Source organism: Adiantum capillus-veneris, chromosome 19, assembly GCF_014529385.1.
Source record: "Adiantum capillus-veneris isolate H3 chromosome 19, ASM1452938v2, whole genome shotgun sequence".
NCBI lineage: Eukaryota > Viridiplantae > Streptophyta > Polypodiopsida > Polypodiales > Pteridaceae > Adiantum > Adiantum capillus-veneris.
This window is the reverse complement of record NC_140949.1, coordinates 35,177,300-35,249,388: the sequence shown is the minus strand read 5'-3', so window position 1 is coordinate 35,249,388 and position 72,089 is coordinate 35,177,300. Positions and strand designations below refer to the sequence as shown.

Below are 72,089 nucleotides of genomic sequence, written 5' to 3'. Positions count from 1 at the left end.
TGATCGTATCCCTCGAATCTAAAGTTGGTGGTCCTTCTTTTGCTGCCATATCTGGAATTATGGTATTTACTTCTAATTCCCATTTGTCTATCACGTTAGGCTTTTATTGTAAATACTGAGTTCCGTTTCTATCCATGTACATTTTTCCTTGTTTGTTTGCCCTGATCTTTTCTTCAAACTCAATACCATGGTCATCGATGCGAATAGCATACTCTTCATTAGGATCCACATAAACCTGAGCTCCATGGCAATTAGTCTTATAAAAAGAGAGTATATGCTTATAACGCACTGTCGTTCCAGTTTCTAAGTGAGTCGAATAGGAAGACGTTTCAGATGTTGAATCTGAAAAAGTGTCCTAGACTTCTTTAAGGATAGTGTGCAAGGGATTGCCTTGATTCACACTTTCTTCGGTGGATACTCTACTAGTGGTCTCTCCAAATATACCTTGGTTTCCTAGTATACGACCAGATCTAAGGTGTATATAGACTTGTGAAGCCCTGGATAGAGTACTTACCGTCAAATCGACTTGTTGTCAATTTCTTCCACTTGACTTGATTGCAACTTCCGTCAAGCTGTCAATTCCTTGTCTTCAACCTGATTCCTGTATCAATTTTAATCAAGTTAGCTATTCTCTCACAAAGACTGTACAATTCTTGCTAACTATTGTGACTCGTCTACGTGTATCACTCCAAATCAAGCTAAGTGAGTCAGCTATTGAGACTTTCAGATTCCACTTTTGCAAAATACCAAAGGACTAATCTGCAACCTAAAAACTGAGTGAACATGTACCACTTTGAATCTGATTGAACCCAAAATTTCCCGGTGGCCTTATATTATGTTGGTCTAACACTGTACAAGTTTAAAAGTCAAAAATGGTGTCTCTGTGTAGCAATAGTAAATAATCGTAATTATTTACTTTTCTCAATTTTTTGCACTTTTTGGCTTGATTTGCCATGTATACAACCTATTAAGGTCTTTGGACAAGTTTCACTAAGTTTGAACAAAATTTGTTCAAGTTATCAATTGTGTCCGCAGACTCGGTTTTCAAGATTTTGGCTTAGGTCTCACTTTTGTGATCCAAATTTCACCAAAATTAATTTGTGTGGTCTACTTGATATGCTTGACCTTGTGGTATATTCAAACGTGCAAGATTATCAATTTTTGTAGCATATGTAAATAATCGTGATTATTTACTCCAGCTAGTGTTTTTCAAGTTTTTATCCCAATCTTGACACAGATATGTTAAGTATCTCAACTTAAGCTCAGTTTCATCAAGTTTGGACAGTTTTTGTTCAAATGGTCATCAGTTTTGTATCTGCAGATTGACTTTGCAAATTTGGCCACAATTTTCAATCCAATGATCCAAATCTTACCAAATTTGGTTTGTGAGCTTAATATAACATGGTTAAGCTAGTGGTATGCTGACTTGGTCAGTAAAGTTAAAAAATAGGACAGATGTTAATAATCACGATTATTTACTTTTGGTAAATTTTTACATCTTTTTGGTCAAGTGAGCATGTACACATATCTATCACATCAATATAAGCCTATGAATTAAGTTTTATTGAGTTTGAACAAAAAAATTCCCAATTTACACTCAAGGAATTCAATACAGACTTTAGTTTTTACCCAGTTTTTTGTCAATTTGGTGATCCAAATTCTATGGTCCTTTACAAAAGTTGTTTGTACACATGCATAGAGTCTCTGGTAACAACCTTGGTCAGTTTGGAGCTGAAAGTAAATAATCGTGATTATTTACTTTAAGCTTAAAATGAACACTTTTTTGAACTTTTTCCTTGGACAGTCTTTTCATGAGCTATTTTAAGCCTCTAAGTCAAGTCAAAACTTAATTTGGCCTAAAATGTCAAGAAAAAGTAAATAATCTGAGTTTTTGCAAACTCTTGAAACTTTTATCTCAATGTGTCCTTGAGCTTACCCACTGGTTCATACAACTTTTAAAGCATACTCTCCAGTCGGATTGAGTGGTTGACAGTCTTTTGGTGCTATTTTTAGCCGTAGGCCTGAAATTTTGCAACTTCACATAACAACTCACAATTGATTCTTCCGGAGAGAGCAATGTTCTAAAACCCACCTCGGATTCTACTTACCCTATCCCTAGGTTCTACTGCAATGGGGTTGTGGAAAGTATCCACAAACACTCGTTTTCTTGTTTTTTATGGTTTTCTGAGCCTTGATCTTAAGACTTCTCTCATCCATCAATCATTCTCAAAATCCTAATCCAATTCTATAATCCTACAATCCTAAAGGCACTCAGCAAGTACGATTACTTCCAAGCTACCTCTACACAGCAAAAGACGACAATCTTAAGCTATGCGGTTTTAAAAAGAAAGTTTTTACTCTAGGAGATCCTAGAGAAAGTTAAAGGATAACTTCACAAGACGCTCGTGTTTTTTCCTAGTTTAGGTCTCTTCGATCCCTAGCAGTGGCGCCAAATGTGGGACTGGTGTCTAGTCTCACTCATATCTTACTCATAGTGAGAACCACGAATATAATTGTCAATCCACGGGACAAAGCTGACTCGACCAGTGTATAGAGGCTACAAGAGGTTGTCAATCTCTTGGAAAACAACAAACAACTCGCATCTAACTCAAGCTACACTCAAATGAATGAAATCACCAAAAGCTAATCGCTCATTGGTAAACAAATTACATCCGTTACAGCATCAAATCACATCCACACGTCACAAAACTTCTAGGACATGTTTATAAGACCTAAGCACACATGGTTATGGTCTCAAATCTCACTTTAGGTCAAGTGCAAAAATCGCAATTATTAACAGTAGTGAGTTTTTGACCCAAAATGCATATAAATGCTTAGCAATGATGCCCCAATATCCCGCCTATACTTAGTTCTTGATTTTAAAGCTTAAATTCCTACTTATGATGAAATTAGTCTGCGGGTCGGTGATACCAAAAGCTACGAAATACCATGAAATGCTTACGTCAATGCGTAGAGCTCTTACCTGCGATTGCAACGCAACAGACTGCACTGCAATGTGACAACTGAGAAGGGAGTAGGAAGCATGAGAAGGAGAGAAGTGAGTGTCAATAGCTCACGCTGTGTTTTCTATTATCGAAAACTTACTGATAACTTACAAAAATTGGCTTTTATACCTTAGCCAAGGTTTTTGGTGGTCAAAACTAATAATCTCGGAGCTCTAACTAAAGACAGGTTGATACAATCTGGGAGCTTGTAGCCCCGGCTCATCAATTACAAAGTTTATCCGGAAAATAGGAATTACAATGTTCCCAATTCATCAAAATAATAAATGTTTTTGCAATGAGAGCTCCGGAAAATGGTATCCGAGTTAGCTTGCGGCTAACGGGTACTCACATGCTGCCATCAAGGATTACTTAATGAGTTCTTGATTTTTGTTCGCTCTTGTGGTGTTAGGATTATTTGAAGATTAAGAATAAGGAGAATCGCATCAAGGTATACTAACTTAATAAATGAATACTTCAAAACCATGAAAGAGATTTAAATTTAATACACAACAAATTTAGCCATAAATGTGTTTTCAAAGAGCCAAATTAAACTTCATATGTAAGAAAATCACCAGTAAGCGTAAGAATTGGAGTCTTAATTACCATACAACAATCATAAACAAGAGTTTTTCTATGACGCACCACTTGCAAGTGGCATTCCTCTTCTAAAAGGAGTGGATACCTTGGGGATACCTCCTCATTAAAGGTTTCTCGTTACTTTAGAAGTGTGCAATATATGCATGTAGCAATCGAAGTTTGAAAAATCTAAGAGTGCTAACTCTTAGTTTGAGAGTGAGCCGAGAATCCATCACTTCTATTATTGCCTCTTTCACTTGAGTGATCGCAAACTTTGATGGGATAAAGCCATATGGATCCTCATATTGAGAGGATTTGGTCCTAAACTTTTTATCTTGCCTATGATTATTTATGGTTGACCCCCAACAAACATGCATGTCAAGTGAGGCTAGGGCTGATGTTTCTTTTCTGTAGCTATCATGAGATTTTATGAGTATATGGGAGAGTGGTGGTGCTTGAAGGTTGGTGAGTAAAGGCTTTAGCATCATTTACCCACATTAAAATATTCACTAACTCACATGTTGTTTATAGGCATGCTACACTTTGAGTCTAGTGCCTTTTTGGCCCACATTGAGAATAAAAATAAGAAATTTCTAGCTTCTCCGATCCTTTTTAGGGACACTCGCCTATAGCTCCCAGATTCTCTCCGGGTTCAAATTTTGATAAGTATATTGAGCATCCATGCAAGAAGGGCATTGAATATTATTGAGAATGGTGCAAGAGATATGGGCAGTTGTATTATCTTCTCAATTACACTTCAAGCCAACCATAAGTCAACCTATTAGAATTGAAAAAAGTCTTTTGAGCCTTGGGTAGCCAACCCATTGTTGTTTAACAAGAAGTAATTTAAAAACATAGCTGCAGCTTTTTGTCTCCCATATTTCTTACATTAAGACTTATAAAGTCCAGTTACTTGCAATTCATGCTTTGTGCTATACAGGCTTGCATGTAGTTTCTTGTTCAACAATTCTCACAATCAGGGTGAAACAATCTCTTCTCTTCATGAAACTTTTACTATGGAATCTTGCTACATATTCTTATTTGGCTTGCACAATCTCTCACCATATCCCCTTGCTCTTGTTGATGACTATAGATCTATGCTATCATGTTGTCTTTTATTCTAGTTTCAATGAATAACGCTACAAATCTCTTGACTAGAGTCTAAAGGTCTTGAATACTCCCAAATCCCGAAGTTTGGAACCAAGTTAAGGCCTTACCCTCCAGTGAGCTTTTGAATTCAAAGAGACTCAATGTACTATTAAGATGGTTTTGTCTCCCTTTGGAGTGTAGAGCATCATCGAGTCCACTAATTTATGACATATTGAATAAATCTTATCACTTCAAAGAGAAAAATATCATCACCTTATAGCTACGTCTTCCCAATGGATGCCAACTTTCTGTCACACAAAACCATTGGCAAGCACATGTTTTAGAGGAGCCCTTTGGCCTCTTGCCCTTTTTCCATCACCTTTCTTCTTTCAGGCTGCAACTTGACTTTGAGAGAGAGCAAACCATCACATCCTTTGAGTAGGACCCTTGCATGAAGTTCAACGGAAAGTTTGACCCTTGAATAGAAAACTCTTTGCAGGCATGTCATATTTTGTTAGGCGAGCAATATGCATAATTGACCACATAGAGCTATGAGGAAAACAACCTCATGGTGATCTTCAAGAGCTTTTATGACTTCATGCATTTGTGTAGCATACTCATCATGCAGCATGTGAGTTGCACTCAAAATCAATTACATACAGTGACATGAGGCTATGAAAGAAGAAACAAGAGATATAATACCTGATATATAGCCATAGAGCGTGCATCCATGTAACATCCATGAGAGTCTAGACTTGCCAAAAACTTGAAAAATTGGTACGAAAAAACATCACCAATTACACCTAAAGCATGATATTGGTTGCAATATAAAGTGATGTCACTTGCATTGGTTGCATTTAGGCAAGAGGATGAAACGTGATCCTTGTTGAGAAGGCCAATCTACAACATTAGGAGAATTTTGGGGTCTCAAAAGGGCCCTCTAAGGAAATCAATGTCATCATTTCCCCTTGAAATTGTTAGTCCTATAAATTTTCAACAAGCAGCTTCCAAACTTTACGAAGGCTAGATATTTCAATTCTACTCTTCAAGATCTATCCACAAGTGATATATGGGTTGACAGGGTTTGAAGTGGGAGGTGGGTGATACATGGAAGGTTTAACAACTAAGATCACTAGTGGCACAACTCCTTGTGGTACATAGGACAAAAGGTGTTTTTTTTGTTAAAAAAACCAAGGCAACTAATCTTTGTTTCAATTGCCTACCTCCCTTTGATCTCCCACCTTCCCCTTGGATAGACTAGCACCACTAGGCTACTATCATCACCTTTTATGAGAGGTTGAGCCTTGTCACTATTGATAGGTGTTGCTTCCTTCCTCTCTAATGAAATATTGTGCTCCTTCCAAGTGATTAGTGGTTGCTTCAAGCTACCTTCAACCCCTCCTTTGTTGGATACACCTTCTCTAATATAGAGGGGATGGGGTGGGGCTCAATCCTTTGCTCTCCCCCGTTCTTAGGTGTTACTTTAGGTGAGAGAGAGGTGAAGGCTTGCTCAATAGTAACCACCACAAGTACATATATATTCTCATTTTGTTTTAATTATATGTTAGTTTGAAAAGTTCTTCCAAATGCATGTTTATTTGATAAGTCTTTCATGCAATATGCACATAACAAATCTACGATGCATCATAGATTTGTTTGGGGGAAGCCTTATATATTTTTTGCCTTATCATAGATTTGTTTGGGGGAAGGTTGTGATGGTTTTCCTAAATGAGTAGGGAACCTAGGTGTATTTAGGGTGAATTTGGGGTTTGGCAACTCCTAGTAGAGCCTGTAAGGCCTGTTAGAGAGGGAATTGGGAGTCCTTTGAGGATTGAAATCCCAGGTTCTTTCCCTATGTCCATGATGATCTCCTCAGGCCTGCTTGGCACCTCTTTCATCATCGTTATGCCTACCATGTCGCATTGTTATCTCTCTAATAACCTCAAACACAATAATATTCTTGGTAATGGGTGGCAATTGTTGAAAGAGATAGAAGTATTTATTTACTCCTTCTACAATGTCCTTATATGAAAGAACATGTGATGGATTAAGGTGATAACTTCAACCGTAGCGGAATTATATTGATTAGAGAGAGAGTATTTCATTAACAAGATTCCTTATGAGAAAGAGAGAGTGATTGGTTGGATTCTACAATAAGAAACAGCATAACTAGATAGCTTGGCATGAACAATAACTTGAAAGAGAGAGGAATTAAGACTGACAACATTTGAGGACCGGGTTTACTTGGAGCTGCCCCCCCCCCTCCAAAAGTACTTTGTATTATAGCTTCTCCCATTGAGAGAGACTTGTTTACCATACAATATTTTATGCTCTTCAAAGCCTGTTTGATGCCATGAAGATGGAAAGCTTCATGCACCAACAATTACATTTGGTCTGGCCTCAATCCCAAGACCTCAAACACCTACAAAGGTGGAGAGAGCTAGCGGGGAGTGAGGATGGAGAAGAAGAAAAAGAAGTGTTCTTACTAGAAAGAAGTATTCTTCTCACATTAGTTCACTCATAGAGCATAGCATAGCTTAGTAATGGAGATGGAGGAGAAGATTAGCATGCTTGGATCTTGGCACTTGCTTGGAGCTTGGAGCTTGCTTGGATTTGCATTCCATAGCCAAGCGATGTTGGTGTAGGCTTCTCCACTTATCCCACACATGAGAAGGAGACTTTCACCTCGTGAGTGTGCTTGTGTGTGGTGCAAGAGTGAGTGTTCTCATTGATATTCCCAAAAATACACTAGGCTGAAGGCTATTGGTCCATGTCAGGGGCTAACCAATGAATGGATTTCTTCATATCAAGCAGGAGGGTTAGTCTTGTGACAAGTGTCCTTTGTTCCGGGAACTCTTTGAAAAGAGAGCTTAATTATTTGATTGAATGAAGCTAAATTCTTATTGGCTCTCAAGGTAGGCTATCTAATGAGATTTAAGCTAGCTCATGGGAGGCTCAATTCTCATTGACTCCCCTAGGAGGCTATCCAATGGGATCAAGGCTAGCTCATGTGGGGCTCAATTCTAATCGTTTGGTTCTCTTTGTGGGCTATCCAATGAGACATATCTAGGAGCCTGACATGTGTCCTTTATGCCTTATATGAAAGAGGTGGCTTCTCGCGCGTGCGTGTGTGTGTGTGTGTGTGTGTGTGTGTGTGTGTGTGTGTGTGTGTGTGTGTGTGTGTGTGTGTGTGTGTGTGTGTGTGTGTGTGTGTGTGTGTGTGTGTGTGTGTGTGTGTGTTGTTGTTGTTGTTGTTGTTGTTGTTGCTGTTGCTGTTGTTTTAAATACATATATACGCAAACGAACACAAGTGTTCATGGACAACCAGATCCTAGACAAGTATAAGGGTTATTCACAAAAATTTATTTGCATGTTTGAAAATAAATTCTGTACATGGTATCAATAACCGAGAATACATCATAGGAAATTACAATCCCAAAGAATGGTAATAGAGCTGCTCCCCATTCGAACGAGCATCATTTCAAAACATAAAGAATAGCCTGTTTTACTCAAAGAAGGTAGCCCTCACCTGCATCCATAGTAAACAAGAAAACGCTCAGTTAGCAATTGTTTACCGTATACAGGTGAAGCATGGGCATCCCAGTTGTTATCCATCTCACAATGATAAAACAAACAATCCTTAAGTGTATTTTTTTCTTTTTTTCTTTTTTCTTTTTTTTTAAAAAAAATTGATTCTATATTTCTGCTTTTTCTTCAAAGCACACTTTCAAAAACCTTTTGTTTAGTTTTTATATGGATCCAAAGGTACCACATAGATAATTATGGAGTAAAATACTCATTTTTTGAGGTGATAGAAGAGAGGTATTATTTTATAAATACAAGTTTAGTATTTTGATCTTTCATTTATACTCCCTTAAGGCTTTGTTAATTTGAAAACCCAATATCAATCACTATGGTTATAATCCGCCCAAGTAGACGATCTAGATATCATATCAAATAAGCAACCAAATCCCAGAATCATCAAACCTTGAAGTAATATACAGTTTTCGGATCATCATCCCTTTGTTTTGTTCAAAAAAAGTGCCCCTAATCATGAAGTAAAGCCTTATTTTACAGTTTTTTTTAACATTTATGAACCAAGTTACGTGGTCGGAGATATCATATTGCAAACTATCAATGAATATCCCGATCCTAGGTCTTTTTTGGTTTAAAGAGACATATAGCACCTATCCATGAAATTAATACCCCCCCTTTTTTTAGTTAAATACATGGTGAGAAACCCACCAGTAGATATCATGGAAATAGAACCATATAATACAAGCCTGATTCTCACTCCAAAAAAAACCACTTCATGAATTCTAGTAGACAAAATATGTACAGCTAGCATACATGCTACGCCATTTAGATAAGTGTTTACTGTAGATTTTCAGAAGCCAAAAAGAACACGGCACATTATGATTTGAAGTGGAGATACTTCCTTTACCCAGGAATTTCAACAGGCATTGAAGAATCATAATACGGTGTGTTTTTCGGAACCACATCACCAAGGTTTGTTGCCAAAACCAGAAAGTACGCCCATAATTATGAGAATCGAGGTAGTTTTTTTTACAGTTTTTACCTGTCACAAACCATTCATATGCCAGGAGTTATACCATTTGTACACATATGTACCACAGGGCACCATATGTAGAATTTATTTAGCAGCCAGTTAGACCTGAACGACCAGTATGGAAAGATCTTTCCCGCCCAGAACAACCCATAGTATCAAAAACAAATACATAATATCAAAGGATACCAACTATTTAGTTTACCAATCAAACTAAACATAGTCATAGAAATATGACCAGAGGTAGAGATACCATTCTACCACTAGTCAACCAGTCTCGCAGCCATATACGACCAGCACTAGAGATATACTCTCTATATCAGATTTACATCATGCCAAAAAGTACTACATTAGTATCCGGATCATTATTCCCCAGGCCTGTACTCAAACCAGACACCCAGCCATGCAAATGAAACACAGAATCTTTTTACATTTTATTATACTCACGAACCAGTAACAAGCCGTGGGATATTCCCCCTACAGTCACAAATTACCATAGGGTACCATTTTTTACCAACTATTTCTCATAGTTTTTGTTGGTTAGCAACCAAATTATAAAGAGATCAAATCCGCATCAGAACAGAACCTGTCACATGTCAGGGGATATTCCCACTACAAAAAAGTATCACACGGTACCATATTTAACTATCATGTCACTCAGTTTTTCATGTTTTAGCAACAAAATAGATATGAAGAGATTCATTCCACGTCAGAACAAAACGTAGTACCAAAGAAAATATATACTTTCATCGTATACAGATATTTAACTATTCGACCTGTGAACTCGGAGCAGTAGGCAGAACAGCCCCCACGACGATTTCCTTCCCATTCGTCATGACAGTAGAAGACCATTTCAACAGAGTGCAGAACCCTCCTCACCACTCAATGTAAAAAAGTTTTTACAAATTCCATTACCTCATACAGTAACAATATGCCAAGTGAGTAATACTACTCACAGGTTTATATAGGCTCGGTGTCCTCCCTGCGCGTATTGTTATGATTAGATTCGTCCAGAACAAAGATCCCCCAGGATATGCAAACCGTCACACCATTGAGAGAGGATGATATATGTGCATACCACCCAGCCAAAGTAGATGAATGCGCCCAATCGCCGCCAAGGTCTGGTGTGTAGAGCCAGGCAGCCGTGTAAGGAAAGGTTTGTCAGAAACAGGTGTTGTGAAGGCAAATGATAACACCTACCACCAGTTAGATCGAAACTTGCATGAGGAAGTAATAGTCCTATTTCAACTTAAGAAGGATACATTATGCCAGGCACTCAATTCCACGGGTCAGTGGTTCCGAGAGGTAGACAAGGGGTGCTATAGCCAGGCAGGCAAACATATTGTAAAGGCAGTAATAGGTATTAAGAGCCGATTAGTCAATTCCAACCCCAGGCTATTAAGGAGTAATGTACTCTTTTCTAGGTACCCTTTATATATAGGCAAAAAACTTCCATATCGCCCATGTTTTAGGTGTTTTTTCTAGGTTGAAAAAAAGTTTTAAAGTATTTTTACAATTTGTACAAAGCTCAGCCTGGAGTGGTATTAGTACATCCGTACAAGATGAAGGGGGTTTTTTTTATATGCTAGATTATACTATTTCATAAGCAACTATATGCATGGTATTCAGAGAACTAAAACCATTATTCCTTATAATTATCATGGAAAGGTCCTATTCTCCATATACCAAATGTTTGGTGTTTAGACCTGAGTTGGATCATAGCCACAGTACCATCCCTTTTAGTATAAGAGTAAGGAAGCCTTGGAGTGGCAATAGTATACGAAGTTTAGTGTGTGTTATACACTAATCCCTTATGGCTTTTAACACCGATCTGATATTAGCTATTGTAGTCCAACACCTGCAGCAGACTCCTGAGTTAGTTCGTAGATCATTTGTCAAAAAATATGTCAGCCTTCTCTTTCCAAACCAGGGGACAACTGTAGCCCAAACACAGTGGTGGACATATCAAGATAAACTCACCAGAGTAACATTATGGGGTCGAGATCATTTCAAGAAGAACATTAGTCTGGCAATGTAAAAGAGGCCATGGGTTTAGGTCCGAAGTACTATTACGTTAAGCAGTCTATGAAGCGCGGGTTCTTAGAGCGATTATTCCTACTGGCACAATTTATTCCTCATCACAAGCTCTTCCTAAGTCCTCATTTTGGTCCCTACTTACGAGGATACTTTGATTATTCTCCCCGAACCAGAGGTTTAAGCAGCATTAGCTAATCGTATCCTGCCCCATACAGAACGACCACCCATATGTTTCTATTGCGATAGTTGTTTGTGTGATCATGTAATGGACGGCTTAACCGTAATGTAAGAGGAACCAAGGCGGTTTTATCTGCTCTTATTTATGATAGACCCTCTTTTTTTTGTAAGCAATACTTTTGAACAAGTGTGTGTGTGTGTGTGTGTGTGTGTGTGTGTGTGTGTGTGTGTGTGTGTGTGTGTGTGTGTGTGTGACATAACGATCAACAAGTATAGGCCGTACCTGAGTAAGATAGGTCAGCTTAATACCAAACCCTAGAGGCACCACATCAGAGAAATATAACCACAGTAGTTGTCCCCAAAAAACACTACCAGGCCGCTTGACTTAAGCCCCAAGGTAAGCCAGTACCTACCATAAAATAGGGTCATCTACCAATTTGGAAGAGAAACCATCAGTCACAAGGTAATCATTAACCTAAGGGTCAGAAGAAGTAGCCAACCATTCCCATAACAATCATACATCGACTTAGTATAGTCAAGAGCATGCATGAGTTCTATATTGCTATATTGTTATACCAGTACTGGTGTATTGGTATTGCTATACTGCAATAAAGAAATTTGTATAGTGGTATACTGGTACTGGTCTTAGATTTGCAGTGCTAGTACTGGTATTGGTAGTACTGGTATTGGTAGTACTGGCATTGGTAGTACTGGTATACTAATACTAATACACCAAAGAATTCTTTCAAATTACAAAGGACACTAGAAACTATGTCAATAAAAGGGTTGTATAATTCCCATTCATAGTATAGAACAATCTTTATACACAAGTATTAATATCAAGAGCATGAAGATATAAAAGTTCGCCATCTTCAAGTCAAGGAACATTGAAAACCTTAGTTGAGAAGGTAACCATCACCTAAGGGTCAGAATAAGTAGCCAACTATTCCCATAATAGACATACATAGAATTAGTACAGTTAAGAACATGCATGAGTTCTACTACCATATCAAAGGTGGATCACAACACAACCAAGCAGCTCGGACAGTAGTCCATATTGGAGACAAAGTCACCTAAAAGCTTAATGAAGCTTACCCTAAGGCCATTTCAAGCTTCATTGGGTTCACATTGCTCTTTTGTAGACTATCTCTCCTCTTGGTCCCTTATTGAGATAAGCCTAGCAGCACATATTGATATTCTAACTCTAGTTCTCATTCTCCTCCCATTTTAAATGGCCAGTTTAAGATGAGAAAATTGTTTGAGAAAGTTAGATATTAAATTTTATGACATTACGTCTCCCTTGCCTTAAGTTGGATTCCTTGCATCCATCTAGCATCTTCAAAAGGATAACTTTTGAATTTAATAAGATGCCGTTGGATAATCTTACCATCTCGCAAGACCTTGTCTTCATGTTGTAGGATAGATTCAAGTTGGAGTACCTCTTCTTGACCTTCATATTCTAGAGGATCTTCAATGATGACTTCTTGAGGTGGCTCTACTTTGTAAGGCATAATTAAGCTCGCATCGAAGGAATTGTGTATGAGCCAATGATTGGGCAACTTCAATTGATAAGCCATCTCATTGATTGGCTAAAGAATTTGAAAGGGACCATAGTATCTTTTTGCTAGTTTAGTATAATAATTTTGGCGTCCCGTAGGATTCTTGCCCGAGGTATGCCTTAGACGAGCTTCAGGAAACATTAGCAAGACCCAATCATCTTGCTTGAAGGTTAAGGCTCTCCTGTGCTTATTAGCAACAGCCTTTTGCTTTTGCTGAGAGATAAATATAGCTTCTTTAATCTTTTGAAAATATTCTTCTAAGTCTTGGCTATATTCATCATCAATCAACGAAGATCTTCCTATGTACTTTGAGTAGCAAGGGGCTTTTGATCTTCCCTCTATGACCTCAAATGGTGCTTTTCTTGTAAAGTATGTATAGTGTTGTTGTACACATACTCTACAAGAAGTAGATACTTATTCCATTGAGAAGGTTGATCTACTTCTGTAACATAGGCTATTTGCAGGTCAAGGATTGAGGAGTTATCTATTTTACTTTGGCCATCCGTTTGTGGGTGATAGGCTGAAGATAAATTTAATCTAGTACCTAGGTTTTCAAAAGAGACCCTTCTAGGATCTCTATCTGACACAATGTATGCAGGCAAGCCATGGTACTTGAAAATTTGAGCTATGAAGAGGGTTGTCATTTGATGTGCCTTAATAGTCTTTTGACAGGTATGAAATGAGCTTGTTTGTTGAACTTGTCAAATATAGTCCATATTCCCATACTCCCATGGATAGACTTGGGCAATTCAAAGATAAAATCCATGGATATGCTCTCCCATGGTGAATCAGGGATTGGCAATGGCTAGAGTAACCCAAGTTGCATCCCTCGATCAAATTTTACTTTTGGCATATCACGCACTTAGAAACATAGTCTTGTACATTGTTTACTTTCATGGTAGGCCAATAGGATTATGTTTCTACTCCTCGTATATTAGATTGAATCCCTCTATGCCCCACATAATTGGGAATATAAGATTTATATATTACTTTCTCACGGAGTGAGTGAGTAACATATAGCCTATTTCCATAGAGAAGATAACCATCTTGCAAGGTAAACGGTTCTTCTTTCTTCCCTAATGCAAGGGCATAAATTATATCTTTAAAATCTAGATCAGTAGCATACTCATCTATCATAGAAAATAGATTATTGTGAGTTGCTATTGTCACATCATTTACCATTGGCGGTCGCAAAAGTGCATCGGCCACTTGGTTGTGCTTGACTGCACTATGAGCAATATGAAAATTGAATTGCGAAAGAAAATTTGCCCACCTCATTTGTTTGTCAGAAACCTTGGTTTTAGTCATGAATTATTTGAGGCTTTGATGATCCGTACGTAGAATAAATGGAGTCTCTAGGAGATAATGCTTCCATGTTTCTAAAGCATGTAGGACAACTAATAGCTCTTTTTTCATAAATGCCCAATGTTCACTCGTTGGAATTCAATCTCCTACTCTCATATGCTATGGAGTTCCCTTCTTGAAGAAAAAATTCTCCAAGCCAATTACCACATGCATCGCATTGGATCTCAACGGGCTTGGTGAGATCTGGTAAAATAATCACGGGTTGAGAGATAAGCTTTTGTTTGAGCGTCTCAAAATCTTCTTGCTCCTTTCCAGTCCATGCATACTTAACGCTCTTTTTGGTTAGATCATGTAATGGACCGGCCATTGATGAGAATTTTTCTATAAAGCTCCTATAGTATGCACACATACCAATATATCTTTGTAACTCATGTAAATTCCTTGGTGTAGGCCATTCTTTAATTACTTCCAACTTTGTGGGATCCATACAGATACCAAATTTGAGATAATATGACCTAAGTATTGAATTTCTTGCAAGAAAAATTCAATTTTCTTTTGATTAATAAAAAGCTTATTATCTCTCAAAGTTTGGAAAATTACATGGAGGTGTTTCTTGTGCTCCTCAAAAGATTCGGAGTAGATGACTATATCGTCAAAGAATACTTCAATGAAGTTGCGATATGGTCGAAAGATTTTCTCCATCATGTGATTGAAGTGGCTAGAGCATTTGTCAAGCCAAAAGGCATGACAAGATATTCATAAAGACCAAATGTAGTACAAAAAATGATCTTTAAAATATCTTCATTGACTATCCTTATTTGATGATAGCCACTTTAAGGTCAATCCTATTGAAGTCGGTAGACCCTTGCAACTTATCAAATAGATCTTCCACCCGAGGCACGAGAAAACTATTTTTAATTGTGATTCTATTCAATCCTCTATAGTCAATGCACATACGATAAGTGCCATCTTTCTTTTGCACTAATAGAATTGGTGAGCAAAATGGGGATGAACTAGGCCTTACCCTCCCTTTTTCTACCAATCTGCTCACTTGCCTTATAATCCCCTCTTGTTGAGCTTGAGAGACTCTATAAGGAGACTTATTGGAAGGTGAACTTCCTAGTACTAGCTCTATGGCATGGTCATCATCCCCTCGTTTTGGAGATAACTCTCTAGGGATGTAATCAATGAAAACATATTGAAATTGGTTTATGAAACTAGATAACTCTAATTTGTTGTAATGATAGTTGATAATCATCTATTTATTGTAGTTGACATGTGAAAAAGAGTTAGCAGCTATGGATTATGCAAAAGGATATCTCAATTCATGTATATTTGATTATTCAATTGATCCTTAGGGCTTTGGCCATTTATGACCGGCCAGCCAGTTTGTACCCACTTTGACCATTCAAGGAATCTATAAAGTAAATACTATGTGGATGATGACATGCATAAGCACTATTTTTTAGTTTCATTAAAAAAATTTGTTTTACTATATGCTAATTTTGACACAGATTTCTAATCACTATTTTTGACAAGTATGGTTTGCAGATTCTTAGATTTGCAACTAAGGAAATCCGCTTTTCAACGGAGAGGTATGTAATAGTAATTGATAATCATCTATTTACTACAGCTGACAGGTGGAAAAAGAGTTAGCAGCTAATGGATTATGCAAAAGGATATTACAATTTATATATATTTGATCAAGTGCTGCTTAAGAGCTTCGGCCACTTATGACCGGCCGGCCAGTTTCTACTCACTTTGACCATTCAAGAAATCTATAAAGTAAATACGTGCAATAGGGAAATGGTCACTCTTGCATGGGGGGAGTTTGCACGCAGTGTCCATCTTATTCTTCTCTCCTGTCCTCTCTTCTCTCTCGTCGTGCCGACATAGCACTCCGCTCTAGGAGGTGCACCTACACATGCTCTCTCACTCTATTTTGCTCTTTGTCTCTCTTTGTTCGTGTTGAGCTGGATTATGGATTTGTGCGAGTCGTCAGGTATGCATATTTGTTCGTTTCATGGCTTGAAGTATATTGTTTTTGGTATTTTGCAAGGACACTCCGCATTTGTTTGTAGCATTTGTCTTTATTTCCATCATTGTTATTTAGTAAAACAGTAGTGTCATTCATAGATTGTCTAACAAAAAATCATGTACGCAGTGATGGCCGAAAATGACATGCCATATGGGGTGGCCTCTACACCACACATAGCCTGAACATCCCCAAGCATCATCTCTAGGTAGGAGTGATCCTATGGGTAGGAAGGGGCACCACCTAGAATAAATGGGCTAGGACGCAAACGTACATGACCTAGTGTAGCAAATGTGAAAGGCTCTCTAGGTAGTCAACACGAAATGGTAGTGTAACAATCGTTCACATGTAGAGGAATGCCTCATCACAAGTCATTAGTATGTGCATGAGAGAGATATGTGAAAAGCTCGGAACAGGGCACACTGACTGGCGGAAGAGATTGCACATGATGGAGCACCAGTAGGGTGATATACAAGAGACGAAACATCCCGTAACCATGGGAATTTAGAATAGAGGATGGACCCCAAAGATCAAGACAAAATTAAACCCCTTTTATTGGTGATGAAGATACTTACAAGTGGTGATCTTGACGACTACAAACCTGGCTCTTGGCATTTGGGATGCAACATGAGATACGAGCGCCATATGGTGCACAGCGAGGTTGGAGTTAGCGGGAGGGTTAGTTGAGGGAGGACAGCAAAACGATGCAGCCACCGACGACCTCAATCACCAACATTGAGAGCAGGCCAAGGTGGTGTGGCATTGATACCTTCAATCCAAGCGTGCTCGTGTTGCTTGGTGGGAGAGTAGCGACTACTTCACGTGCATAGAGTGATCGTGGTTTGGTGAATCATGGGGAGAATGGTGATGTTGCCAGTGCTAAGTACCCAAAGCTTGCAATCAAACATGATGCCATTAGCTCTCAAGCATGGGTGCATTACGTGCTTAGTGGTGCTTAGAATGTAGAGTGCATGGAGCTACTATGCCCCTCCTTCCCTTGAGTGTTCTCTCTTGGGTGTCTCCTCTCCCCTGTGTATGTGTGTATTTGTGCTAAGTGGAGGCCTCTTTATATAGGCTTGAGAGGTGGTCCTTACCCACTGGTCATTGCAAATATCCTTTGGTCACTGTAGAAGGCCTAGATGCCTCTCTAGTAAGAGAAATAGAGAGAGAGAGAAGGTAGAGATAGAGAGAGAAAGAGTGGGGTTGGGGGAGAGTTTTTTTACAATCCACTAGCCATGGCTAGGTTATTAGGGAAGACAGGGGTTTTAGGGTATTTACACGGGTTTTGTCGATGGTTCGGGTGGTCGGTGTGAGGTTTTAGTGCTGCTGGAGTCGGTTTATGTCGTGAGAAGCCGAGATGTTTGAGTTACCCCCTTTCGGTGCTGGCCGGGGCATGCCTTCAGCGCCCTTTCTTGTTTCGGTGTTGGCGACGCGAGATTTGGGTCGTCCTCCTTTTTGTTGATGCCGTCGTTGCTGCTGAATCCACCGTTTTCTTGTATTTTTTTTATGTGTGGTGCGTTCGTATATGCGTGTGTGTGTGTGTGTATGTATGTATGTGTGTGCATGAGCATGTGTATGTATATATGTGTAATCGTGTGTGTGTGTGTATGTATATGTGTGTGCGCATGTGTGCGTGGGAACGGGGGGTGTATGTATATAACATATATAAATATATGTATATTTTTGTTAATTTTTTATGAATTGCTGCAACGTAGAGGCGGGGGGGGGGGAGAGATGGGGTGAGAGAGAGAGGGTGTGGAGAGAGAGGGGGGGATGAGAGGATAGGGGGGTGGTGTGTGTGGTTGTGTTGCGCCCGCGAGGTGCTGGGTCCGGGGGTGCGAGCGAAGGGAAGCGCAGGCGGGGCTCGACAGTGGCCGCAAACGAAGGGGGGGGGGGGGGGGGGGGGAGAGATTAGTCAACAAAGGGCTTAGCATAGAGAGAGAGAGAGAGAGAGTCTAGCGGCGGTTCCCACCAAGGGAAAAAGGTGAGAGAGGGAGTGTGAGGTTGTGAGAGAGGGTGAGAGGGGATAGGGAATACGGTGAGTGGTGGAGAAGGGAATTGAGAAAGAGAGAGAGAGAGAGAGAGAGAGAGAGAGAGAGAGAGAGAGAGAGAGAGAGAGAGAGAGAGAGAGAGAGAGAGAGAGAGAGAGATTCCTTCCATGGTCTACGGGGCCGTTCTCCACACACACACACACACACACACACACACACACACACACACACACAGAGCTAGAGCTAGGTGAAGATAGGGGGGGGTGGTGCTAGACTGGTGGTCCGCCAGGGTTGGGGTGTGGACGAGCAAAGAGAGAGAGAGAGAGAGAGAGAGAGAGAGAGAGAGAGAGAGAGAGAGAGAATAATGGAAGAGAGAGAGAGAGGGGATATTACAAAACTGGCGGCCCGCTAGGGGTGTAAAACAAGAGGGAGAGAGAGAGAGGGTGGGGTGAGGTGAAACCGAGGGCGGCCTGCCAGGCTGGGGTATGGACGAGCCCGGGCATTGCCGAGTCTTTTGACGGTGTTGCCAAAGCCCCGACAGAGGAAAAATATATTTTTTTTTCTTTTTTTTCTTGTTTTCTAAAAATCGGCTATCAGCAGAAAACTGAACTTTTCATTGACTTGTCAAAAGCTTGTGTACGTACAAGGGGTATGGTGTTACCTTTCTCACTTGCATCTTTATACATATCTCTCTCTATACTTAAAGTAGATTTTTTCTCTCAGGAAACTTCATAGAGGCAGCCATGCGATTAAACCTTATGGCCCCTAGAATTACATCATCATGTTTGAGAGGAGAGATAAAGAAATTTTCTTTGTCCACATAACTTTGGACATGGAGTCTCAATTTCCCAATCAAATAGGTGACGGAGGCTTCTTGTCCCTTGAAAGCCCCATCTACCTGCATAGTATCTCCCGTCTCATAAGCTTGTATCCCCAACTTGGTGGCTAGCTCAATTGATATGAAATTATGAGTTGAACCAAGATCAAAGAGGATAAAAGCATCAAGTTCTCTCACCTTGCCCCATGCATAGGCAAGTGGTGACCCTTTGCAATGAAAATTCTCTTTTGGAGCTTCAATCATAGAGGTTCTAGGTGGTTCATTGCGTACATTTCTTTGTGGACAAGACCGATAGCCATGTCTTTGCTCCCCACACTTAAAACATTTGTTATCCTTACGATAATGCTCTAGCTCTTTGGGTGAGAGTTTGTTTTTACCTTTGTAAACACCTTTGTCCTTTGCTTTGTTGTTGTTGTTTTTGTTAGGATTTCCTTTGGAAGAATTTTGTGTAGCATTATTCTTCCCCTTGGGCTCATTTTTGTCCTTGGGCTTAAAGTTCTTCTTAGCCCCTTGTTGAAAATTAATTCTTGAAGCAACCATGGTGTGGTGAATGACGACCAAGATGGTTTTGGGCCTTTGAGAATTGACATATTCATTCATGTCTTCGGGTAGCCCGGCACAAAACTATTGCTTTTGCTCTCCAAAGCCTATCTTTTTGTAGATAGTAGCTTTTAGATGTAGGTCTCAAAACTTGTCTACATACTTGTGGATAGACTCATATGGAGACATCTTCAAGATGCACCATTAAGTGAGAACTTTATCTTCGGCATCGCTTGAAAGAAAATGCTTCATAATGGAAGCCCGTAAGGCTTTCCGTGAATTGTTGTATGAAGACTAAGACTTTGTCGGTGGTGTCGAAGGCACCGTCGTTGGTAAGGATAGTGATGTTCTTTCTTCCCTCTTTGAACTTCTTGAGCTTGTTGGACCTTCTCCATGCGGCACAGGATTTCCGATGTCCTCTCCTCTTAGGCTCCTTGGAGGAGTAGCCGCTACTTTCATTGGGAGAGGAGGGTGATGAAGATGGAGAAGAGGGTAACCTCTTTCTCTCCTTTTTCTTCTTGGAAGTTCTTTCTTCTCTCTTGGAATCAAGATAGGAAGAGTTATGCGGCAATCTTTTCCTCTTTGGAGGAGCCTTTGTTACCGCCGTCTTCTTGGAGCCACGTCTTTAATAGAAGTGTTTGGAGACTCACTTCTATTTCTCTCCATTGGTGGAGGCTCTTCACTTGGAGCATGACATCTCCTTTTTGGAGGAGATGCATCAACAATTTGATGTTGGAGCTCTTCAAGCGGATTGTTCTCATCACCCATAGAGAGTCCTCTTTTGGAGATCTCACCTAGAGTCTTCCTATGAGCTCTCTCTTCTTGGGCAATTAGAAGAATGCCATGTGTGTGAAGTTGTTGTTGAACTTCTCCTTGAAGAGAAGGATTGTCCATGGCTTGTTGAAGCCTGGAGACAAGATAATTCACAAACCAATGGCCATCATTAGTAGCACCATCATGTGCAAAATCAAATAAGTCCTACTCTGTTCATTATTTTCAGCCATGCTAAGCAAAATTATGTGTGTTTTTATGGGGATGCGAATGGAGGGAGCTTTTTCCATTTTTTTTAAATCAACTGAGCAATTAAAAAAAAAGCTCGCTTTGCTCCAAAATCAATTTTTGGAGCGAGTTTTTTTTCTTAATCTCTCTCTCTCTCTCTCTCTCTCTCTCTCTCTCTCTCTCTCTCTCTCTCTCTCGGGAAAAGGTTCGCTTTATCTTGAGAATTTACTTGTGTGAGAAGAAACAAAATCCTTCTTAGATTTTACACAGCATCGTCATAAATTACAAATTTACATATATATTACCATTTTTGTTTATCTCAGCTTTCATGCATTTCACGAGAACAACTATGTTTTCTTGAGTCCATATTCACGGTCTCCATGACAAATCACTCCGCTTCCCTCTCATCCTTGGTATCATAAGAAGCCACCATGTCCATAAAGACCATGTATAAAAGCTAATGATAAGAGTCCTCTTCATCCACTCCAGGCAGTGGAGAACATGCATCGGTGCATCAAATGCCCACACAAGGCGTCGAGCATTTTACCCATTCCATGCATAAGGCGCTTTATCAACTACAAGGTGTCTCTTCAAATTTCCTTAGCAACTCGTATTTTCTCATCAATATAAATTGATTCAAACCACCCCTAGACAGAAGGTGGAACTAGAATTCTCCACCCAGATCCTCGAAGTGCAGCAACAATAAAGCAAAACTTCACACGCTATGAATTGACCACCTCAATTGTTATGATATTATTGAGATTTTTCCCTTCAACATCAATCACCTCAAGCATATCCCTGGCTTGAGTACCAAAGAGGTGGATCCACAGCATCTGCTAGGTAGCTAAGACGGATTTGTGGGAGGTGGTTGTCATGTCAATGCCAAGAGAGGAAAGGGAGTCGATGACACGGATAAGTTGAGCATAGTTGTTGGAGTCTTTCTGCGTTGTGAGACCACATTTCTGGTTGGAGATGAGGAGCAAGAGATCGTCTCAGGCAAGCGCGGCCTCATATGATGATGATGATGAGGTTGAGGATAACACGCAAGTGCTGGCAAGGATTGGCTTCACTTCACTACTCACAATTTCATAAATCTAATATCTAACCAACCCAAATGATTTCTCATATTAAACTGATCATTTAATGTGGGACAATAAATGGGAACAAGGGTTAGAATATAGACATGTGCTTACGGATCTATCTCAACACGGGGCCAATGGTAAAGGGGTCCAAATGAGAAATGGTATGTCAAAGAGCAAGGCTAGCTAATGGAGCTTAAATGACCTTAGGGTTAGCTTCATTAAAGACCTCCAATGGTTAGTGTTAAAAGTCCTTTGACCTTAGGCAAGCTAGGGCTGAGCTTGAGGTGGGAACCCGACCTAAGCTTGAGGTGCTTGTCATGCTTGATGGCTAAGGTGCTTGAAGTGCTTGTCGTGCTTGATGACTAAGGTGCTTGTCATGCTTGATGACTAAGGTGCTTGAGGTTCTTGTCATGCTTGATGAGGAAGGTGCTTGAGAAGCTTCCCATGCATGGGGGGTAAGGTGCTTGAGTCAAAAAGAGACCCTACAAAGGAGGGGGAAAGCCCCAAAGTTAGGGGAATCTTTGACTTACACTCCCACTCACCCAAAGGGCACCCCCTTTCTCAAGGGGCACATGTCAGACTCTCCCTATGCTTAGACACATGGTGTGCTTGAATCCTATTGGCTAGGCTAAAGAGGGGTCCAATGAGCTTCTAGTTCAATTCAACAAACATCTAGATATTTTCAAGCTCTCTCTCTCTCTAAGGGGTAAGGAGGACACTTGTCCAAAGACTACCCATGTACTTGAAATGAATGGTGCATATGATTGGCTAGGGAGAGAGGTGTCCAATGAGCTTGAGGCATGAGCAAAAGGGAGGGCTCGTCCAAAGCAAGCAAGGGGTATGCTTGGGGGGGTATACACCTCTCACACACTCATTTGTTTGGGGGATTCTCACTTGGTGAAAGTAGAGGAACTCCACCTCCTTCTCCAAGCTTGTTGAGAAGTTGAGTGCCTACACCAACATTCTTGGCTATGGAATGCAAATCCAACCAAGAGCTGTGCTTCAATGCCTTAAGCTTGCCATCTTCTCCACCTTCATTACTATGCTATTATGTATGCTAGCAAGAATAGTGATGATAAGTGAGGAACTATTTCTTTCTCCTATAAAATGTTTCTTCTTCCTCTTCCCTACCCTCATTCCCCGCTAGCTCTCTCCACCTTCGAAGGTGTTTGAGGCCTTGGGACTGAGGCTTGGGATAGTTAATGCTTTCTACAAAGTTTATGTTATGCTCGTGATGCATGAAGCTTTCCATATTTATTTCATCACCTAGGTCACAAGGAACACAAAGAATGTATTGTACCAAGTCTCTCTTGATGGGTGAAACTATTATACAAATGCCTATTGGAGGGGGGACCGGCTCCGCATGAATCCGGTCCTCAATTGTTGTCATGTTCTCTAAAATCTCTCTCTTGCAAAAGTATTGTTCATGCCAAATTAACTAAGTACCATGTTTATGTTGCTACCATCGATTAAGTTCACCTGCTATGCTCACAAAGTAATCTCACAAAAGTGCTTTATCTAATTTCCTACTTCCGCTACTCTCAAAGTTCATAGACCATTCCATTACACGCAACCTCCATTTTCAACGTTAATCTCTTTCTCTCTCTTCCCATTAACATTGAAAATGGAGCACTTGCACATGAGAGAGAGAGAGAGAGGCGATGGAGATCGAGCTCTTGGGGCTCGACATCATGGGCCTGGTGATGGACCGCAACCTGCTCAAGCACGGCTTCAGATTGGTGGTCCGTAATAGGATTCTTTCCAAGGCGAGCCCCTCTTCTCAGTTCTTATTTTGATTTATGGAAAATGCAATCTAATCACTTCCTTAAGCTCATCTCATGTGAGGACCCATTTTGTTGCTGCATTTGTACTTTTTTCTAGATTCTTTTCATCAGTTTTTCATGCTCTCCAACTCTAGAAGTAGAAGAGAGATTTGATGTGCACGCAATGGGCCACTAAGATGATGATTACTCTCGGCAACTTCAAATTTTGTATTGGGGGAACCTAGCTATTGCAAACTTCACCTTTAATGCAAAATAGCTGACCAGTGAATGTGCTGACAATGTCATTTTTTTTCTTGTATATCAATGGCACAAAATAGTGGGAAGACTATGTGGGGGTTCTACTTATGCCCAAGTGCTATTCTTTTAACTTGTGCAGTGTGATGAACTTATTAAATAAGGTGCTACACTTGCAAATATCCCAATGGATGTTGTGAACAGGCGCAAGATTACAATTTCCATGCTGGCCGATCCAATGGTTTCCCTTTCTATGAGATGTTTTTTGTGTCGCAAGAATCTATGCAACAGAAGCATCACCTTAGTGACTTAACACCATTCATGTTTTCAAATTTCTAGTTAGTTTTTGACAAGGATGGGGTCTTGGAGTCGATTGGGCTAGACAAATCTAGATATGTGTGTGTGTGTGTGTGTGTGTGTGTGTGTGTGTGTGTGTGTGTGTGTGTGTGTGTGTGTGTGTGTGTGTGTGTGTGTGAACTTAAAACCCCATCACTTAGAATCATATACTTAGAGACTTAAATACTCTTTGAAAAAACATTTTATGTAAAGAACAAAACAAAGAATAATTTCTTGATATAAAATTCATTACAAAATTCTCTGCTACATGACAATGTAGGAGCTTAAGCCGAAACTCCTATCAAATGAGAGCAGGGATCTTTACCTACCAACCAACCACAAGTACAATTTTAGGTGACAGGTATCCAAGCAATCCCCATTTCTTGTTATTGTTGTCACATCCCATACCCCAACCATACTCCTAAGTATAGACAATGTTTATTTTAGCCGACCTATGTAAATATGGTCTATTACGGTCTTTAAACATTTTTTTGGGTTTACATGGTTGGGAGGTATGTTCTCTAATTGCTATTGGTTTGGTTTTCTTTGGCCTATTGTGTGCTACCATGAGCTTGTCCCGAATTTGTTGTCGCTTAAAAGTGTCCTGAGTGATGCACATCCTAGCCGTTTGCCTGTAACCCTACTTATCAGCAAATATTTATACACATGTGGTTAATATCTTTGTTTCGTAAACCTAGTTGTTGCTTCATTTATTGATTCATCTATTTGAATCCCTCTATAATATGGTATATAAATCCATCTTTCTAATTTGTAAAAATTTCTGCAGCATCTTGTTTGTAATATCAATCTTTTTTCAAAAGAATCGAAAGTAAACAATGATTTTTACCTCATAGGAGGTTGTCATAACTCATGTATGTATAATCTATATTCATGCTTGCTCTCAACTATAATATGGTGTTTTTTCTCAAAAGACAAGTCGTAATGTAATTGCTTTGTTTAAAGTACATAAAAGACCATAAGTGAAAGTAGAACTCTATGTATTGTATTACCTGGTTATTGTTGGCCATCGTCATCCGTGTTACTCTTCTTGTTCGTGTTTATTAGTCCAAGGTTCTGCAATCTTGTCACTGCTACGCCCTTCAATTGAGATTTCTTATGTTAAGTAGTAGAAACTGATTATCCCTATATATTATCTCCATGTTTCACTTTTAATGTCACACCATGCGTATCTACTGATGTATGTGTACATGTGATTAAATAAATCTGTGTGCAGTTTTTATATACATGCTTGTGTGTGTATTTATGTGTGTGTAGTGAAAAAAAACCTGTGGGTTTTATAGCTATTCCCTTCTTATGCATGTAACTTTTCATGTATTTCCAAAAATGTGTCTAAAAAAGTTTTTTCTTGTGCGTCTCTAGCTACATGTGTGATATGTTAGAGACCTCAATCATTTCATGTGTATACAGTTTGAAAAGATTGTTGTGCTTGTACCAAGTTATATAAAAAACCATATTTAACTGTGTACGGGAAAAAAACACGGTTTACCTTGCCGTTCGATGTGTTTGGAAGACTTTGTGTTGTCGTTAGCTACCAAGATTGGTGTATGTAGCCGTTACTGTTCGTGGTGATGAGAGGGAGGGATTGTGTATCATGCCATGAGCTTTTCCGTTGCCATGGCTTGTGCAATATGCCAATGAGCTTCTTTGAATACGGATAATTAGGTGTGTGTGTGTGTGTGTGTGTGTGTGTGTATGTGCTTGTGAATAAGGGGTTGCAGCATATGCGTGCAAAGAGCCTTGCATTTGTTTTTCTTGCCCACAAGCGAGGATACGCCAGCAACTGTTATGCGCTATTACTTATGCACTACAGATATGCGCTATGGCTTGCATATGATAAGCCTGCTCTCAGAAAGTATATGTACTACAGAGTTGGGGTTAAGCATGCTCTCTTAGTTAACACTTCGAATATTTTATAAGTCTTCTGAATACGGTGCCTTAACTGGCCATGTGCACCTACTTCCCTCAATGCAAGTGTAGCCACTCACCGGCTTGCTAAAAATAACATCTTAGCCAGTTAGGGTACTCCCATTACATTAAATCCAAGTCAAATAAAACAATATCTTTGATACAAGGATTTTGCTTTATTCAAAAAAATACATTGTTTTCATGTCCCCCATCCATTATTTTACAAAGAAAAAAGCCATATGGCTTTTTTTTTAAAAAAAACTTGATGAACAATTTGGAATCCTCTTCCGCCTCCAACCCTTGCTTTGTCATTCGTCTGCCAAGGCAGTAATTGCATGTTGTCACATTAACAGATTAGTAACCTGTCTTCAAACCATGTCCAGCTTTATTTGTTATTTGTATATGTTACTGATACTCTATATTTTAGGTGTGCGTGTGTGTGTGTGATTGGCAAGGAGTGATATAAGTATACCAAATTATGTTTGTGTGCGTGTGTGTGTGTGTGTGAGAGAGAGAATATGGGTATATCTGACTGTCAATATATTGTGTGTGTGTGTGTGTGGCCCTCCCCCATCCTTGAGAAAAGGTACACTTGGTGGAGGATAGGCCACCAAGTGGACCTATCCTCTACCAATTCTATGTTTTAAGGTATTAATGGTAAATCTAATGCTAGGGAATATATTGTTTCAATGAAGTTGGTAACAATCTTCTCTTTTTTGAAACCATTTTCTACAAACATACCAATAAGTTTATTTAAGTCTGTTACCGCATATGATTCTTGGGATCCATTGTATAAAATGGGGAGAACTTGTGATATGCATACATTATATGCCATCCTTTTTGGTGTGTTACTAGCTACTTGAATAAATGAGACATTAGGACACGGTAATTTGTACTTTTTCCATGCGGTGTATGTAACATATTCCCCTTCTATGGGTTCACATAACTGGATATATGTATTTAAATATGTGGCTTGGTTTCCTGTATGTGTGGCTTTGATCCCAATAATGTCTAATGGGTAGATTGTAAAGGGGTCCTCATGGGACAAAGGTTTTTATGATCCAGGCATTGCACCACAAAGGGATTATTAGCAAATAACAAATATTCCATATATCTCCATGAATATAAGAAGGATTTCAACATATCATACCTTGTAAGACGAGATAACTTTTTTATGTACTCAATTTCATACCATGCCAAATATAAATTACATCATAATGGAGAGCAGTTATATCCCATTAGTATACCTTTTTTTTGTGGGTAATTATGTTTGCCTAATTTTGTAAAGCAATTATCAAGGACAAATTCATTAATAGTATGTAGGTATTCAAATGCCCAGATCACTTCACTCTTCTTTTTTGTAAGTACAATCTGCTTACGGTGTTTCTTAAAGCCAAGATACTTCAAAGTTTTTATGAGTTTAATATTAGAGTCAAGTAATTCAAGTAATCCATGCATGCCTTTATGAGGGATAGCTTCATAACATGATGTTACATCAAATGAATGAATGTTTGTGATATGTTTTGGTAAATTAATCAAAAAATCATATTGATTATTGATCATCCAATATCCATTGGTTTGTGTCCCGGAGATTGTGTGTAGCTTTGTACGTATTATTTCAGTGTACTCCATAAATCCTTGGATTAATCCTTTGAGTAATTTAGTGATTATAGTTGTAGCTGAAGTAAATACACAATTATGTGCATTAGTGATCCATCTACATTCCATTTTATGCATTTTCAAATTTCTCATAAGGTAAGGGAGTGAGTACTCCAATGTTTCTAACCCAATTTCTTGGGTGTAAGATACTACGGCTTGACAATTTTCTTCCTCATATGAGGAGAGAAGACAAAATTTAGGGGTTTCTAATCTTTTTTTGCTGCTAATTGAATGAGTTTTTTACATATGAATACAGGAGTTTGTGCATATTTATCTAGTCCACAAATAAATAAATATTGTAGAATGTATTGAATTTCATCCATTAAGTCTGTGATTTTGTACCATGGAGTTTGGTTTTGCCTATGATAAGAAATTTTTTGGGAAAATGACTCATTAACTAAACTATGGATATAATTATAATATGCTTTACTATCTTCACATCCCAAGAGGGGACATAAAGACTTCCATACTTTGCCAAGTTCTCTTATAATTGAATTAGGGTTTACAGGTACTAATGGAGTGTGGTTTAATCCTTTCCTAATAAATTCTTGGAAATTTTTATATCTAGCTATGTTAGGGTTTGTGGTAATTACATGCTTTCCAAAAGGTTCAAATTCCACTAGAAATTTAGCAAATCGTTTATGAGTTAAGCATCCACATGGTTGTGTTTCATAAAACTCTTTGGCAAATACCGAAGTTGGTTTGTAAAGTTTATGGTTCAGGTTATTGGTATATTTCCAACCAAAACAAATCCTCATCCTAGATAAATCTTTATTGATGTGAAAATCATTTATCATTGTTTGAAAAAAAACTTAGGGTTGATAAAATCCATATATTTATTACAAAACAAAATATGAATAAATCTCCCATGCGTCTTAATATTGTGCTCAAGATGTAGCAAACCATTATTTCTTGTAGTAAGTGAGCATACCTGGTCTTCAATATTTGAGTATTCAAGTGTCTTGGGAGTGTCTCCGTAATCCTCGGATCTTCTAAATTGTCTTGGTTTCTTACTTGTTGATTCCATGCTGCTTGGTGTGTGTGTGATCTTCTTTAATTGCTCATTGCCTTTGGGAGGTTTGAGTAATGTTTCAATTGTGTTGAATACTAGTGTGTTGTATAGCTTTTAAAGAAGTGGAGTCCTGTTGTGTATAGGACTAGTCCTTTAGCTGCTTCTAGCAAGTGCTCATGAAACTGATAATAAATTATCACAGCATGTCTTAATTCTGTTGGAAATGAGGCTACCCAAGCTATAAAGGCGTACACTTGTGTTGGTCCTGATGAAAATTGAAAGAACCTTCGTAAATTCTGGAATGTGCACCACAAAAATTGGTCAATCCAAATGATAGAAGAGGACCAATTGGAATTTGCATCCACCCTTTTGCATTGGCACTTGAGGAAAGGTCTATAAGAATTCCAACAGTTTCTCAAAAACCGTTTTTGATCCTTTGCTATGTCCATAAGAGAAAGTCCCTTGGCACGAGCAATGATTGAGGAGGTTGGACATTTTTTGCTATCCACATCGGATAATTTGACCTGCTTAAGCTTGAAGAGAACATCTTGTGATAAAAGATGTTTGGAATGTAAAGCAAGGGTTTTACATTGCTCCACAATGTCCGTAGGTATTGCTACAGAGCAATCCTAGAGAGGAAAATGTGAAAGGTGCTCGATGGTTCAAGATTTCATAATCTCAGAGCTTGTGTTCAAGTCGAATAACATCCAACTCACTCGCTTGGGTGGTAGTAATGGGATTAATTCTGAAAAGAGCTTAGAAACTGCTCTCTCTGGGGATAAATTGTTTGCATCCGCTAAAAAGTTGAGCACTTCCTTCTCTTCTTCTTCAAGAAGGTCTAGGTCCAAAAGAGGATTGATGACCTTTTTTGAGTGCTTAATTTCTATAGGGGCAGCAAGCATGTTATTGATAAAATACAACTTGTTCACAATAGTGGGTAGAGAAGTGAAATAAAAGTCAAGATCTGAGCTATCCTGTGTATCAATAATGGGTAATTTAGCTAGGAAGGTACTAAATGCTTCCAAAAGCTTATCCTTCTCTTTTCTGGAGAGAATCAGTAAAGAGAGCCAGTCATTGATAGAAGCTGTGTTTAAGACAGATATAGAGTGGGTGATACTAGCTTGTTTCTCAAAATCAAGCAATTTTTTGTGGAGTTCCACTCCTTTAAAACAAGAAATTATACATTGGGTACCAATTGGTGGAACATGAATGTCTTCTTCAATACCATATCCCAAACGAGTGAGAGATGGGATCCAAAAAGCTTGAATCAATCACCATATAGGTATTAAACAAACCATTTGAATTATCATACCAGTATTAAGTATTCTCGGTATATGATGGATACCCGACCAAAGGTATCCCAGGAAATTTTGTGTGTGTTTGAACTTAAATTCCCATCACTTAGAATCATATACTGAGAGACTTGAATACTGTTTGCAAAAACATTTTGTGTAAAGAACAAAACAAAGAATAATTTCTTGATATAAAATTCATTACAAAATTCTCTGCTACATGACAGAGTAGGAACCATACTCCTAAGTAGAGATAATGTTTACTTTAGCTTGCCTATGTAAATATGGTCTATTATGGTCTTTAAACATTTTTTTGGGTTTTGGAGATATGGTCTCTAATTGCTATTGGTTTGGTTTTCTTTGGCCTATTGTGTGTTGCCATGAGCTTTTCCCGTTGTCGCTTAAAAGTGTCCTGAGTGATGCACATCCTAGCTGTTTGCCTGTAACCCTGCTTATCAGCAAATAATTATACACATGTGGTTAATATCTTTGTTTAGTAAACCTAGTTGTTGCTTCATTTATTGATTCATCTATTTGAATCCCTCTATAATATGGTATATAAAGCCATTTTTCTAATTTGTAAAAATTTCTGCAACATCTTGTTTGTAATACCAATCTTTTTTCGAAAGAACCGAAAGTAAACAATGCTTTTTATCTCACAGGACGTTGTCATAACTCATGTATGTATAATCTTTATTCATGCTTGCTCTCAACTATAATATGGTGTTTTTTCTCAAAAGACAAGTCGTAATATAACTGCTTTGTTTGAAGTACAGAAAAGACCATAAGTGAAAGTAGAACTCTATGTATTGTATTTCCTAGTTATTGTCGGCCATCGTCATCCGTGTTACTCTTCTTGTTCGTGTTTATTAGTCCAAGGTTCTTCAATCTTGTCACTACTACACCCTTCAATCAATATTTCTTATGTTAAGTATTAGAAACTGATTATCCCTATATATTATCTCCATGTTTCACTTTTAATGTCACACCATGCGTATCTACTGTTGTATGTGTACATGTGATCAAATAAATCTGTGTGCAGTTTTTAGATACATGCTTGTGTGTATATTTATGTGTGTGTAGTGAAAAAAAACCTGTGGGTTTTATAGCTATTCCCTTCTTATGCATAACTTTTCATGTATTTCCAAAAATGTGTCTAAAAAAGCTTTTTCTTATGCATCTCTAGCTACGTGTGTGATATGTTAAAGACCTCAATCATTTCATGTGTATACGGTTTGGAAAAAACTGTTGTTCTTGTACCAAGTTATATAAAAAACCATATTCAATTGTGTACAGAAAAAAGACACCGTTTACCTTGCCGATCAATGTGTTTGGAAGCTTTTTGTGCTACCGTTAGCTACCAAGATTGGTGTATGTAGCCGTTACCGTTCCTGGTGAGATGAGAGAGGGATTGTGTATCATGCCATGAGATTTTCCATTGCCATGGCTTGCGCAATATGCCAACAAGCTTCTTTGAATACGGAGAAGTAGGTGTGTGTGTGTATGTGCTTGAGGATAAGGGGTTGCAGCATATGCGTGCAAAGAGCCTAGCGTTTGTTTTGCTTGCCCACAAGCAAGGATATGCCAGCAATTGTTATGCACTATTACTTATGCTCTACAGATATGCGCTATGGCTTGCATACGATATGCCTGCTCTCAGAAAGTATACGTACTACAGAGTTTGGGCTAAGCGTGCTCTCTTAGTTAACGCTTCCAGTATCTTATAAGTCTTCTGAATACGGTGCCTTAACTAGCCATGTGCACCTACTTCCCTCAATGCAAGTGTAGCCACTCACCGGCTTGCTAAAAATAACATCTTAGCTAGTTAGGGTACTCCCATTACATTAAATCCAACTCAAATAAAACAACATCTTTGATACAAGGATTTTGCTTTATTAAAAAAAATACATTGTTTTCGTGTCCCCCATCCATTATTTTACCCAAAAAAAAACCATATGCCTTTTTTTTATTAAAAAAATTGATGAACAATTTGGAGTCCTCTTTCGCCTCCAATCCTTGCTTTGTCATTCATCTGCCAAGGTAGTAATTGCCTGTTGTTGTCACATTAACAGATTAGTAACTTGTCTTCAAACCATGTCCAGCTTTATTTGTTATTTGTATATGTTACTGGTACTCTATATTTTATATGTACTTATGTATGTGTGAGTGTGTGTGTGATTTGCAAGGAGTGCTATAAGTATACCAAATTATGTATGTGTGTGTGTGTGTGTGTGTGTGTGTGTGTGTGTGTGTTCTACTGCTAAATTATATGTGCATGTGTGTGTGTGTGTGTGTGATAATATGGGTATATATGATTGTCAATATTGTGTGTGTGTGTGTGTGTGTAGATATATAGATATCTATATATAGCTACACACACACACACACTAGAGAGAGATGGAAGAGAGAGAAAGAGATAGATATGTAGACAAAGAGAGAGAGAGAGAGGGAGGGAGAGGGAGACAGATATATATATATATATATATATATATATATATAGAGAGAGAGAGAGAGAGAGAGAGAGAGAGAGAGAGAGATTGACGGATTAAGAAAAAAAGCTCACTTCATAAAGCTCGCTCCAAAATTTGATTTTGAAGCAAAGCGAGCTTTTTTTTTAAATTGCTCAGTTGAGCAAAAATCCTCCAAAAGCTTCCACCACACCTCAACTATGTTCTTGTAAGAGAAAATTTCCAACCTATGCAGTCTACCCTAGGACATCTCTTCTTAATAAAGAAAAGAGTAGCCTATGCTCTAATACCAATGTGATGGAATTAAGCTAATAACATCAATCATAATGGAATTATATTGATCAGAGAGAGAGAGTATTTCATTAAGGAGAGTCCTTATGAGAAAGAGAGAGTGTGTGGTTGGATTCTACAACAAGAAACAACATAACTAGATAGCTTGGCATGAACAATAACTTGAAAGAGAGAGGAATTAAGATTGACAACAGTTGAGGACCAGATTTACTTTGAGCTGATCCTTCCTCCAAGAGGACTTTGTATTGTAGCTTCTCCCATTGAGAGAGACTTGTTTACCATACAATCTTTGTGCTCTTCAAAGCCCATTTGATGCCATGAATATGGAAAGCTTCATGCTCCAACATTTACATTTTGGTTTGGCCTCAATCCCAAGACCTCAAACACCTTCAAAGGTGGAGAAAGCTAGTGGAGAGTGAGGATGGAGAAGAAGAAAAAGAAGCGTTCTTACTAGAAAGAAGTATTCTTCTCACATTAGTTCACTCATAGAGCATAGCATAGCTTAGTAATGGAGATGGAGGAGAAGATGAGCATGCTTGGAGTTTGGTAATTTCTTGAATTGCATTCCATAGCGAAGTGATGTTGGTGTAGGCTTCTCCACTTCTCCCACTCATGAGAAGGAGACTTTCACCTCGTAAGTGTGCTTGTGGGTGGTGTAAGAGTGAGTATTGATCCATGCCAGGGGCTAGCCAATGAATGGATTTCTTCAAGCAAGAGGGTTAGTCTTGTGACAAGTGTCCTTTATTCCCTCTTTGAAAAGAGAGCTTATTTCTTTAATTTAATGAAGCTAAATTTCTTATTGGCTCTCAAGGTAGGCTATCCAATGAGATTTAAGCTAGATCATAGGATGCTCAATTCTTCCTTTTGGAGGCTTAATGAAGCTTACCTTAAGGTCAGTTCAAGCTGCATTGGTTCACATTGCTCTTTGGTAGACTATCTCTCCTCTTGGTCCCCTATTGAGATAAGCCTAGCAACACGTTTTAATATTCAAACTCTTGTTCTCATTATCCTCCCATTTTAAATGGCCAGTTTAAGATGAGAAAATCATTTGAGAAAGTTTGAATTAACTTTAATGATAGAACACGATGATTTTATACATCATCAAGGGAGAGAGAAAGAGAGAGCAGGGAAAAATGAACTACCTTTGGAATGCATTGCATAGGCCTTGCATGGCTAGCCAAAAATGAATATTGCTATGAAAAAAGTCAAAAACAAAAATCTTAGCAGACAAGTCAAATAGTATTATTTGGCATGTCGAAGGAAGGACTATGTGAACGGGATGCATTCTTTTGTTAAGCCCAAAATGAACATGAGTTTTTGTAGAGATTTATCTCTCAACTCAAAACAATTGTTAGTTCTACAAGAAGTTATTTACATATGAGTTAAATGCTTTCTCTTTTTTCTCTAAAAGGAATATATTTTTAATTCAACCTTCTCCAACACTGGTTGGAGAAGAATAATATGACTGTTCAACACTACAAGAGGAGCATATCATGACTCTTCATCATTGGAGGAGAAAACAAGTATAAGTGGGAAGGGCATGTTCCATATGGTTTATGAATCTATGTGAGAACGGTGCCACTTCACCACTCCCTCAATTATGTATCGATTTTTTTTTGAGGGCACGACATGCAAGCACATAATGCATTTCTCATGATCTTTTGAAGATAATTTTTGTTAAAATTTTCATTGCTAGTGAGCTACTAAATTCTTCTATCATGCAAGGTTTGGATTAGGAATAAACCCTATACAACCACTTAGAATCAAACTTCAACAAAAAAAATGGGTATACTACTACCCTTCCATTGAACGTAGCATATTCATTGGTATATATTATTTTATGTGAAAATAAGAATAATTCATTGATAGCTAATTATAGAGTTTGGAAGATTGACCTTTGAGTGAGCAATACAAAGATGAGCAAACAAACTCTCATGAGTGCCGAACTTAAGTAGTAAGGATTGAGTCTGTACGGGTGGGCCAGGTTCCTGGAGGCTTCTACAAGAGACTATAACATATTATCTACTGATGGTCTCTAAAAGAAATTCATTACTAAAAAGGATTTTGTCCACCCACCCTTTCATTTTTACCCCTGGATACCCTTCTTCACCTAACCTGTGCCTCCTCCCTACCTCCATTGCCTCCTCGATCCCTTCCTTCCGACACCTTCTCTTCCCCTGCCTCCTCATCATCATCTATATCGCCGCTCCTCCCAGATGACGGGCTAGTGCAAGGATTAAGCGACAAGGCTCCGCCTAGGTGACTTGGTACAAATCCTTCTTATGAGCGCATGCAGTAGAGTTCAATTGATGATGTTGCTACGCCTAGCGGACTTGCTGCACCCAAGTTCACTCAACAACCATTGCTAGGGTGCAAACTTGTGTGACAACGGAGTTCTACGAGCAAAAATCCCAAGAAGAGAACGCACTCAAGGTCCGCATTGGGGAGCTTGCCTCAACTTGGTGCACCACTGAGGACACTCTCGAAGAAGCAATTACTAAGCTCAACGACATCCTTCAACCAATCAACATCAAGATGGACACCGTCTCTTGGATCAATGACACACATAGACGTGTGACAGCTGAGCATTGCGTACTTACTTTCAAGGACAAGGAAGAGTGGATCAAATTGCTACGCTTGTCACATCTCCTCGAGGAAACAATGTTTTGGATCACTGAGGAGCTTACTCCAAATCAACTCAAGGTTAAAAAAAGTGGACTCAAGAAGATGCATGAAGCCCGCAAGCAAGGTAAATGGGTGATCTATCGTGAAGGCAAAGCCATCATTTAGGAGTTTCAAACTCATAGAGCAGATCCCCCTCCCACTTGACTCCCATTAGGTTTTGTTTTCCCTGCTTACGGACCCTCAGTCCTTAACTAACATGTATCTCATTGCCTACACTTGGCAAAAATCGTTGGTCCCATGGGTCATATGTGACCTCCGTGGACGATAATCCAATCTGTGTGTGTGTGTGTGTGTGTGTGTGTGTGTGTGTGTGTTGTTAGACTACCTGCTTGCGTGCAAGGGCCCAAGGGATAATAGGAGGTCTCTTGTAAATTGAGAGCTCTCTTCAAGTTTGTCCCTTCTCTCTCTTAAAATCACCATAGAACACAAGAGGGCATGGATTCGGCCACGAGATGGCATAAGCATTACGATCGACGCTCCTGTATTGCACTATTTCTTTCTTCATCCATCGCCATCCTTAGAGACCCCTCAAGCATGCACCTTATTTTACCTTATTGGTCACTTTATCAATCATGAAGTTAAAACGTGCCTCGAGCACACTAATGCTTTAAGCTCACGGTTTTCCTCCATAACTTGATCTAGGGCTGTTTGGAGTTGTCTAATCCGATCAAGCTTGCTTGGTGCTGCAACGATTGCAACAAAGCTCAGTTGAGTCCTTGGAGGGATCTTGGGGGTGCTCATTCTTGTGGAGCTTGCAGAGAAGAGATCCAGCCTTCAATCTTGATCAGAGCCTTGAACGAATTAGTTCAAACCTTTAATTAGGGCCTTTGACAACCTTGAATGACCTTTGAGATCCTGGAGAGCTTGAATCTATCATGCAACAAAACACCAGAACCACCACAGCAAGTGAAGGAGAGGAGCCGGGAGCACAACGAAAGAGACGAACAAAGCAAAAAGATGGATTTCATCTCATCATCAATGGTCATGCAATGTGCATGAATCTGGGCAAAAAGAGAATCAAAATCATTGATATGGCTGGCAACGCTAGTTGACTCCTTTATACGAAGGTTGAAATTTTTTCGCATCAGGAAAACCTTATTGCTAGCCGTATCCTTTTCGTAAGTGTTGCATAATTTTTGCCATAAAGCATGAGCAGTCTCGCATTTTAACATTGAAAAGTACATCAACTCACCAAGGTGCAGTCTAATCGTAGACTTGCATAGCTCATCAAGCTCCTCCCACTGAAACTGAGTCATGTGCATATCTTCGGTTCTAGCCGCATAGGCAATAGGCAACTTTTACTTATTTTGAACAAGCACATTATGCATTTGGTTCTTCCAAAGCTGAAAATTAGTGCCATCAAACTTCTTTATGTCATAAATGTCACGGTCTTTGCTAGTAGACATGGTGACAAAACTACCAAAAGATTTTGGGAAAATTTCGGCAGAGTCTCCTTTGTATTTGAGACTATGTCAACCAAAATATGAGACAAAATGACCAAGTATGTCACTCACAAAGCATAAAAAGGGCAATGCCTCTCAAAAGCACACCATATAGAGACCAACTGAAACGCATAAACTGTCAAACTGACCATAGACCGTCTATACATGTCCTATGGCAAGGCCTCGTAAGGGATGCTCCATCTACCTGTATCACCGAAGGTATCTCCACATTTTAGAATACCCCAGCTCAATGAAAACCTCACGCTATCGACCCTCAACAATGTAGGTTATGTAGCAAAACGTATAGCCAAGCCTCAGAAATGGCTATCATCCGGACCAAGTCTCAGAAATGGGCGGGACTGCCGTACTAGCCAAAAGATGGCTCCACAAAAGCGTACAATGGCAGAATCCACAAAGATGTACAAGTTCGTCATAACGCTCAAACACGCGCCAAAAGCACGTGCATGCAAAGAAATATCCCTGCGGGGAGTCAAACTGCTCTCTAAAGAGCTCAAACACTGTCAAAAGTGCCAACATATGCATGTACGCATAAAAAAATGCTCCCATTGGAACCAGAATATCGCAAGCACTGAAACCTGTAGCCTGTGAGTCAATGTCGATGCTATAGCTGAAGCCGAAATCGTGGCCGAGGAGCACAGAGGAAGCTAACCAAGCTGCTCTATGTACCTGTATCTGTACCCGTAGTCGAAGAAGACAATGCCGTCAAACTCCCACTCTGTGTGTGTGTATGAGGCCACTCCGAAAGAGGCTACACACTCTCGAATGAGCTATAGGCTCTTGGAGATGGAAGAGACTGCGACAATCCTGTAATGGCTATGGAAGCTCTGCAGTACAAACTACCAAAAGAGGGCTGAAAAATGCAGCTCCTGAACCGTAGCTCGAACCGTAGCTCGAATGAGGTTTCTGATGGCACGAATGGCTTCAAAAGGGGGGTAAAACCCAAAGACATCTAAAGGAAACGCTCTCGAAATGCTGAATTTGCCGATGCCGAAGTCGGAACCCTTTTGCACTCGTGAAAGTGCACGCGCGTGGAAGCGATTTCGGGAATGAAACATCTTTGATACAAGATGAAGGAGAGGAGCGGGAGCACAACGGAAGAGGAATAAGCACACACACTCACACACACACACCACCATAGCCACACACACAGGTTGAAGGGGGAGAGCAGTCACACATTGTGTGCCCCTTTCTTTCTTCTCTATCAATGCACAAAGGCACAATACGCATTGTACTTACTGTTAGTGTCTCACACAAGTGTATAGCTGTACACTTAGGGTTAGTAGCAGTTAGTGATGGGCAGTCAGTCACATGGCCATTAAACCTAACAGCAAGCAGCGCTGCTGAGCGACAAAACGCTGCCAAGACTAGTAGCACCGCTGAACTGCAAACTGAGCACTGGCCTAGGTAGGCGTAGGATAAGGAAGGGCTGAGTTAGGCTGTAATGCCTCCCCTCAGAGCCCCCCCTCGCCCTGGGGGAGGCCAACGAAGCACAAATGACAAAAATCAAAGGCTAGGGCAATTGAGAGAGAGAGAGAGAGAGAGAGAGAGAGAGAGAGAGAGAGAGAGAGAGAGAGAGAGAGAGAGAGAGAGAGAGAGAGAGAGAGAGAGAGAGAGAGCTACAACATGTTGCATAGCTTTAGAGAAGGAGAGAGAGGTGTAGCTCGACCTGTTGCAACAAAGCGAGATGCAAAGAGAAATGTGCATGGCAATGGGTGTAGCTCGACCTGCTGCAACAAAGTGAGAGAGAAAGAAAATTGTGCATGGTAAGTGCGTTCTACTCATTATGGTTTTGAGGGTATATTGGCAGCCAATGTAATGTTTTGAGTTATGGCTGTGAGTTGATTCATCTTGAGGTGCTTGTGGGGGTGGGAGTCCATTAGGTGTCCGTGGCAACCTCCTAATGTATTTGCTCTATTAGTCATACTGTGCTCGGTTGAGGAGGATTGTTATGTAATTCTTTTTGGCTCCATGGCTCATTTTGAGCATGGAGGATGTATGATGTTTAGTTTTTTATTTATTGGCACTGCCTTTCAGTAGAAAGGAAGGGTAAATGGAGAGGGAGTTTCAACCCGTGTACAACAAAGCACCCTTCAAAATTTGTAAGCTATGTTTTATTTTTATCCTCTTTAAAATATAGTCTCTCTTCTCGGCAATATTGTAGTTTGGTTCTGTTAGATCCGGTTGTAGTCACGATTGGGCCTCCCTTGTTCTAGCTAGTCATTTAGAAGGTTATCGGGTTGCGGTCAGTGTTTCTTTTGGCTAATCATTTACAAAGCCGGTCTCTGTTGTTGATTTCTGATGCATCCATGGCTCATTAGCATGGACTTCTATGTAATTCTTTTTGCTTAATAATTTCCCAACTCATGCTTTGTGAGTTTTGCAAAAAAAAGAAGAAGGATACAGTCTCTCTTCTTCTTCGTTTCCTTCTCTCCTGGTCGGCTAGATCTTTAAGGTCTCTAGGGATAGTTTCCTACGACCTTAAAACTCTCTTCTTCTCCGGTGTGTGTGTGTGGGTGCTAATAAAAAGAGGAAAATGGTATAACCTTTTTATCATCTTTAAGGTCTCTTGGGATAGTTCTTCTTCTCTCTCTCTCTCCCCGCGTCACTCGGAGTGCGAGTCAGAGTCCTGCAAAATTTCTTTTAAAAAATAATGGAAAAAAATTTGCTGTACTATTCAAGCGCCAAACAGACTCGATTCAAGAAATCATTTTAACCGTCTGCGGGGGAGGCACAACCAGGTAAGCGTGCTGATCATTCTGCTTCCGCGTACCTCGTTTGTTTGTAGCAGGTGGCAAGTTTCTGGTTTTTCAGCCTCGCGCATTTGATCATGATGCGAGGGGAGCTTCACCTTAGAGTTTTATCCCATGACGATCCAAGTTCAGTCGGAGCTCAAAGCTGGTTCAGCGTAGACCGTTGTGACTATCCTTACTGACCTTAACTGAGTCGTCCATCCAAATCACACGCTTCTTGCCTGACGACCTTAAATATGTGGCGTGGCATATGCATTGTGGAGGCACTCTTGAGCCAGGGTTGTGTCAGCGTTTCGATGAGAGCAGAGTGATTTCATCAATCACAAATTTCAGGTGTTTGCTTTATTATATGAGCAACTTATATCTCCTTATCAACATTACTATGATTTGAACCATCATCAGCTACATCAACATCGGGGGGGGGGGGGGGGGGGGTTGGGGGTTGGTTCTGCACTGTAGCTTCTGGAGCTTGTGGAACAAGAGCCGATCAAGAGGGTTCATCAACAAAATCATTCTCAAGATCGCCAAGAAGGAGCAAATCTCTAGATAGTGTGGAACTTGGAAGACCTAGGAGCCGAAGCCCCTTTCAAAGAAACACGCCTGTCGAAGACTACATCATGGCTAACCATGATCTCCATCTTCTTTGGATCAAAGAGATGATAGCTCTTGGAAAGAGTTTCAGGTGACAAAACTCATTTGGGTGGCCTTGGAATCAAATATTCTTTGGCACATGGACATAGGCATTGCCCCCAAAAGACTGAAAAATGGGAGACATCAGATTTTTGGCCAAAATACACCTCAAATAGAGGAAGCGAAGTCGTAGGGGACTAGTTTAGAGTATGAACAAGTGTAGCAATGGCCTCCGTACACAAGATCTCGATGCTCAAGATAGTTCGGGCTATCTTCATTACAATCCTATTCTTCCCTCCCCAACTCCATTCTTGGAAGGTATGCAGAACTCGTAGGTCACGTTTGATGCCTTTGTCCGTGTCGTAATTCACAAAAGTGTTAGAGATGAACTCATCACCCTTGTCCGCACGCTTGATGCCGTTGTCGTATCGTAATTCACATAAGTGTGGTGAACTCGGCACCCTTGTCTGCACACTTGATGCCATTGTCAGTATCGTAATTCACGAAAGTGTTGGAGGTGAACTCATCACCCTTGTCCACACGAATAGTCTCAACACCACCTTCGCGAATTTTTGAAGATTTCAAAAGCCTTATTCTTGTGCTAGAGGAATTAAGGTGGCTGAAATCATATACTAGAAGCATAAAATAAAGAGCTCCATTATCAAAGGTGACAACGGAAGATGTAATGAAGACAAGAACTGCCAAACACATGAACAAGGCACTTGTGAAGAAGAGAGATTACTGAGGTAGAAAGAGACAGGACATCTGAGAGAGAGAGAGAGAGAGAGAGAGAGAGAGAGAGAGAGAGAGAGAGAGAGAGAGAGAGAGAGAGAGAGAGAGAGAGAGAGAGAGAGAGAGAGAGAGAGATCTGGGAAATGCTCTCCATGTTGATAACAAGCTGCTCATACAAGTGACCAAGGGTGGTTTGGCATTGATATGACATGCCAACTGGATAGACCCAAGGTACACACAATTGCGACTGCTATGGACACTGGCAACTTCTCCTGCACACGAGAAGATTGACAAGGCCTCAACATGGGCTGGAAACCCCAACACAGATCCACTTCTTGGCATAGAGAGAGAGAGAGAGAGAGAGAGAGAGAGAGAGAGAGAGAGAGAGAGAGAGAGAGAGAGAGAGAGAGAGAGAGAGAGAGTATGGTTGCCCTCTAGTGACGGTGGAAATCTCTGCTCTCCGGGGCCGGCAACTTTACCTATGGCTGCGATGCCTCAAGGCTGCCGGTATGGTTGCCCTCTAGTGACGGTGGAAATCTCTGCTCTCCTAGGCTGGCAACTTTGCCTGTTGCTGCGATGCCCACTGAATGGAATGCCCAGAGGGGAAGACGCGAAGGGGGAGATGTGCTGCCCAGTGGTCCTATGAAAAGAGCGTGCAAGTGCTGCCGAGAATTGTTGCCAAACCAGTGTAGGTATGCCCACCAAAAGCGTTGAGGGCTGCCTCTGAAAACGCTAGCTCTTGGCAAGGCAATGAGATGAGGAAGCTGGATTGAGCAATTTGCAGCTGTAAAGAGAGGGATTTGTGGACAAGGATATGTGCTACTGAACTCCGAGGTCGAATAATATGTGGCCATCATACCATCCAACCACTACTCCCAAAAGACGTCTGGGAAGTACAATGCTATTTGCTGAAAGTAAATCAAGCTTTGTCAAGAATCTCCTCAATTCAACCGACTCACAAGTCGCATAATCAGCATTTGTAGAAGGTATTCCTGTTGACCGCTCCAAGAGAATGCATCAAAATTGAGGGTAAAGGCATAAACTATTGATATTTGGATCATTTCCCAACTCTAGAGTACTCCACCTTTGAGGAAAGAGTCCGAAATCTGCACCTCCATATACCACGTGTCAAAAATTCCAAGCTGCTACGGGAAGTCCAAAGAATGGGACAATCGAGACTACTGAGAAATAAAGTGTCGGATGACGAAGAACCAAAAAGTTGCACCAACCACCGTATAGAAGTGGTATCGCTCATTGGTGCTCTTCCAGTGACTATCCAAGATTATCATGGAAAAGCCGATTTCCACACTATGAAGTTGGGCAACTGCGACGTTCTCTTGGGCATGCCCTGGCTCGACAAGAATGATGCGACTCTCCGGGTTCGGAACCGAACAATCACTGTGATACAGAAGGGCAAGCCAGTCATCCTCAAAGTTCGGTTGTCCAAACAAAACCCTGAATGAACTCTCTAGTTGTTTTATAGTTAGATACTTTTGAACATTGTTTGAGAAAGTATTGTTTGAAATTTGTTTGAGATGGATGCTATCTGTTTTAAACGTGTCTTGGTGCCGATTTGATCTGTTTGATTGTGGTTCTAATATTGGTTTCATTGATTGGTGATTTTACTCCCAAGTGGAGAAGTGAGAAATACTGTTTTGGTTTTGTTTGAACTTCGGAATGACGCATGCCGATGTCTGGGAAGCGTTTCGTTGTATGTTTGAAAACCTCAAAACGATGCAGGCCGATGTCTGTGGAGCGTTTCGTTGTATGCTGGAAAACCTCCGAACGACGTAGGCCGATGTCTGGGGAGGGTTTGGTTGTATGCGTGAACCTCCAAGCGACGCAAATTGCGGTCTGGGGAGCGTTTGGTTGTACAGTCCTCTGAGCTCATGGCCCGTACCTTTTTAGGTTATTTGCAGGGGGAGTGACGAGGTAGTCGTTGAGTAGCTTCATATCGTATACCGTTTGTCTCGGGGAAGTGCTCAGTGGCGCTGTTTGTTGTGTCCTGTAACATGCATATGTAAGCATTGGTGTTGCATTGTGATGTGCTATCCACTGAATACTCCTTATTGGATGACATTTTTTTGGGAAGTCAACGACCTAGGAGATCAAGAGCTCCATCGAGATGAAAGGAGAAGCCAACTCCTTGATCAAAAGAGACGAAAGGAGAAGCCAACTGCTTGATCAAAAGAGCCGAAAGGAGAAGCCAACTCCTTAACAAAAGAGCAAATTGATTGTCCCTCAGAATTTTTTTTAGCTACCTTGAGTTGTTTTGCAGATATACGGTAGTCGCGAACGATTACTTTCTTTTAGGAAGGGGTAATGTCACAACTGCTGATGTGTCAAGCCACTGAAGACCTGAGTCAACTTGCAGATCCCGGTCGAGGGGCCTAAACCCTAAGAAGCAAAAGAAGTTGAAGCTCCCACCAACTTATGGGACCCCGTCGATGGGGCTCTAGTGACATAAAGGCATTAAAATAAAGAAAGCCCACAGACACACACACACACACACACACACACACACACACGGAGGAGATGACCTGGCAACTGTACGGATTCTTGGAATTCACGCTGACAGCGTGTACAGAAAACCCGGATTTCGCACTGGACTGTTGACATGGCAGAAGTGGTACGGATTTCCGCGTTTTATGCTGACAGTGATGACGTGGCAGCTTGTACTTTTTAGCGCCAGCTCTTGGGACAGTTGCTTTTGAGTTTGAATGCTTTTCATGTAAACTGCTTTTGGGCCTAGGGCCTTTAAATATGAGGCTAGGACTCATTCTCTTGCACTCTTCTGTGAGAAGGTGTAGAGCGTGGAGTACTGGCTTGTATTGTGTTGATGCAATATAAAGAAATACCGAAAGAGGCGCCAAGGTTTGGGGCCAATACTCTCTGGGGTGGAATTCCGCCACTTCGTGTCGCGCGTCGTCTCTCTCTTTAAGTTCAATTGTTATTGACGTGCTAAAAGTCTGTTCTTTTCTATTGGCACGTTGTGCCTGTCTTGTGACACAACATTGCCCCAAACCCTGGCACCCCTTTTGGTATTTCTTTATATTGCTTCAACAAGGTACAAGCTCTAGAAACTCTGCTTTGCTTCCCACGCGGTAGAATGCCAGAGAGAGAGCCCACACAATATCTAAAAACCCGTGGCCTATCCAAAAGTATCTAACATGAAAAGCTACAGCTCTAAAAGCTTCAGGTTCAAAAGCAAGTGCTCTCTGGGCTGTCCATATAGCATTGCCACATCAACATGGATTTCCGCAAATCGCGAGTGGCTGCCACGTCAGCATGCTCTTCGCAATTTGGAGATTCTGCTTCTTTTGTTGCTATTTTTAGTGTTTCGGCCCCTCGGCTAGATCCTTTAAGTTGGGCAGGGTTAGGATTTTGAAGTTCTAACCCCCTTAAGTCTTTAGGCCCCTCGGTGGGGTTCAATAAGTTGGTTAGGTCTTCTTTTTCTTCTTCTGTTAGGGTTTAGGCCCCTCGGCCGTCTTGACTCTTCAGTAAGTTGGTTAGATCTTCAGGGTTTGCCACGTCGGTAGTTTGTGACACTAGGACAGGGAGAGATGAAGACGGCATTCTAAATCAGCCCACAACACCACCAAATGAGCTTCAAACATGTGAAAAAATAGTAGCAAACAGATGTAAACTCCTATTTTCCATGTCAAATCAACATCTAAAACATGCTTCGATCAAAGATTTGACTCTTGAGCACACTTTGGCTTTGATACCTCGTCAAAAAAGTGAGCGCGTTTGGTTGTACCAATCCTCTGAACTCATGGCCTGGACCTTTTTAGGTTATTTGCGAGGGGGGTGACGAGGTAGTCGTTGAGTAGCTTCATACCGCAGACCGCCGTCTCTCTTGGGGGAGTGCTCAGCGGCGGCGTTCATTGTGTCTTGTAACATGCATATGTGAGCATTTGTGTTGCATTGTGATGTGCCAACCATTGAATATTCCTTCTTGGATGACATTTTTCTGGGAAGTCAACGACCCAGGATATCAAGAGTTCTGATCTGGAGATCACCATTGAGAAATGCCGAAACAACATCCATCTGAAAAACCGGCCACCCGAAAAAGGCAGCAAGGGCAAAAGAAATCCATATGGTCGCCATCCTTGCGGTCGGTGCAAAGGTCTCCTCGTGGTCTACACCGGGTTTCTGAGAAAAGCCTTTGGCAGCTAGTCTTGCCTTGTGCTTGTCCAAAGAACCACCAGATTTGTACTTGGTCTTGTAGACCCATTTGACATCAATCACTTTCCTCTTGGCAAGCCGCGGAACCAACACCCAAGTGTTGTTCTTCTTGATGGAATCAAGTTCTTGCTGCATAGCAGGGTAGTTTTCGTACGTCGAACGGAACCTCTCGTTCCGTCCGGCCGGACCCGTCCCGTCCCGTCCTGTGCGTTCCATCCGGTGACTATTTTCGGTAGTTTATGACCGTTGGCAGCTTTTTGACCGTTTTGCAACGTCCAGTTTGTAGGCCTTTTGGAGCCGTTTGCAGGCAGTTTTGAAGCCAAATGCAAGCCCATGGCCCATGGGCCATTGCCATGCTTATTGCCCAAGGGCCAATGCCCATTGCTCAAGAGTCAAGCCTCACATGCTCTTCCTCTCCTATTTAAGCAACCCTTCCCCTTTGTTATCCAACACAACCTACAACTACAAGCTACAAGCTTGAGCCTTAAGCCTCTCAATGCTCTACCCTCTCATCTCCATGTGCTTCCATTGAAGCTCTCAAGCTCTCGAGTCTCCATTGGGTCTACCATCTCTCTCCTTCAAGCTCCCTTGGGTGACGGGTCTCTCCTTCAAGCTTCCTTGGGTCTCTCTCTCTCTCTCTCTCTCTCTCTCTCTCTCTCTCTCTCTCTCTCTCTAATCTATTGATACATCATACATCATACTAGTAGCTACTAGCTACATACTACATAATGCCGCCTCCTCTTCATGAAGCCTTTGAGAAGCATTGCCGATATTTTGAGCGGGTGGGGGGCAAGCAAAACTCTTGCAAGTGGTGGTGCAAATATTGCCCAAAAGCTATGACCTCTTCCGTCACCCGTCTCATCATCCACTTGACAAAGATGGGAGGACAAGCGGGGCCATGTCCTAATATCCCCGAAGATATCCTTGCGGAATGCAAGAAAAAGTATCTTCCATTGAAGACACGCAAGGGTAGAGTCACCTCGGATGAGTTCGTGTCGCCGGATGTTGATAGCTCCGATTCGGAGGAAGAGGCCTCTCCAACTATGTCCATGGCTACCGGTGCCACCGCGGCCTCATGTGATGGTAGTGCCTCCTCCAAGAAGTCCAAGAAGTCCAAGGGATCTTCAAGTGATGGTGGCCGGCCTCCGAAGATGGCAAAGCAAACTTCTCTTGCGAAATCGGTGGGTGGATGCTCCGGCCCCTTGTCTTTCCTCAAGGAGAGACAAAGAATCGCGGAAATAGAGATTGCCCGCACGGTGATTGAATGCAATCTCTCCTTCAACATTCTTTGGTTGGAGCGATGGAAGAGGATGATCATAGCAATGCGGCGGTTGGTCCATGCGAAGGGTGGACGGGTGTGTCATACCATGACATGAGAACAAAGAAGCTTGATGAATAGAGGGCAAGGATTGACAAGTCACTTGAGCCCGTACGTGCGGGTTGGGCAAAGTATGGATGCTCTATCCTCTCCGACGGATGGAGCGACCACAAGAAGAGGGCATCATCAACATTCTTGTTTCTTGTCCTCTTGGTACGTACTTCTTACGGGCGGTTAATGCGGGTTCGAGAGGGAAGAAAGTGACCGGGGCATTCATTTGGAAGCACATCCGCCAAGCCATTCTTGAGGTAAAACCGTAAATTGAGCCTTTATGTCTTGAGCAATTGCCAATGAGTCCTATGTTTTAATTTTTAAGTTTTAACTCTTCTTGTCACAAATGCCTCTTGTGTAGGTTGGTGCGGAGCATGTCGTGCAAGTGATTACTGACAATGCTTCAAATTGCAAGGCAATGAGTAAGAGGCTAGAGAAGGAATTTCCATCCATAGTATGGACTCCATGTGCCTCTCATTGCCTTGACCTTCTCCTTGAAGACATAGGGGAGCTAGGTTGGGTGAAAGATATCCTCAACCAAGCACTCTCCATCATCAATTTCATCAATGGCAAAGTGAGGGTGCTTGCCATTTACCGCACCTACTCTGACCTTGAGTTGAAGAAGCCATCGGCCACTCGCTTTGCCGCCATGTGGCTACTTCTAGAGCGGTTCTATTATGTGCAAAACAAAATACAAAAGACCATGGTCTCCGATGAGTTTAAGGAGTGGATGAATGGAGAGTCCGCCGCTTCCCAACAAGATGCAAAAGCCATCCAACGGCTTTGCTTGCGGGAGGAGTTTTGGCAAGAAATTAAGGGTCTTGTCGTTGCGATCTTGCCCTTGTACAAGGCTCTCCGCATGACCGACATGGAAGGGGCAACTATTGGGCTTCTATGGCACTTCATGGAGGAAGCTTACAAGGAGATTGAGAAGTCTACAATCCTAGATGGGGCTCCCGATGGAACACGGTATAACTACATATTTATTATTACATAATACATTCTCTATATATCTAAATTCTACATGCTTGTTTCTCTACTTAGTACATTTCCTCTCTCTTCTTGTAGTGATTACCTCGAGGACTCTCCCAAGAGAGACGACATTCTCCTCCTAATCACAAAGCGGTGGGATTGGATGAAGAGACCTGTCCATTACTTTGCGGCTCTCTTGCATCCGGCTTACAAGAAGCCCGAACTCTTTGCAAATCAAGAGCTTATTGAGGAGTGCAACAATTACCTCTTTAAGGTGCTAAAAGAAGAGGACATTGGAGCATTTCTCCAAGAGGTAATCAACTATAGCGACCAACGAGGCACCGCATTTACTTCCAACTTGTGTTGGAAGTGGCAATCCTTGGTGAAGCCTTTATTTTGGTGGGAGAGCTTTGGCTATCAATTGCCTACTCTCAAACGACTTGCTTTGAGGGTTCTTGGCCAAGTAAGCGACAAGCCTCAAACTTTTACATTTCGTGCTTAATCTCTTCAACTATAGTCTCTTATAGCTTATGCCTCTCTTGATGTGTTTTAAGATTGCTCATCGGGAGCATGTGAGCGTAATTGGTCCGCATACTCCCTCATCCACACCAAAATCCGAAACAAGCTCTCAACGAAGCAATTAGAGCGACTTATCTATTGTCGCTCCAATTTACGCATGTTGCGCTCTATGCATGAGATGCCTATGGCTCGATAGGTATAAATTATAAATTATAATCACGACTCACTCCATTTTCTATACTCTAGAGTCTAGTCTTTAATTAGTTTGAATATACTAATTATGTTTTCATCGTCCAATGTTGTAAATGTCAAATAGGTCAACGTGGATGAGCTCACACTTACGATTGACACTCTAAAGAGTGTCAATAAAGAGCAAGACCCTGAGGAGCAAATGATTTTTCGTGAGCTCTACTTGGAGCTTTAGGAGATTGATCGCCGGGTTTCTCGCACACGATCACGCAAGAAGGTCATCATCCATGGAGTTACATCGGCTACAAGAGGCAGAGGTGCCAAGGCTACAAGAGGTAGAGGCAAAGCATCAACAACACCCACGGAGGCTCCTAGGACCTATGTGCGGCGAGGCTGCGGAAGCGGCTCTTGTGCGGCGGCCATCACTATGGAGGATAGAGAGCCTCGAGAGCCAGAGTATGATGATGAAGGCAACCTCATTAGTGATGGAGATTATGAGCCGTCATCCTTCGACTCTTGTGAGGAAGAGGATGATGTTGATGAGCAAGGCTCAGAAGAGGAAGATGAGGAAGATGATGAGAGCACTAGTGACTAGTGACTTTACTATTTAGTCTCTCTATTATGGTGTGCCACTTTTTGAGTACTTTGTAGCCCTTGCCACTTGGTCCCCCCACTTTTTTATATCCCTTGCCACTTTTTGAGTACTTTGTAGCCCTTGCCACTTGGTCTCTACTTATCAAATTTCAATGATCATTTTGGTTTATGTAATGCTCATTCTCTTTAGTCTTTGAGTCTTGACTCTTTACATTGTAGTGTTGTAACTACTAACTTGTAATCTATACAAATGTCAAGTTTCTATAAGTAAGTATTAAGGCCTAAGCCTTAGGCCCTTAGACTTGAGAATTATTTGTTTTTTTAAATTTGAACGTACATAACGTCATTGTACATCATAAATTTTTTTAGTTCGTTTAGTACCGCACATCATCGTACGCTTACAAAACGTACGGGACCGTACGAGACTACTATGCTGTATAGCTAACTTCCACTTTGGTTGTGAAAGTGCCTCCTCAAGTGTGAGAGGATCTCTGTTCTAGATCACTGTAGACATCAAAGCATAGTTAACGTGTAAAGGCTCATCTACCTTAGCAAGTCGAAGTCACTGAGATTGTTGTGTAGTACCGGCTTCACGCCAATTGGGTGGAAAATCCGAAATTGCTGAATCTCGCAAAGTCTCCAAAAGCCACTTTGGTAACTTGCCGGTTGTGCTCCCCGGGGGAGGAGCTACTGTTATATCTGACTCTAACTCGGAGCTATGATGAGAACCACTGTCATCTGCATCATTGGGAATGGGTGCATGCTCCTTTAAAGTTCGAGGAAAAGGGGTAGGAGAAGAGGGCTCATCAAGAGGCAAATCAAAATCCGGGTCTCCAAGTACCGGCAAATCGGGGGTCGTTGTGGAAGGTTTGGCAGCGGAAGCCCCCTTTGAGGGTAAAATCTCATCGAAGTCAACATCACGGCTGAGTACAACATCCCTTTTCTCTGGATCATAGAGTCGATATCCCTTGGAAAGAGAGTTGTAGCCGACAAGAATCTCCGGGTATTGGGGTCAAACTTCCCCCTGTGCTCCTTTGGTACGTGGACTACGTGGACATTGGCATCACTCCCAAAAATCCGAAAGTGGGAGACGTCGTGCTTCTTACCAAATGGTGTCTTCTTAGGATCTGAAGAGGTTGGATGTTTGTACATTTCCTTTCGAGTAAGATGCTGCCCTTCGTACCTTCAACTGTTGTGAGAAACGACTTCCTGAGAAGGCGATGTCAAATTGCTGTATGAATTCAAGGGCTCGATGGGTGTGGTGGTAGCCTGAAAAGGTGTCAAACTTGACTGCTTAACCCCATGTGTGAATTTCTTGGTCTTCTTGTTCCTTTTCTCACTGTTTGAACTGTCATCAAAGGATGAGGTCTCCTGTCACAACATGTTGACGTGTCAAAGCCTTGAAGAATGGAGCCAACTTACAGATGCCGGCCGAGGGGCCTAAACCCTAAGAAGAACAAGTAACAAAAGAAGAAGTCCTACCAACTTAATGGGGACCCTGTCCGACGGGGCCCCAGTGACATAAAGGAAGAAAAAATAAAGCAGGACTCTCACACACACACAAAAGAGACTTGCGGCAGATTTTTGAAAATTGCGTTGGCATGATGACGTGGCAAGTTGTACGGAATTTCGTATTTTGTGCTGGCTGATGACGTGGCAAGCTGTACGGTTTTCCGTAAATTACGCTGGCAGCTTTTTGGCTTTGCTTTTGGACTAGATGCTTTTGAGTTTGAAGGCTTTTTACTGTAAATTGCTTTTGGGGCCTAGGGCCTTTAAATATGAGGCTAGGGCTCATTCTTTGGCATGCTTCTTGAAGAAGGTGCAGAGTCTGGAGTAGCGGCTTGTACTGGGTTGATGCAATATAAAGAAATACCGAAAGGGGTGCCAAGGTTTGGGGCCAATACTCTCTGGGGTGGAATTCTGCCACTCCGTGTCGCGTGTGCTCTCTCTTTCAGTTTTAGTTGTTATTGAAGTGCTAAAAGTCTTTTCAGTCTGTTCTTTTCTATTGGCACGTGGTGCCCGTCTTGTGACAGTGGTATCAGGGCATTAGGCGTGTGCTTTTCTGAAAGCATACCGGTCCTTCCAAAGAGCAAACAGAGCAAGATCGCACTTCGAAAGCCTATTGGAAATTTTGGCTTCGTGCTCCAACCCCGGACTTATTAGCCACTCTCACCCTTACTTCATCGCGCATCGAGCGCGCTCCCGTCTTCACCGCTCATGTCTTACAGGGCATAAGCCATTAAGATCACTTGCAAGAGAAGGATCCAAGATTTGTTTCGAGCTGCTGTTTTTATCAGACACAGTACCATGCAGATGTCTATAGCTACCAAGCCGCACATTCCAAGGACTTGGCAAGCTTTCAAGAAATTTTTTTGCCCGAAGTTATATGGTTTCTGACATCTTCCTTCGAAGTGCAACTTCTGGTGGAGTGGGGTGAAACCCTAGCAGATTATATCTTGAAATTTCTCGACATCTCTCAGTAGATGTCTCTTCTCGAGTTGATAACCTTGGAGGTTCGGTGCGATTGCTACCTTGGGACTACCATCGCTGCCAAAGAAACATTGTTTGTCCAAGAGCTCATGGACCATGCTGTGCTCGGCTATGACCCTATGGAATGAACCTAACCCTAATTTTTTGATGCAGGTTTCAGGATGGAAAGTCAATCGACTTTTCGAGCTCGGCTGATGTCGAGATTGCTTTTTAAGTTTGAGTTTTGTTTGAACTTGTTTGGTGATCCTGTTTGGAATGTGTTTGAAATGGATGGTATCTGTTTTGAACCTGTCTTGGTGCCGATTTGAAATGTTTGACTCTGACTTTAATACTGGTTTCATTGATTGGTGATTTTACTCCCGGGTGGAGAAGTGAGAAATACGGTTTTGGTATTGTTTGAACCTCGGAACGACGCAGGCCGATGCCTAGGGAGCGTTTCATTGTATGTTAGAAAACCTCTGAACGACGCAAGCCGATGCCTGGGGAGCGTTTGGTTGTATGCTTGTAAAATAATTGCTGTTGTGACTCCTGGCCCGGATCAGGATGGTTATGCCAGAGGAGTATTAAGAAGTCTGAGCAGTGGTTACTCTCAGCACCTCCAAACGACGCAGATTGCGGTCTGGAGGGCGTTTGGTTGTAGAAGGCCTCTATATCTCCCGGCCCGGACCTTTTTAGGTTATGCGGGAGGAGTGATGAAGGAGTCGTGAATATCTCTCGGCCCGGACCTTGTTAGGTTATGCGGGAGGAATGTTCATCGGCGACTTTATGTTTCTATGTTTTGTAACATGCATATGTGAGCATTTGTGTTGCATTGTGATGTGCCAACCACTGAATATTCCTAATTGGATGAGATTGCCTGGGTATGTAATTTTAGTGCATCAGACACCCGTGGAAGATCAGTGCGGTTTGGGTGTGATGGCTAATTTTACTACGCCGGAATATCAAGAGTTCCAATCTGGACGAAAGGAGAAGCTAACTCCTTGATCAAAAGAGCCGAAAGGAGAAGCTAACTTCTTAACAGAAAGAGCAAACTGATTGTCCCTCGGAATGATCCTCGGAAATTTTTGAGCCAACTTGACTTGTTTTGCAGATATGTTGTAATCGCGGACGATTACTCTCTTTCAAGTAGGGGAGATGTCACAACATGTTGACGTGTCAAAGCCTTGAAGAATGGGGCCAACTTCCAGATGCCGGTCGAGGGGCCTAAACCCTAAGAAGAACGAGTAACAGAAGAAGAAGTCCTACCAACTTATGGTGACCCCGTCCGATGGGGCCCCAGTGACATAAAGGAAGAAAAAATAAAGCAGGACTCTCACACACACACAAAAGAGACTTGCGGCAGATTTCCGAAAATTGCGTTGGCATGATGATGTGGCAAGCTGTACGGAATTCCGCGTTTTGTGTTGGCTGATGATGTGGCAGGCTGTACGGATTTCCGTAAATTACGTTGGCAGCTTTTTGGCTTTTCTTTTGGACCAGATGCTTTTGAGTTTGAAGGCTTTTTACTGTAAACTGCTTTTGGGGCCTAGGGCCTTTAAATATGAGGCTAGGGCTCATTCTCTGGCATGCTTCCTGAAGAAGGTGCAGAGTCTGGAGTACTGGCTTGTACTGGGTTGATGCAATATAAAGAAATACCGAAAGGGGCGCCAAGGTTTGGGGCCAATACTCTCTGGGGTGGAATTCCGCCACTCTGTGTCGCGTGTGCTCTCTCTCTTTCAGTTTCAGTTGTTATTGAAGTGCTAAAAGTCTGTTCAGTCTGTTCTTTTCTATTGGCACGTGGTGCCCGTCTTGTGACATCTCATCCTGTGAACTACTAGATGGCTCCCTATGCCTTCTAGACATTTTTTTTTTTGGTGGAAAAAGATCCTTCTATTAGTTAATGAAACTGCCCATAGGGCTACAACCACCTCTACTAGAGAGGGCTACAACAAACATAAGGAGAGACTCTCCCAATGAAAAAACAACATATGTACAATGAGGCTAAATCAGGAGATGGGAGGAGGGAAAAGCCACACAGGTGGACGGTAGTGCCATCTGAGCACACCCTGGACCATGGTGAAGAAAGGCCCAGGGCGCTAGAGTCGAAGGAAAGCCTCTCTACGCTCCCGCGTGCGGTCGGAGCTGCCCTGGAGTCTCTCGAACTGCCCCCTGAGGTATGGATCAGCTCTAGCCAAAGATCTCGAACTGTCTTTGCAGGTGGTACAAGGCGAGTCTCAAAGATGCTGAAGCAGCGGGCTTGCCATATGAGCCAGAGTGTCAGGCCGCAAACGAGCTCCCAACACTCCTCTCTCTCACTGCACCACTCTTGTGGAGTAAGCTCTGTAGCAGGCTGGAGTGTAGGTCGACGCCCTTGTATCACTATCATCCTGCTGGTGGAGGATAGCTCAAATTGTAATGCTGGGCCCGTGAGAGTCGACCAAGCAGTTGCCCCCCAAGTGTACTGCCGTGCTGTGGAAAGAGCTGGCATCAACCGAAGGACAGGAAGCCAAACCTGTTGTGCCATAGGACAGTCCCAAAGACAATGACGCTGACTCTCCACAGGAAGGCCACAAGCTGCGCATGCTGCCGAGAGACAACTATGTACAAGCCAGCTCCCCACAGCTGTAGCTCTGGCAGCCATCTCCCCACAACTATAGCCCTATGTGCAACTAGCCATTGGAAGTGACTTCCGCGGCTGTCTGGCGTCCCACAACCTCGCCCAAAAAGTTGACAAGAACTCAGCTGTGTGACCCTCCTCCTGCCAACGAGGTGCTGTAGCAGGACGAGCCTCTCTCCGAGCTGCCAGTATGTGACGTCCTAGTCGAATAGTGTACTGAAAGAAAGGGACACTTGGATGGTCGGCTGAGGCGAAAGGGTCCCTCCAAAACCACTCTCCAAGATCCCACTGCACTCGTGCCAGCGGACAGCTGTCCCAAGCCCACAGCCTCTAGTAGCCAGTCCCAAGAGCTCCCACAGATGCCTACAACTCAAATCCTTTGAAAACAGCACTCTGCAACCTGTGGGGCCTCTAGTGAAACTCGGTGTAAACGACCCTCACCTTCTAGCTCGAAAAACAAGGAGGGTACAGTCTCTAAGCAAGCCCGAACTGCGATGGGGACCTCCAGTCGTGTGAAGGCCCCCATCCATTTGGGCGCTGCTGACTCGAGAGTTGTGAGCCACTCAGGTGGTACTGCCTCAGTGATGTCCTGACACATGCTCTGCACCCCTCTCATGCCATGTAGTATCTGGATGCTCTGAAGCTCCTTTGACAAGCCTGAGAACTGTAGCTAGTCACCTAAAGTGCGTGCTGGACCCTCTGTCATGGGACCCCAAGAAACATGAGGCCTACTACCAACCAAGTGGCCTCTCTGAGTGCTAACCATGGAGTTCCAAACAAGGGGCTATCTCAGGCGCTCCTCCGTGCAAGTAGGTTGGTGCTGCTCCAGGCCTCTCCGCAGCCGCTCCCAGGAGTAGAGCAGACTCACAACAAAACGGTTCTCCAATCTCCTACTCAGGCCAACTTTGCGCATCTCTATGAAAATCCATCTGGTCGAACGTCTCCAAGGGCCTCCAACCTAAGGCACTCTAGCACTAAGCCGCTGAAGCAAAAACTCTTCTAAGGCTCCTCCCTTGGAAGCAATCCTCTGACAACAAACTTCCCAAGAAGGGCTTTGCTTTGCTGTGTTGGGTCTATGATCCCCAACCCCCCCTGAGAACAAGGTAGAGTGATGACCTGCCATACCACTTTGGCCCGGGCTATCTGAGTGTCGCGTCCTGACCAAAGGAAATTCGTGATCAGCCTCTCTACCTGGTTGATGCAGGAACTCGAAAAGATGTGATGTACCACATAGTAGCCAACAACACCTGGTTGGCCACTACAACTCTGCCTGCCAGAGAAAGTCGTGCGGAGCTCCAATGTAACAGCTTCCTCCTGATGGACAGGAGGAGGGGAGCAATTTGCTGCTCAGGAGACAAGTCCAAGCTAACCTGACAGCCCAAGTATCGAACTATAGTCCCTGGGGGAATCCATCTGAAACCCTCACCTGGCAGCCAATCAGGCGTAGGGTGCAGAGATCTGACCCAAGCAAGTCTTAGTACTCTAAGAAAAAGCTGGGAGTCAAACCATCCTCACATGGACAGCTACCACGGAGAAGTGCTTTGAGGGCGGCGTGGAGCTCCTCTAGTTGAAGAGGTAGCTCAAGCCTCTGGCGCATCTCCTCAGTCACAAGACAAGGCATTTGTGCCCTAACATGCTCTTTGCATGCATCCTGACGTTCTGATTGAGGCTCTACTGACAACATGTCACGGTAAAAGTCAGTAGCAACTGCACGCATGTCCTTTGAATCTGAAGCAACTGACTTGTGAAACCTCCTCAACTGGCTGACCCTCGCATGCGCATGTCGTGGTCCCACTGTCTCAAAGAAAGTCCCTGTCACTTTGTCACCCTCCTTGGTCCATTGAGATGCTTGTTGATGGAAAGCAAACTCATGGTGCCTCTCCTCTGTGCTGGCAAGCTCCTGGCGAGTCTGCTGCAACTACTCCTCCAACCAGGGACTATGTGGATGCTGCTCCTGCATCCTCTGCAAGGAAGCAACGCCCTGTCGGAGACGTTGCTGCTCCTCTCTCGCTGCAGCCAGGCAAGCCGTAGACTCTTGAAGAAATAGCCGATTAATCTGAGCAAGTCCAGAGGCCACTCTTGCAGCATGAGCCTTCTAGACTTTTTAAAAATCTGTTTTTTTTTTTACTTTTCTTGCTTTTTCTCTGCTTCTTCCGCTTTTTCTCTTCCTCACTCTAACTAGAGGAAGATGAATTGGCGGAACTCCTTGAAGACAAATTATTTTTTTGGGTCATCCTCAAACGAACATGCTTCTTGGATCTACTTACCACCTTGAAAGACGATTTCCGGCCCAAATAATCCACTACTTTCCTCATCTTTCAAGAGTGCTTTAAGCTTTTCATCACTTATTTCGTTTTCTTTTCAAGAGCTTTGTCAAATTCTTTCTGTGAGTACAATGTTTGCTTTTCTGTACCCAGCTTCAAAGGAGAATCAACCGCCTCTCGCCATCTAGAGTGAATCTTGTCAAGCCGTTAGTTCATCAGGTGAGTCACATATTTCGGGTCCTTAGAGTACTTATCAATCTTTTCGTACACGTGTCAACCTGCAGTTGACGTTTGTACTCTGCTATGTTGAGATTCCTTGCGGTAAATCTGCCAGAATCCCTGTTGGTTTCGTTTGTTCCCATGTTGGGACTCATCTTTCTTCATCTCCCTGTAGATCGAAGGTCGGAGGGGTGTCGTCTTTGTGAGATTCTCCGCGAGAACCCATGTGTGTTGCAGAAAGGATCAGATCCTCCATAGAAGAAGAATCATTTTGAGCTCTGATACCACTCTCCAAATGAGGAATTAATAGCAACACACGAAGAAAATCTGCAAATAACTGAACTTGAATATATATATATATATATATATATATATATAGAGAGAGAGAGAGAGAGAGAGAGAGAGAGAGAGAGAGAGAGAATGGCGGAGTTCTGTCCCGATGCATTGGCCCCAAAGGCTGGCCCCCCTTTCGGTATTTCTTTATTATTGCTTCACAAAGGTACCACACCCTGGGCCCAGCTCTCTCTGAGGCTCTTTGTCCAAATGCTCTTTGGGGAGTGGCCCTGTGGGCACTTATAAACATACAAGGGATGCTCAAAAGCTGAGCCCCAAAAGCATCAGTTCTAAAAGCTTCTAATCTCAAAAGCATTTGTCTCAAAAGCCTTGCACAAAACTACCAAAGTCAGCAAGTGTAAACTGTGGAAATTCGTACAGCTTGCCATGTCAGCATGTCAGTAATGAAAAATCTGGATATCAGCCCCCAGCATTTACGCTTTGGAGTTTTAGGGTTTAGGCCCCTTGGCCGGTGCTCTCCAAGATGGGTAGGGTTAGGTTTTTATTAAAAACCCTAACAACCCCTTCTGTTTAGGCCCCTCGGCCACACTTTTTGGGTTCAGTTCTTCTTGTCCTCTCGGCCAGTTCTTTCCGGTTGGGCACACCACATCATCACTTTGTGACACTTATTGAATGCAAATCAGCTCTTTCAGTTCTCAGAATGCTATTTCTGTTTAGTTGATTGAATATGAAATGTGGTGATTTTTATTTTTATCATCAGGGTTGCTAACACTATGCAATGTCAATATCTTCAACAGATTTCATAGTTTGATGATGCCATAACATAAACAAAACATCGCTTTCAACTGAACCAAACACTTCCTTCGGTCATTCTTATAAAAAAAGTCCTTTCCTCTTGCACATGATAAATTTTGGTGTTTTTCTTTTTCTTTTATTGGGTTGATGCAAGGAGAGAAATTGTCATCAGGTCTTGTTTGATGCTGTCTTTTGATTGCAGGTGCAACAGGGAATATATCATGCATGCTATTTTGCCTTAGACTGTTTTGCACCATTTAGGAGTATGCTGATGGGCGTCAGAAGGAATCTCTGATATCGTAGATTGAACATGAGCTGCAATCTAGTGAAAATTACAAAGGGCCCAGTGATACTGTGCTTGCAGTGTCCTCTTTGCTGCAACTTGGTCCATGAAGCCACCACGATTTCTGAATGTCTTCACACTTGTACGTGTTATTTCTAATTTTACTTTTTATATCTAAAATGCGATCGGTTTGTTTTTTGCTGTGCTTCATGCTGACGTTTTTGTAGTTATAGAGCTTTTCTGCAAAAGTACAGGGAAAAAAGTAAGAGAGATTTGTTTTCACAAAGCTCTGCAGCAAGAGGTAGGGTTCTGCGAGCTTAGAAAAAGACCAGATTAGAATAATAGAACTATAAAATTTGAGTGATTGCGAAGGTTATAGGGATAAATTGGTTTTTGGTAGAAAATCCCTAAAATTCTTTAGTGCATTTAGCACGTAAGATTTTACCGTTGGCAAGGAGTTATGCTTTGCTTAGACGTGCGAATTTCTCATCTTGCTGAGTCTCTTGAGTCCAGTTCAGGAGTCCATAACCAGAACCTTCTCCATGAAACATCAGATCAGAATTGCTCCGGGAGATGTCTACAAGACAGTCTTTCTGACAAGTTTTGGTTTATACGAATTTTTGGTGATGCCCTATGCATTTACAAATACTCCAGCAACTTTCAACCGAATGATGGATAGGATTTCCCGAGAGTATCGATCTTTTGTGGACTTTCTTTGATGGCATTATAGTGTTTCCTAAGAATAAAACAGAGCATCGACACCATCTGCTACAGGTCTTTCAAGCATTGCGCGATCATAGGTTGGTTATTAGTGCCAAAAAGAGCGAGTTTTTCTTGCCAAAGATACATTTCTTGGGACACATCGTCACATCAGCAGGAGTCCAGATGGACCCGGCCAAAATTGAGACTATCCGCGATTGGCCTGACCTGAAGAATGTTCATGAAGTTCGAAGCTTTTCGGATTTGTGCTCTTATTATCCACGGTTCATTCAGAAGTTTGCAGAGATAGCTTCACCTTTGCACTTATTGACTTAGAAAGGAGTCCCTTTCTCGTGGGGACTGACAGAGGTGACTGCTTTTCAGACACTTACGGAAAAATTGACTACTGGCAGTGTTGGCTTTGTCAGATTTGCAAAAGCCGTTCGAAGTTTATTGTGATGCTTGTGGTTGAGTCTGGGAGCGGTCTTGATGCAAGAAGGCCATGTGATTGCTTATGAAAGCAGATTGTTTTCAAAGCCAGAATTAGTAGCACAGATCATGAGAAAGAGCTATTGGCAGTGATCCATGCTCTTACACAGTGGCGACACTACTTACTCGGAACTGATTTCACAGTTTTTACAGATCATTAGAGTCTACACTACTACTTGTCACAGAAGCAGCTTTTAGAAAAGCAGATGCAGTGGGCTAACATCTTGTCACAGTTTCACTTCCCGATTGTCCATGTTCAGGGACAAAAAAATTGAGTGGCAGATGCATTGTCTCCAAAGCCCCTAGTCTTGGCTATTTCCACTATTCATCACAGAAGCTTCAAGGATATGGTTGACCAGTACGCCATAGGTCCCGACTATGTGGACATTTTTACTTGGATACAGATTGGGGAGACAATTCCAGGGTATTCCATGCGGGATGACTACTTGATGAAGAAAACGATGTTGTGTGTTACACATCCTTTGAGGAAAAAAGTCTTGACAGTGTGCCATTATCCACCTTTTACGGGTCACCGCGGCATCGATACAACATTGAAGGGTGTGGAGCATTACTTCTATTGGTCGAGACTCAAAAAGGATGTGGACGACTTTGTTTTGCAGGTGTTTAGTATACCAAAAGGTCAAGTTTGACATGCATAAGGCACAGGGATTACTACAGCCTTTACCCATTCCCACCCGCCCTTGGGAAGGTATTGTAATGGATTTCATCTTTGATCTCCCGAAGACATAGAGTAGGCACGATGGCATTTGGACTGTCATTGACAGATTTAGCAAGCAAACTCTATTCATTCCAGTAAAGAAAACAGTCAAGCAAGACCATTTAGCGAGACTGTTCATTGCTCAGATATTTCCGTTACATGGCATGCCTGAGACCATAGTCTCGGATAGAGATCCCAGATTCACGAGTTTGTTTTGGAAGGCTATTTGAGAGAATATTGGCACGCGGTTGCAGTTCTCGTCATCTTTCCACCCACAACAAATGGGAAATCTGAGATAGCCAATTCAGTGGTTTTGGATTTATTGAAGTCTTACATTTCTGATCAGAAGACTCAATGCGAAAAATTTTAGCCTTTGGTGGAATTTGCCTACAATAGCACTGTTTACGAAGCCTCAAACACGGCACAAGAAGGCAGCGGATTGACATCGACGTGACTTGAAGTTGAAGGAAGATGATTGGGTGCTTTTACGTTTTGAGAAGGTACGCCTAAGGAAACGGAAGGGAAAGGAGCGGCTTTTTCCAAAGCTTAGCTTGAGATATTATGGCCCTTTCTAGATTACAGAAAAGATAAATGATGTATACTTCAGACTCAAGTTGCCAGATACTTGGAAGATTCAAATGCTTTTCATTTGAGTTTGTGCTTGTTGATGGGGAGCCTGATGAGCAACCCGAAGTGGAAGAGAGCGAGGAGATACTTGTTCCTTAACAGATTTTGGCACATAAGGAAAGAAAAGTGATTCGGCGGTTCTTAGTGAAATTTAAGAACTATTAGCGGCATTGGATGCGAAGTGGATGGAGGAGGAGGACCTAGCAGATACTCCTTAGATTTTGGAACTTTACCTTGAGGCTTTCGGTTTAGGTGCGTCTACTCCGAAAGATCCCGTGGATCAGCAGGGTTAAATTTGGTGCACACGGGACTGCACAAGTGGGGAGTTACTCCCCTCTTTTGTCACATATTACCTGGATGGAATAGAGTCACCGATTTTCCTTTGAATTTCAGGGATACTGCTGTGCTGACAGTATTCTGCTGTATGAATTTATGAAATGGGAATTTCCGAAATTGAACTTGAATGATGTGTACTCTCTCATGTGATTTGTTTGAGTGCAAGAAGTGAAAGACGAAATGGCTGTAGCATTTCGGTCTTGAAAATCTCTATAGACATGATCGCAATAAGGATTAGTTAATCCGACATCAGTGAGGTCTGGGATGGATCTAGATGCGATTACTAATACGTTGCTGGTAGTCATGGTTTGAGATTTGGAATGAATTTTTCTGTGATTGATTTGATGTGTCATGTGATCTCATGTGAAGTGATGTGTCACAAAGCGATGACGTGGCGGACAGTAGAAACCCTAATTTTTGCCAAAAACCCTAATTTCCGGAAATCGTGGAGGTGGATTATTATTAAAAAAAAAAAAACTTTTGTTTTTTTTTAAGAAAGATGAGCGACGCAAATTTTGCTTTTTCTCTACCTAATGAGAAAGAGAGAGAGAGAATGCTTTTGCTTTCAAGTTTTGACTCTCTGTGAGAGAGAGAGAGAGCAATTGCTTTTGGTTTGAAGCTTTTGGGGCTCTGCTTTTGACTCTCTGTGAGAGAGAGAGAGAGAGCAATTGCTTTTGGTTTGTAGCTTTTGGGGCTCTGCTTTTGGGCATCCCTTGTAATCTTTAAATTAGTGGTGAGGGCTTCACTTCTCAGAGCATCTGGACGTAGAGTCTGAGAGTGAAACCCTAGCCACTCTCTTGTACTTTGATTTAATTAATATAAAAAGAAATACCGAAAGGGGCGCCAGTCTTTGGGGCCAATATCTCTAGGCACGGAACTCCGCCGGGCCAGTGCAAATCTATTGTGATCTGTGAATTGTTTTGAAGTGGTTATTTGGTGCTGTTGCGGTTGATTCTTGACTTGGAGTGTCCAAGTCTGTTACAGTGGTATTAGAGCACGGCCGATTTCTCTTCTACGGGAAATCCGATCCCTGATATTTTTTTTCCGCGGCACCTATGGCTTCAGGCAATGATCAGTTGACTCCCTCTGCATCTGGAGATGCGGGCTGGGATCACAACGAAGATTCAGGCAGAGAGTATGGCCTGCCTTGGCCTACTTAGGCGGAGCGGCGAGAGATAGAGCGTCGCCAGTTGATCGGCGATGCAACAAAGATGATGCTCAATTTTGCCAAGGACCCGAAGATGGCAAAATATATGAACCGGACCTCTTTGGAAGAGGTTCAGACAGAGTGGCAGAGAACCACAACACCACTCCTGAAACCCGCTCTCAAGAAATCTTCTGCCTCCAAGAAATATACGGAGAAGGAACTAGAGAACGTGGTTGATGCACGGATTGCTCAGCTTTTCGACGTGCAAAAGAAGGACAAAAAGCACGGCAAAAAGCAGAAGAAAGGCACTGACTTCCCGGGATATTTGGGTCGTCGGTCGACATTCGACAAGGCAAAGAAACTGAAGAAGCGCGTCAAGTTTGAAGGCCTACCCAGTTCTTCTTCTTCTTCTTCTTCTTTTGACAGTTTTTCTAGCTCTTCAGACTCGAGCGAAGAAGACAGGAAAAGCAAAAAGCGAAGCAAGAAACAAAGCTTCAGAAAGGGCAAGAAAAAGGCAAAGAAGGCTACATCTCGCCCAGAGACTGACAGTTCTACTGAGGACTCGTCTACAGACAGCTCAGATTCCGATGACGGAAAGTTTTATGCGAACAAGAAGAATTTTTACAAAGCCAACCAGTATGACTTTCTCGAAGATGAAAGCAAGAAAGTCAGAGAGTTTAAGGAAGGTGGCCACTTGATCAAGTTTGATACTTTTTCAGGATACTCAGATGCTTCGAAGGCTTTGTCTTTTATAGAGCAGTTTGACATCGCTTTCGTGGGAGGACGCTATTCAGAGCACTCCAAGATTCGGAGAGCTGCCTCTTATTTTAAGGGAAATGCTCGCACTTGGTGGTCCACGCTTCTATTAAGCAAGACTGTGCCAGTTACATGGCTGAAATTTAAGAAGCTTTTTATTTCTTCTTGGTTGACTCAAGAGTTTGAGCGAGATATACGAGCTGCTTGGAACCATCTTCGGATGACCAAGAAAGATACAATCAATGCTTATTGTGAAAGATTCTGGAGCTCTTTTCTACCCGCCTCTTCATTCAAGAAGATCTCGTTCAGAAAACAGATTGAGCGGTTTACCTTGGGTCTACCTACAGAGATCCGAGATCACTACTTGGAATAGAAGTCAGCTTCTATTCAGGAGTTGATGAGTCATGCGAAGCGGGGCTTTGCCATTCACTCTGGCAGTTTGACTTACCCCACCGATGAGAAAATGACACAACGAGCCGAACAGACTTCTGGGAATGAAAGTAGAAAGAAAAAAAGAGCAACCCAGAGAAAAAGGATGCACGACGCAAGCTTACTCCTGAGGAGAGAGCTCGCTTCATCAGAGAGGAGAAGTGCTTTGGATGCGGAGAACCGGGACATCTCTCCGCGAAGTGCCTTAATAAGGCACAGAAAGAACAGAATGATAAAGACGACGACAGGCCTGAGAGTTCGAGAGCAGCTGAGGAATGTGGCAGAAAAGGCAGATAGAAAAGCAGAACTGGTACCACATGGCGTGGGACCTGTACCGAATCTAATGAATGAAAGTACAAACTTTGCCGCTTTTGGGGCAAAGTGAAGGATCAGGAAGCTCTTTTGAAGGAGCAAAGGCCAACTTCTTTTCACTTGGAATTGGCGGCTCGATTTGGAATTACGCCCGACAGACTGACGCCACAGGCAGAGGTAGTTCGACTGGCACCTGGATGGGATGTTGCCATTACACCGAGCATTGGCAAACTTTGTTTGCAATGACAGGGTTGTTCAGGGCACGCGAGTGACGTTCTACTCAGGATCCCTTGGTACCACAAGAACTACGCCATGGTTGACTACCGGGCCGAGAAAGCTACTTTGATAAATGAAGGGCTTAGAGATTGTACTTGATGAACTTCAGTTTCTTACTCATTCTTTGGGAGAGAACTGAACGCTGGATAAAGGTTGAATATGTTTTGACCCGATCAAAAGAACGCCAAGATTTTTCTCCACACTCATGCCGATTGCTTTTTAGAGGGCCTGAAGATCAAACCGTTGATCTGATACCTGGAAGCACGCCACCGAATCGGCCACCTTACCGTGTGAGCCGAGTACAGAATGAAAAGATTATGAACCTAGTGAAAGACCTCTTGGAAAAGGGTCTTGTCCAGCCTAGTACTTCACCGTATTGCTCTCCAGTGTTGTTGGTTTTGAAGAAAGACGGATCTTGGAGTATGTGCATCGATTATAGCACTCTCAACGAAATCACCATCAAGAACAGATTTCCGATTCCTAGGATCGATAATATACTCGACAGGTTACAGCGATCCTCGTGCTGTAGCAGGATTGACTTGAAGAGTGGATATCATCAGATCAGGATAGCGCCAGGAGATGTCTACAAGACAGCTTTTCGGACGACTTTTGGGTTATTTGAGTTTTTGGTGATGCCTTTTGGCTTAACCAATGCTCCTGCGACATTTAACTGGATGATGGACATGATTTTTCGAGAGTACACGGTATTTGTTGGCACTTTCTTTGACGACATCATTGTTTTCTCCAAGAATGAGGCAGAACACAGAGATCATCTGCTTCAAGTCTTTCAGGCATTACGAGATCACACGTTAGTGATTAATGCAAAGAAAAGTGAATTTTTCCTACCAGAGATACACTTTTTGGGACACATTGTGTCAGCAGCAGGAGTGCAAATGGACCCGGCCAAGATAGAGACTATCCGTGATTGGTCCGATTTGAGGAATGCCCATGAAGTTATAAGCTTCTTGGGAATGTGTTCGTACTACAGGCGGTTCATACGAAAGTTTGCAGAGGTTGCTTCCCCTTTGCATACCTTGACACAGAAAGGAGTACCTTTTTCGTGGGGACCCACAGAGGTGACTGCCTTTCGGACATTGAAAGAGAAATTGACTACGGGACCTGTTTTGACTTTGTCGGACTTGCTAAAGTCATTTGAAGTATATTGTGATGCTTGTGGTCGTAGTCTGGGTGCGGTCTTGATGCAAGAAGGCCATGTCATAGCTTACGAGAGCCGTTTGTTCTCTAGGCCGGAGATGATAGCACAGATCTATGAGAAAGAGCTTTTGGCGGTTATCCATGCTCTTACTCAGTGGCGGCATTACCTACTCGGAGCGGATTTTACTGTCTTTACAGACCATCAGAGTTTGCGCTACTTCTTGTCAGAGAAGCAACTTTCGGAAAAGCAGATGCGGTGGGCGAACATCTTGTCACAGTTCCACTTCCAGATTGTCCATGTGCATGGACAGAAGAATGTGGTGGCAGATGCTTTGTCTCGGAAACCGTTGGTTCTGGCTATTTTGTGATGACGTGGCGGACAACAGAAACCCTAAAATTCTTGCAAACCCTAATTTCTGCCAAAAACCCTAATTTCCGGAAATCGCGGAGGCGGATTATTATTGAAAAAAAAAAACTTTTGTTTTCTTTTTAGAAAGATGAGCGACGCAAATTTTGCTTTTTCTCTACCTAATGAGAAAGAGAGAGAGAGAATGCTTTTGCTTTCAAGTTTTGACTCTCTGTGAGAGAGAGAGAGAGCAATTGCTTTTGGTTTGAAGCTTTTGGGGCTCTGCTTTTGGGCATCCCTTGTAATCTTTAAATTAGTGGTGAGGGCTTCACTTCTCAGAGCATCTGGACGTAGAGTCTGAGAGTGAAACCCTAGCCACTCTCTTGTACTTTGATTTGATTAATATAAAAAGAAATACCGAAAGGGGCGCCAGTCTTTGGGGCCAATATCTCTAGGCACGGAACTCCGCCGGGCCAGTGCAAATCTATTGTGATCTGTGAATTGTTTTGAAGTGGTTATTTGGTGCTGTTGCGGTTGATTCTTGACTTGGAGTGTCCAAGTCTGTTACAGATGTGACTATCATCTTTGTACAAGTGCTAGATGTGTCGTGTCTAGTGCGTCGGTACTTGAGAGTCAGTGTCTATTGAATTGGTTTATGGCCTCTGTCTGTTTTGCAGGCGTAATCGAGGGCGATTACAATTCTTTCAAGAGGGGGGTATGTCACAAATTGATGACGTGGCATGACCGAGGACCTTAAAGGCTATGTTCCAACTTAAGTATCGAGGGGCCAAAGGGACTCATAGGATTAAATAAAAATAATACGGATTTTTGTGATTTGCGTTGATAGTGCTGACGTGGCACAACTGTACGGATTTCGGCAAACAGTGCTGGCTGCTTTTGGGCCTTTCGTTTTTGAGTTACTGCTTGTGGGGGACTCTGCTTTTGGTATCCCTTCGTAAGAATAAAAGGAACCCAAAGGCCAGAGTATCTGGACGCAGAGTCTGAGAGCTGAGGACTCGCGGGAGTTGTACTTTGCTCAAAGATTAATACAAAAAGAAATACCGAAAGGGGCGCTAGTCTTTGGGGCCAATCTCTCTTGGCACGGAACTACGCCGGGCCGTGTTGACTCAATTGAACTGTGATTTGTGTGTAGTGTTTTAAGTGAATCTCTCTCTCGTGGCGCGACAGGTTCTAGACTTGGGGTGCCCAAGTTTGTTACATTAACAGAAGCGGTAGTGTGGATTGCTAGTTGGCTGTTTGTTTTGACATTTAAAGGATGTGTCCTTTCTTTTTCTTTTCATTGTTTTTTTCACCTTTTGGTTTTGTCGTAATCTTTTTTTTTTTGTTGCTAGTATGGTGCTGATATTTTTTGGCTTGTTCAGTCTGCAGGGAGTGCATTTATCAAATATTTGTTGGTGGAGAGAATGAAAGTTGCCCAATATGCAATGTCTACCTTGGTGGCTCACCTTTGGAGAAACTGAGGTTAGAGACTCTTATGTAAGATTTTATGCTGATGTCGTACTTCATTGATAATGTGTAGAAGCTGATGCATTGTAAGGACGGCTTCAAAATTTGCAGAGCAGACCGCCAACTTGATGAAGTCTGTGCCAAGATATTTCAAGAAGGGAAGCTAGGGTCTAATCAAATCTCCTTGTAGTTTGTAATAGCTAAGTAAAACCACACATAGAGGCATGTATATCAAACTTACAGAAGAAAAAAAATCCTTTCACATGAGATAGGTTGACGTGCACCACTGGGTCTGCAGTGGTGCTATGGATTACAACCAGCCGACTTCACAGCGGTTTTCACATGGAAAACAAGGTGCTTTCTAACACTCTTGTTTTCAATGGTGTTGCTCTGTTTGAGCTAGCCGCAAAGTGAGCTAGGTGTAAAGTTAATTTTCTTTTATGGTTTAATTTCATTTTTTGTCTTGCACTTTTTTCTTCTCTGACTAGTGTTGTAGTCCCTCCCCTCCATTGTAGAGTCATTAATCACAAAAGCACAAGATGCACCAAAGCATTTATAGGAGTTCTTAAGTGGGACTCGTCGTGTGGAGATCTGAGCACTGCCAGACAGAGGCCTCTTAGACTATCGGCATGAGGTAGGTTGGGGAACCGAGGGAAGCTGCTAAGGCTGCTGGCCAGAGCGTGGTTGCAGAATCCAAATTTTCTGCGTTGGAGGCTGCTGACAAGAGGAAGGGCTATTGTGTCCGCAGGATCAGCAGCTTTTGATGGAGGTACTGCCTTAGGGCAAAGCTGAGGATCAGGCTGTTGATGGGCAACAATTCAAGCCAGCAAAGGAGCTGTGGGTGGCTGTTGCACATGTGGCATCTGGGTATTGGGTGCTCTTGCTTGAGAAGGGGCTGCAGAGGTGTTATTTTTAGTGCCTGAAAGGGTGTGCCATGCTAATCTGTTGCGGCAGGCTTGTGCTGAGCGGAGGATGCCGCACTTGATATGGCCACGAAATTCAGAGTGATGACTGCCCCGCATACACAATGTATGTGCCGAGTTGAACAATCAATTGCGTAAGCAGCTGCTCTGCCAAGTAACGCCAAACTGTAAAAGCTTGCGTATATGCAACTCGTTTTGAGCTACACGGTCGATCAGCAAGGATTTTTTGGCTCCTAAATAATCTTTCTGCTTTGTGTTCAATCGAAGCATCTCGAAGTACAATTGGGCGATTCTGGATGATATTAACAATCACCATTGAAAGATGTTATCGTCAGGCTATTGTACAGGCCGGAGATCAGCTCCTTGTTGACGCTGACCCGAGTAGTAGTTGAACATGCAGGAATTGCCTTGCACAATCTTGTCAGCTACAGAAGTCTTTGATTGGGCTTTGAAGAAATGCTAAACTTCAAACTATGGTATTGAAGCAATGCTTCGAATATCAATCATTGAATATTAGCGAGGGTGTGTGTACCAGTGTAGACTTGTGTAAGTAGCTTTATAGCTTTCTGTTCTTAGCAAGATAAATCACAAACTTTAAATATCAAGCCTACTCATAGCACTAACAATAATAATACCCATGATCTGTGATGGCTCTGATACCATGTTAGAAATAATTAGGAGGTAAATAATTACCAACCTTAAAACGCAACATAATTGCAACTATGTACGTAATAGAAAAGGATGACAATAGCTTAATGATAAATCAAGTACATTATGGGAAATGGCATATACAATGATTGGATAGGGAATAAGTGTAGGAGTTGGACTAAAGGCATAAGTAGATGTGACTTATGCCTCTCTTTACCCTTTTATACAAAAAGGTCGAGAAGGTACAAATAGGCACATTTTCCAAAAGCAAGTGGCAAATGAGGTGGTTGACGGAGGTTGCTCACGAAGTGGATAAAAGGTGATGCTTATATATATACAACAATCGAGGGTAAAAAGCCTACTAGAGGAAAAAACCCCTTGAATTATTTATGCTAAAGGTTTCGTATGCCTAGAAAATATCTAGCCCTTCATCATTATCCTAAGGCCAAGTACACATGCTTGATTCCCAACCCTTCTTGTGATTTGCCAAAATAACACAATAAAGAGATGTAACATATCTTGATGGAGCACATGAAACTCTTACATGCGTATTTTGGTCATGTGGCTTGACCTTAGCTTCTCATCTCTAATTATAGGTTCATCATAGTAGGAAAGCTCTCATCAATCTCTTGAAAAGACATGATAAAGAGATGGAATATATGCATTTGGAGCATGTAAAACTCTTATAGACCTCATTGAAGTTGGCTTGGTATTTTGCCATGCGCTTTTACTCTATAATCATTCACAACAAGTTGGTTTTTAGCCTTGTGCCCTCAATTTGATGCATTTGGAACTCTGTTATGCACAAGACCATCTTTTTGTATCTCAGTGCTACGCATCTCAATATAAGAAACATGCTTCGTTTGCATTTTTTCTTCATTGTATTGGAAATCATTATGTTGCAATATGTTTTTGGCTTCTAGATCCTAAAGATAGCAAGTCTTCTCACTATACTCTGCATAGTGAAGACAATTGCACTTTCTTGACTTTTGGTCAAGCTTACTTTGCATTTCCCTTGAATGTGAAAAAATGCTTTGTTATTTGTGCATAGGAAGGTTGGTTTTCAAACCATATCTACTCTAGAACCTTCCCATCAATGTGTGTATCTAAATATCTATTGATTAGATGAAGGGGAATAGCCTAATGTCCACTAGGCATTTACACATTGGATAACATTGCGCTTGACACATTCTCTTGACTACACCATTCTACATACTGTTATATGGACGTGTTAGCTCTCTCTTTATACCTTTTGAGTCACAAGGATTGTGAAAGGTCTCAAACACATACTCTTCATCATCGTTATTGTGCAAGCATCTTATAGGAAGGTGGCTTCTTTCACGCCTATTCTCTAGTAGTGCAATGAACCTTTGAAGGCCTTAAACACATACTCTTCACCGTTGTTATTGTGTATAAGAAGGTAGCTTCTTATCATGCCAATTCTCCAATAGTAAGAAAAACACTTGAGAGGAATCATTAATGACATGGAAAAATACTATGCACCTTCCTAGGAGAGTGAACATCATTGTGAACCATGTCAAATGCTCAATTCCATCTTGCCATTACTTGTTAGTGGTGTTTGTGATTGCCTATTTTAATAAAATGAGAAACATTTGGAAATTTAAGGGAGGAACGTACCCAAAATGTGTAAAATCATTGTTTTCTTTTGGTGCAAGTGGTGTAAGCCGAGTTACTAAATTGGCACATTTGGTTGGTGGGTTATTGCCATTAGAGGGTTCTTAACACAAGATACAAGTATTATCAAACCCTTAGATCCACTGATCCTCTAGAGATCTTTTAGGAACGGTTACCAAAAGTGATGGTAAATGCCATTATCCATAATGTTCATTGCAGAGAAAAATATTTTTAAGTTTCTAAACTTCACATTCTTGAGAGAAATCAAAAGAATTATTGGAAATCTTGAATTGCACATCACCATGTTGAAGTATGTCATAAGCCTAGTCATTTCCCAATTGCACATACCTTTAGGTGAAGCATCATGTTTAGAAAATCATTGTATATTGCAGGCACATGAGACAATTCAACTATATATATGCTCCAATTGTGAAATACATATTAAGTGTTGGAAATTAAGAGCATTTTTAAAGCCAAGGAAGTTACGACTAATATCTACAAATTTATTAATAAAGGTATAGATTTTCTCTGTCCAAAGCATGATCTCTTTAATTTGTACTTGCTCTTGCTTCTTATATTTGGAATTTCGTCTTTTTTCACTCTTAAAATTTCTTTTCTACATGAAATTTCTTGCCACAACGAAAGCATTGTAATCCTTGTAAGAGAGATTAAATTCCCAATTTATACTTATTAGCTTTTATCTTGACTCAAATCCTCATCTAGCTGCAAGAGTATTGCCACTTTCAGAGTTTCCAATGTTCTTAGGATTCACTTCCTCCCTGAGAAAAGAACTACCATCCTTGATGGTTTTCAATCCATTTGCAAATAAAGTGTCCAATTCTTGCCACAAATTCTTTGACAAAATGCTAAGTAAAAATGTAACTTTCAATGGATCACTAATTGGGACTTTTTGGACTTGTAATTGAACTAAAGTGCATCATTTAGATGATTTGAGACAATAATCCCTTCTTTCATTAACCTACAAGCTTCTTTACACAAAACTCTTGAAGGTAAGGATTCTACCCTAGCAAATATCTTCTTCTCTCATCAAGCTTAGCACTCGCATGAGTGAAACTACTAGAACTAACTCATCCAGCTAGGTTACTGGATCATACCGAATGAGGAAAAAATGATTTTGTAAGCCCAAGCAAACATAGAATAAGTGGTAATTAGATATGTATTGGTGGGATTTACAACTTGCCCTCGTTTTGGAGCAAATTACCCAAATCTTGAGGCTTATGCGAGCCCTTGTTTAGGAGAGTGACTTAGGACATGTGGTTCATCTGCCTTTTAAGAATAGGGCTTGTAAGGCTTTGGCTCTTTAAGACTGTAGGTTTGACTTGCAACTATAATATTGCCTAGTTTTTTTGCATGATAGTTTGGAGTCAATATTGCAGCTTAGGGACCCATTTATATTGATTGGTTTTCAATGGTTGAGGGTCATTTTAAGAGGGCAAGTGTTGAAAGGTAGCTTAGCTCATGGGAGAACCTTTGCTTAGTGATTTTGATGGAGGTAGCGGATTGGGCCTCTTTGGAACCCAGATCTTGGCTTGACCTTCGTAATACTACTATGCTTGAAGAAGATTTTGGAGTACCCATCGTTGAATCATTCATGGTTTTTGTGTCTTTTGGTGATACTGCAATTGCGGTCTAGGTTGAGGTTTAATGGTTGGTGTGATCATGAAGACTTCTTTCAACCACCATCTATTCTTGAGGTTTGGGTTGTGGTTTGCTAAGGATAGCCCATTTCTTCTCTACTTTTCTTGGCAAAGCTATCATTATACATGTAGGATATGGCTTGCGTGGTTTAGCATCTTCCTTGAGAGGGATGGTGTATTGGTAGATCTACACGTTCAGTCCTTATATGACCATGCAAAAACGTATTTATAATCTTTGAGAGTGGAGATGAGTAATGTCTCTTCGGCCTCACTCAAGTCGGTGGCAATCCACACCAAGTCTAGTTTGTTGAGCTTGGCCATGTTCACTTGCTTTGGTTTTTTGGGCTCGTTGTAGGATTCATTTGCTAGTCCAACGATCTCTCTCTTGGGATTCTCTAAGGATATTTTCATGTATGGCATGATATAACATTTGAAGTGACTTGGTAAGTCTAGGACGATGATTGTCATTTTTAGTGCAAAGTTGATTGTGAATTGTTTTTAACCTAGGCTATCTCATTGTCAATGCTAAACTCTTCCCTAGTGCTGCTTATATCAAGCAAACTCTTTGACCCACTATAAGATACTTCAAGTACTTTGTATTTTAGTATCTGTATCTACAACCTTATTCTCTCCT

At 41.7% G+C, this 72,089-nt stretch overlaps 2 protein-coding genes across 6 annotated transcripts; both read left to right on the top strand.

Annotated features, from left to right (window-relative positions):
• Positions 1-39,534: 39,534 nt before the first annotated feature.
• LOC147433818 (E3 ubiquitin protein ligase DRIP2-like) lies at positions 39,535-67,059 on the top strand. Of its 5 annotated transcripts, none has more exons than XM_086490431.1 (4): positions 39,535-39,688; positions 57,754-57,976; positions 66,507-66,606; positions 66,683-67,059. In XM_086490431.1, the coding sequence occupies exons 2-4, from the start codon at positions 57,862-57,864 to the stop codon at positions 66,756-66,758; spliced, it is 291 nt and encodes a 96-aa protein (XP_086346557.1). In that variant the 5' UTR covers positions 39,535-39,688; positions 57,754-57,861; the 3' UTR covers positions 66,759-67,059. The 5 variants fall into 5 exon arrangements, with proteins under 5 accessions (XP_086346557.1, XP_086346558.1, XP_086346553.1 ...); XM_086490432.1 differs by having other exon boundaries at positions 66,507-66,621; positions 66,708-67,059; XM_086490427.1 differs by having other exon boundaries at positions 39,536-39,688; positions 66,703-67,059.
• LOC147433819 (uncharacterized) lies at positions 43,523-48,472 on the top strand. The gene is made up of 2 exons (XM_086490426.1): positions 43,523-47,588; positions 47,688-48,472. Exons 1-2 carry the CDS (start codon positions 47,038-47,040, stop codon positions 48,091-48,093), a joined length of 957 nt encoding a protein of 318 aa, XP_086346552.1. The 5' UTR covers positions 43,523-47,037; the 3' UTR covers positions 48,094-48,472.
• Positions 67,060-72,089: the final 5,030 nt, after the last annotated feature.

Bases quoted from the DNA above. Each gene is read 5' to 3' on its own strand.
- LOC147433819 (XM_086490426.1), top strand. From the start codon at position 47,038: ATGAGTAAGAGGCTAGAGAAGGAATTTCCATCCATAGTATGGACTCCA. The intron at 47,589-47,687 runs GTATAACTACAT...CTCTTCTTGTAG, and splicing joins GGGGCTCCCGATGGAACACG to TGATTACCTCGAGGACTCTC.
- LOC147433818 (XM_086490427.1), top strand. From the start codon at position 57,862: ATGAGCTGCAATCTAGTGAAAATTACAAAGGGCCCAGTGATACTGTGC. The intron at 57,977-66,506 runs GTACGTGTTATT...TGGCTTGTTCAG, and splicing joins TTCTGAATGTCTTCACACTT to TCTGCAGGGAGTGCATTTAT. The intron at 66,607-66,702 runs GTTAGAGACTCT...CAAAATTTGCAG, and splicing joins TCACCTTTGGAGAAACTGAG to AGCAGACCGCCAACTTGATG.